The sequence below is a fragment of the Amyelois transitella genome, chromosome 25 (assembly GCF_032362555.1).
Source record: "Amyelois transitella isolate CPQ chromosome 25, ilAmyTran1.1, whole genome shotgun sequence".
NCBI classification, from domain to species: domain Eukaryota; kingdom Metazoa; phylum Arthropoda; class Insecta; order Lepidoptera; family Pyralidae; genus Amyelois; species Amyelois transitella.
Window position 1 is genome coordinate 5,176,145 of NC_083528.1, and position 71,311 is coordinate 5,247,455.

The following is a 71,311-nucleotide window of genomic DNA, read 5'->3' on the forward strand; positions in this document are numbered from 1 at the left end:
TCTAAATGTAAAGTCAGCGAAACAGCGATAGTTTTCCGCACGATAAAAACGGCGTCGCGCGGGCCTGGCTACGGCAACAGCTCTATATTTATAAGAAAGCGGCCCTAAGGCAGCTTTCGTTCACGGCCTGTTTACGCCAGCACGCGACGCCATCATGACGACCTACAGCTAGTTACGACGCTAGATCCTGTCCCAGTATCAGGATGGACAGATGTCTAAGATAATCGCGTCTATATCCCTTGAGGGGAAGATAGAGCCAACAGTCTTGAGACTAAAAGGCCACGTTCATATTATTGTAATGATGGAATTGAAAGTGACAAGATAGATAGATGTATATAAAATCTGCGTAGGTACGAATATCTGTAGGTACATAAACACGTAAAACGTACTCACATAAATGCTCAAATATCTTTAATACTATTATTTTATGGTCATATTGCAAAAAGACAGTGTTCTGTTATTTTACTTAGTTCGAGACTAACTCAATCTGTATAATCTATCCCGTAGATTTAATATTATAAAAAAGGAAGTTTGTAACTTTAATTGTTTGTTTGCAAGGTCCAATCTTCGAAAATACTGAACTTATCATAAAAAGTCTTTCACCGGTATAACAAATTACATTATCTGCGGATGTTATAGACTGTAAATGTAATACCTACTTACCATAGGCGAAGCAGAGGCGGGCCTATGATTTTTCTCATGATCCTGAAAACCTTATAAAACTTTTATTTCTTTTAAAATAATTTGAATGAAACGTTTATTTTTTTGATGATAGTTGTTTATTTTATTTTGCATCCACCTTGGGTGTCAAGCCCCCCAAAGTAATTATTTCGCGACAGTGCCATCTACCCACGTCTGCCAACATTATTTTGCAAGCCGCAGTTGCGTTGCGAAGCTTTCGCAACTTTAGTTATTTTTTGTCACCGCGTAGGAAATCATTATTTAAAACAAAAATTCGTACATAAATGTTCATAATACTTCTAAAAACAATGTTTATGTTATTTACAAATGTATACAGTACATACAACATACAAAAAGCTTTTTACAATTATTTCGTATGGTAACTCTGGCTGTCTGACCTTTTTTAATTAGGACCACCCTGAACAGGGGGCTTACCATAAACTTTAAGAAAACCATGATAGTTTTCGCCCGTTTTGTTTCAAGCTTAAAATAATGTTGTTCCAAATCATACCATGAACTTTTAAAACAAGATTGTTTTATTCCTGCTTAGTGTTGTGAAAGAACGAAGGATTTATCTATTCCCTGGCGATTGTGAAAGCGAGACACAAGATGTGTTTCGTATAGCTGCGTCACTTTTACGCAGTGTTCCAATTGACTCTCATGGAGCTCTCATGACGACAATACGAAATTTTAATTTCATAATCTCATTTATAAAATATGTGTTTTAAAAGTTAATAAGTGTATGAAAGGTGAATAAAGTATTAAAGTATTAAATCTTAATCATTAAAACAAAATATGGCTTTTGAATTACGTTTCCAAGTGAAATTGTGTACCATACTACAGGCATCATTCGGAACATTTTTTGACGTCACAACAAAACAGTCGGCGCGGCCACTCAAAAAGTCTCTGTGCTTATTCGAAGTAAAGAAAATAATTTGTATTTTTATTAAAACTATGTCTAATTCCAAGTAAGTTTACTCAATTATTGGTGTGTATAATACGGACATAACGTGTGTTGTGAAACTATTTTATTTCTTGCAAATTCATATCATATAAGTATTTTGTTTCGTTAAAAATTTCTCGTAGTAATAACAAGTCAGCTATGTTAAGTGGTATAAGTTTGAAGTGGGTTTTTTTTGCAGCGTTAGGAATCGTCGCGTTTCTATGAGGCAGCTTGAACTTTTGTGGGAATTCTTAAATTCTAATAAAGACATTGCGACTGGTTTTAACCGCTCCTTACAGGCGAAAGAATATTCGGCTAGGAAATGGCAAGAAATCGCCGAAATTCTAAACGCACAAGGAGATGGTGCACTCAAAGATGGAAAAATGTGGTCAAAGGTAACTAAATAAAAATATATAAGGAGGTATATCTAAACATATGTGTCAGTCAATGCATTACTTGGAGACTACTTATCATAACTTATTACATATTTCTTCTAGTACTGGGTGGATTACAAGGCAAAATTAAAAAAAAGGAATGCCGCTCTACATTCATCCAGACGGCGAACCGGAGGAGGATCAGCTAATGAGCCACCTTTGTCCCAAATAGAGGATAAATTTTTATCCATACTAGGAGTAGATTTTGGTCAAGGTATGGCTGGAATCAGAGTGGATCCATTAACAGAGGTAAATAATTGAAGTCATGTCAAAAATGAATGTGTATATATAATTTTTATAATTGTTACTATTTTGTGTACTTTTAGGCACATACTGCAGTAACATCTGAACCTACATCACAGTCCATTTTGACAAGGGAAGGTATGGAAGAACCTTCACTTGTACAACTCGAGGTGTTTGATGATGGTGCAGGACCTTCGCATGAAGTGGATAGGCATATGGACACTGAGCAAGCCATATTGGAGGATCCCTTTCCTGCGGTAGTTGAGGGGGAGAGAGCAGAGAGAGAAGAGCCAGAATTATTGGCACCATCTCCCCAGCCTAGTGGACGCCGCAGCCGCAGCCGCAGCCGCAGCCGCCATGTTTTATCTCGGGAGGACGCTAGGCGTCTTCTCGTGCAGTCGGCCCAAGAAAAAACAGAGGCCAGTGTGCGTAGCAGTAATGCCATGGAGGGTGTGCAGCGAAACCTGGCACTTATTGCCAATAGTCTAAAAACGATACAAGATGATATACGGGATATAAAAAGGTAATGACAACATACTTTTCATCAAAAAATACTTTATTTTAAAGGACTAATATACATATTATAAAATTAATATTAGCTATTAGTGTTATTCTGAAATGAAATCTAAATTAAAAAAAAATTATAACTTAATTTCCGTAAACTTGATTTTAGTAAGTAAAAATCCAAATACCTATGTATTACTGAGAAAATAAATAAAATAATAAGCACTAAAATTTTGTATGTGATTAAAAGTACTACATTATTATTTTCAGCATAATGTCTAGCGCCTTTCCCAGAGCCGCTGAATGAGAGCGTTCCTCACGGCCACACCCTGCTGGAGTGCTACGTTACCACGCCCTCCTTCCGTCACTGGAATACTACTATGTGCAGAATAAATTGCCACTAATCGAGATTCTTCTTGTCTTTCTTCTGTAGTTAACTCTTGCGGAGGTAGCTTGGCTCCATTGCACATATTATGTAATATAACACATGAATTTACAATAGAACCAGCTACCTCTGGTTGATAGTGCAATCTTCTATGTAGTAGTAAACAACGGAATCGTGCTTTTAAAAGACCAATTGTGCGTTCAATTATATTTCTAGTATGCACATGCAAATTTGTATAATGTGCCTCTGGTGTATTTGGTGCTGCATTTAAAACAGGCGTCATCATGTACCGTCTTAATGGATATCCAGAGTCACCTGTAAAACAATTAAATTTTAACTTTTTTTATAATGAAGCTTTTTTTACAAGTTGATGATACTAGCACATCCACCATTATGCCTGCATTATGGTGACAGTTTCATTTATATACTACTTATAAAAATGCAAAATACTTACCAAGAAACCATACATTTTCATTATTACTTAGTTCTTCCATGTAGTCCTTTAAAGGATGACTAGACCAAATGAAAGAGTCATGAGTTGCACCTCCATGACTGGCATCAACACTTATAATTTGCATGTCAGCATCACAAACCTAGAAACAATGTAAATATTTAGTTTTTATATTTATTTACAACCAAATTACTTAGTTATTTAAGATATTCATTTTTGGGCAAAATTATGCCAATTATTAAAAGTTTACTTACCAATTGTACGTTTAGAGAATGGTAATCCTTTCTGCAAAAATATCTGTCTTCATGCTGGTTAGGACGCTCAATAGCAACATGAGTGCCATCAATGCATCCTAATACTCCCGGAATATTAAACTTGTTATGAAATCTAAAACAAGGAATATATTATTTTTATTACCATAAGAAAATGCACGGGATACAATAAAACATTAGTATTTATATTATATTTGTCTTGTATTAAGTTATTTTATATACCTTGTTTTTATTTTGTTTTGTTCATCACTATTATTAGGAAAGTGAATATATTTTTCTCTAAAATATGTATTATTTAGGCACTTTGAAATTTCATTTATGACAGTAGACACAGTTTGCTGAGCTACAAAATGCCCTTGAATCTTTCCTGTAGGTCTTTGATAAGACCCTGTGGCAAAAAATGACAAAGCAGTCAAAACCTGAAAAAAGCAAATACGTAAGTGAAGATAACACAAAGAATCCCCCATATAGATGCACTTTATTCTCATTATGATACATATTCTAAATAAAAGTTTTCTAGGTTTACCTTTGTCTCCACCGACAAGTCAGTAGCTTTTTGTGGTGTTTTAAGGAAAGGTCGAATCTCTTCACATAAATCGCGAGCTAGTGTTTTGGTCAATCGGTACTCCTTAACAAATTGAGCATCCGTGTATATTTCAAACGGATCACATTGATCCCGTAATCGTCTATGCCGCTCCTTTGCTGCCTGCTTCCTCCTTACACTATCTTCATGGTCGTCTTCTTCTTCCAAGTATTCAAAGATCTCGTATTCATTAGCCATTACAAACGTTGTTTTATATATATCACGTAAACAAACACCTTCAAACACTAACGTAACGTAACTAACACAGTGAACACTTTATGCTTACTTATTTCAACACTCAAATGTCTCATAAGGTTTTCAAGTGGTTTGTAAGCATTGAAGGAATCACACTCAATATGAAAAAAGTTTTGTTTCCATGGCATCCGACCAACTTTTTCAAGATCGCAAAAATTGACGTAAAAACAATATTACTAGTTGTCAAATAACGGCTTATAGTACGAAATTGAATGAACGTTTCGTTGTGACGTCATCAAAACTGCTAAGAAATGTAAGCTTAAAGTAATATTGTTTTCTAAGTGTCATGGTACAAATTTCAAAAGTAATATTGAAACAATACTGCTACAAGACATTATGGTAAGCCCCCAGGTCAAGGAAGTGCAGGAAAATTGTTCGCTAAAAATATTTTTTGTTATTTTTAACAATGCATTTTCCTAAATTACAAGTACCTATTGGTTTTTTGTAATAAGAAAATAAAATATTTTTGCGTTATGTTCAAGTGAAGTGCCAAGAGAAAATCAAGATAAAAGAAAAGTAGGTGGATTGTGACAGCAGTGGAAATACCGCATAGGGTTTTTCACCCAAGAAATTAAAATTATTGTCCTAAATGTTGTATTTACTGGCTCGCTATGCAGTCTAAAAGGTTAATACAGCTTTTTGAAAGCATTACGAATGATATTTGTTTTAAAAATAATCGTCATAACATTTGACCCAGTTACGGTGCCGTGTGCGTTGACCTATGGATATGAATGCGGACTAAAGCACGATGTTATTTTTAGAATACAGCTTTGCAGATAATTAAATATTAACAGATGCTGTTCGAGATACTGTATCTGCAACTGATAAAAAAATTGTCTTCTATTTTTAATTCAGAAAGGTAAGTTCTTGTAGTTATTTCTTTTCTTTTGTCTCAATTTTTTTTTTTATTTGTAGTCACATGGATCACACCATATATTATTAAATATTTCATCATAATTACTAATTATATATTTTTTTTAGTTCCCTGTCCAAATAATATTTTTTTTTTCATTAAAAATGAATTTGTCCTGTCTGCAATTTGATGTACAATAAATTATTAATATTTTCAGGTGCAAATGCAACTGTTTTGATAGAACATGATGATGTAGTCAAAGAATTTGAATCGAAAAATAATATTAATATAGAAAATGACTTCCTTTGAAGGGATCAATTTTATTCTTAGAGTTTTGTTTATGAACATATTATAACTCCCTGTTGTGTCAAATCCAATAAATAATTTGGGACATAGTACACTGCCAGTTGTGATTTCCATGAAAATCATAAAATCCCAGATGGACTTATAAAATTCTAAATTTGAAATAGTTGAATGCATATCATCTACTGTAGCAGAATACCTACCTACCAAAGTTGCTACAATTATTGCTGTATGAAAAAAAATATTATGAATTCCAAATTTGAATGTTAGTTTTAGTTCAAAAACACTTGAAATGGTTACTTAGTGGAAGAAGAAAGTTTAGATATTTACTGAAGACAATATGGTATTTTTTGACTGAATCACACAATAAGGAAGGGTTTTTACCTGGGCCTTATGCCCTAAGGCCAGGGTGACACTTGGCAGTGATGAAGAAGCAAAATGTTCGCACTCTATCTCTGATTGTGTGCACATTTACATATTTATTAGTGGGAGCTGCAGTGTTTGATGCATTAGAGTCTACAACGGAGAGACACCGATTTGAAGTTCTACAAGGTTAGTCTATAAATAAGATGAACTTTTTCGTCACCTCTTTCAAAAAATCTCCCAAAATTAAAATATAAGCATCTCCTTGTTTTTATTTTTTGTGCATAAACTTTGATTTATCAAAGGAACATTCATTTCTATAATTTTGTGGATAAATTTAACTTTTCTCTTTCTATATTTTTTATCTATCTGAAAAACATTAGAGTCTCAATGAGGTGTATTCTCTACTGACAATATAAAAAAGTTTTAATTTTTCATGTTATTTTATAAATATAACCTGTAATTAAATCAATCTAAGCACTAAAATCATGGTTTGTTACAGCAATTGAAGGCATAATAATCAGGAAATACAACATAACGGAGGAGGACTTTCGTGTGATGGAGACAGTGGTCCTCAAGTCGGAGCCACACAAAGCCGGCCAGCAATGGAAGTTCACTGGAGCTTTCTACTACGCTACCACGGTTCTCACTACTATTGGTAAGAGATTTACTGTACCGTGTGGTTCCCAGCACCAATATAAAAAAGAATGGGACTACTCCGTCTCACTTCCCGTGGATGTCGTAAGAGGCTAAGGGATAGGCTTATAAACTTGGGATTTTTATTTTAGGTGATGGGGTCACTATAATACCTGTCACTATTAAAATATTAGTTCTATCATCAAGCCAAACAGCTTAATGCGGCCTATCAGTCTCTTTAAGACTGTTGGCTCTGTCTACCACACAAGGGATATAGATGTGACTATATGAATGAATGAATGAATTTACTGCCCTACATCATTGCTGATGTATCCAGCTACATTGTGATCCATAATTTTGAGTCTTTTCTGGATCAAAACCTGTATAGTAAAAAAACTATGGAGAAATAAATAATATTTTTTTTATATGCAGGCTACGGCCACTCCACTCCAGCTACAATTGGCGGGAAGCTTTTCACGATGTTTTATGCCATAGTGGGCATCCCACTCGGCCTCATCATGTTCCAGAGCATCGGTGAGAGGGTCAACAGACTTAGCAGGTAAGTTAATATTTTGTAATTAAACATTTATAATTGGGGCGATCAAAGTATGCAATTGCTCTATTGATACAGTAGTTAAAAGTAAGAAGATCCTTATGAAGGGGTTGTAGTAAGTGGAAAGAGGTAGTCTGCCTGCCCCTCTGGCAAAGAGGCATGATTTTATGTATGTATCCTTGGCTGTTTATTTTACTTCTATTCACACAATAGTAATAGAGTACTAGTAGAATAAAACTTTAATTTTGTATGACTATTTGCATACGCTAATCTCTGGAACTACAAGACAATTTTCAAAAAATTAAGCTATGTTACCCGATTAATTCTGTTATCCCTAACACAGATGAATTCAATTTTATTTATAAACATTATTATTTGTATTGTAACTGACAAAAACATGGCGAACTTGTGAAACACTCACGCATCAACTAGTCTTTACTTATACTTACATATAATAAATCTGTAGAAGGGTCAATTCTGTACATTGAAAAAATAAATAGCAGGGTCTTACTGGATCGATACCAAACCCAAATATGTGATAAAAAAAATTTTTGTCTATCTGTCTGTATGTTCAGGCATCACGTGAAAACTAACGGTTTGATTTCGATGAAACTTGGTATAATTATACTTTATTATCCTGGGCATAAAATGGGATAATATTTATCCTGGAAAAATACGTAAAAAAAAATCTTAATTTTTCAGTTTAATCCATAGACGTTGTTCTGTAAAACCGCAAACACACGTTACGTTACCTGTATTTGGGTCTAATAGATATTTATAAGATGTCTTTGTCAGAGTAAGTCAAAATGGAGAAATAAACCATCCACGCGTAGACCGTTATCCGCGCGGACGGAGTCGCGGGCGGAAGCTAGTTTTCAATAAACATAAACTACCTCTCCTACGTCGCTATAATATGAGAATGATAAAAATCGGGTATTTTTATTAGGTACTAGAGGCCGCCCGCGACTTCGTCCGCATGGAAACCCTATCAATCCCGCGGGAACTCTGGGATAAAAAGTAGCCTATGTGTTATTCTGGGTCTTCAGCTACCTACATACCAAATTTCATGGTAATCGGTTCAGTAGTTTTTGCGTGAAAGAGTAACAAACATCCATACATCCATACAAACTTTCGCCTTTATAATAGTAGTAGGATCTTTCTCCGACATAGTTTACGACGGTGTAAATCTATCGCTTAAGGTCTCTTCCCGCGGGAGTGTGCGATTCCTGGTCTATAAATAAACTAGTATGTGTTTGTTCTGTGTAAAATTTATACGATGTTCTTTCGTATACACTGAAGATAATGAAAAAAAAAAGGGATGAAGAGGGTCGTAGGTCGAACGGTTAAGGTTCTAGGCTAGAATGTGCGAGTAATGCACTGGTTCAAATCCTACCTCCGCCATGTACCAATGACACTTTTTCCGAGTTATGTAGCTACATTGGTGTAAGTACTAACCGATGCTCTTACGGTGAGGGAAACATCGTGGGGAAACCTGCAAATTATGGCAATTAGATGTGTAATCATCATACAATGTGGGTTAAATTATTTTGCTTTGATAAAATTCTATTCTAATATCTATTCTTCTGTCGTGTGGTTTCCCGGCACCAATACAAGAAAGAATAGGACCACTCCATCTTTTTCCCATGGATGTCGTAAAAGGTGACTGAAGGACAAGGACAAACTTGGGATTCTTTTTTAGGCGATGGGCTAGCAACCTGTCACTATTTGGATCTCAATTCTATCATTAAGCCAAATACCTGAACGTGGCCGCTAAGTCTTTTCAAGACTGTTGGCTCTGTATACCCAACAAGGGATATAGACGTGACCATATGTATGTATAAAATTCTAATCTACAATAGTAGTACATGGGCAGTTCCGTGGTGTTTAACATACAATTCCATTACAGCGTTATAATAAAATCAATCAAACGTGCACTGAACTGCAAGCAGATCAACGCTACGGAAGTGGACCTTATATGTGTCGTCACCACGCTGTCTTCGCTCACCATTGCTGGAGGTAAGAAAGTAATTTATTTTACTTGCTCTTGTCTGTGGATTGACTCTCGAGGGAATGTCTACGAATACAATTAACCTATTTTATTCATACTATTTATAAATACTACTAGGTATTAAACGCGCACGTGACGTACGTTTATTTTATCTCGAATCGTCTTACAATGATCTGTGGTCATCGAGCGACTGAAAACCAGCCGGCTATTGCTCCGTTTGGACATTTTACTAATGAAGGTCTAAATAATAAATACATACATATAGTCACGTCTATATACCTGGCAGGATAGACAGCCAACAGTCCGTCATCCATGGGAAATGTGGTCTAAATATTTATGGAGATTTTACCAAAAAATGTTTATTGTGCCCTTCCCTCGACTTGGTACGTTACCTGTATAATAATACCTGTTATCCAAGTAACAGTTATCCAATAAGTAACCTTTAATTTAAATAAAAAGTAAAAGTTAGAAAAAGAAGAAGAAATAAATATGCCATATGTCACATTCCGTCCAGTTGATCGACGTTGCTTTTTCTGACCATAAAAAGAAAAAAGTGTTCTCATAAAATTTCATACTACCACTTTCTTACAACCAGTTTTACATATTTTTTAATACATACATAAAATCTCTATATCCCTTGCGGGGTATACAGTGCCAATGGTCTTGACAAGACTAAATGGCCACGTTCAGGTATTTGGCTTAATGATAGAATTGAGATTCTGTTTTAACCGGTTGCTAACCCATTGCCTGCCTACAAAAGAATCCCAAGTTTTTAAGCCTATCCCTTAGTCGCCTATTACGACTTCCATGGGAAAGAGATGGAGTGGTCCTATTCTTTTTCGATTGGTGCCGGGAACCACAAGAACTCAGCTGTATGAATTCTATAATCTTGGAATTCTTCGGCGATGGGCAACCTTTCACTATATGAATCTCAATTCCATCATTAAGCCGTACAGTTGAATGTGACCTTTCAGTCTTTGTCAAGACCAATAGCTCTGTCTAGCAAGTGATATAGACGTGATTTTATGTATGTGTATGCATTTTTTTACAGGCGCCGCCGCATTTTCTTCTTGTGAAGGATGGAGCTACTTCGACAGTGTATATTATTGTTTCATTACACTCACCACTATAGGTAAGTCTTTATTAGGGTAATAATCAGTTCATGTGTGACTTTTTCCGGGTAATGTTTATTGCTAATTAGGGTTAAGACCTTAATTTACCTGATAGCAAGCAAGATGGGTTGATCCCATTATTATATGGAAAATATTTTTTTTTGTGCCGTGTAGTTCACAACTGGGACTGGATACTGGGACCAATATCTCTCCCATGGATTTCGTAAAAGGCGATTAAGGGGTAGGCTTATAAACTTGGGATTCTTTAAGGCGATGGGCTAAAAAGCTGTCACTATTTGAATCTCAATTCTATCATTAAGCCAAATAGCTGAACGTGGCATATCAGTCTCTTCAAGACTGTTGGCTCTGTCTACCCCGCAAGGGATATAGACGTGATTATATGCATGTATGTATATATTTCATTTGTCCATGTTGTAAAAAACGACTTAGAACAGATTCCGTCAATTCGCCAAGTCATATTTTCGAACCATTTGAACGTAGACTTCATGATTAGATATAAAGTCCACCTGTTGTACATTTTACGTGCATGAAGTCTAAATAAATAAATAAATAATTGTTATTTTTTTTTTTTTTTGGGAACAGAAAATTAAGTCATTTTTTATTAAAACCCAACAGGCTTCGGCGACATGGTAGCCCTGCAGCGTGACAACGCGCTGAACAGAAAGCCTTCGTACGTCATGTTCGCCCTGATCTTCATACTGTTCGGGCTGGCGATAGTGGCCGCCTGTCTCAACCTGTTGGTGCTGCGGTTCGTCACCATGAACACAGAGGACGAGAAGAGGGATCAGCAGCAAGCTGAACAGGTGAGGCTGGCTAGTCTCTGTCTACCCCGCCAGGGTAGAGGTGTGAGAAACTCCAGGAAAATTGATTGATTAAGAATGTGGTGATTGCAAGTGAAAAGGTTACTCTGTCCGTCCTACCGAGAAAGAGTGGGTGAATATGGCTTACTTGTCTCTCTCCAAAAATAACGTTATATCTACCAGATGCTCCTCTTCCCGTGCAGATTGTAATTGTAAAAGTCAATAAAGGGAAAGGCATTGCTCATCTTAAACAACAGCAACCTGCCACTATTTTACACTCAATTCCATCATTAAGCCATACAGCTGATCGTGGTCATAGCATTTTCAAAAGACTGTCGGAATTGTCAACCTTAACTTCTCAGCTGCCTCAGCACTAATCAGTGCACTGGCCTCAACTGCTTAAGCTCTGATCAGCGCTCGCTCTACCGGCCACGTTTTTATTTTATTTTGAGTATTAATGCCTTCCTATTGTTTGGAAATACTTCTTTCTCGCTGGAAAAATTGATTTCCCGCGGGTGCAAATCGCGGCTTCGGCAGCTCAGAGGTTAAGGGATAATTACGTGATTGTATGTTGGTATGTGTGCATAAAAAGTGATGTGTCATGCGCAGGCGCAGCAAGTGGCGGTGCGGCTGGAGGGCGACGTGATCACGGCGGACGGCGCCGTGCTGCGCGGCGTGTCGCGCGGCACGCGCCTGCCCGCCGGCCCGCGACAGCTCGCAGGTCACTACTCCCTATCAATCTATCAATCCCGCGGGAACTCCGGGATTAGAAGTATTCGGGGTCTTCAGCTACCTACATACCAAATTTCATCGTAATCGGTTCAGTAGATTTTGCGTGAAAGAGTAACAAACATCCATACTGAAATACTCACAAACTTTCGCATTTGTAATTTTGGAAGGATTTTACACACATTTCTAAGTTTTGACTTTAGTTTAACGGACATTTCTGACGTTTTAGACACTTTAACTTAAGTTTTAGGGACATTTCTAACTTTAATCTGACATTAAAGACCCATTTATAATTTTTGAAGTACATTTTAGACACGTTCTTACTTTTAACTTTCATTTAATACATATTTCTAACTTTTAACTCCAGTTTTGCTCGTGGAGTTTGAAGTCTCGGGGTGCACTAAAATATAATTCCTTTCGTTCGTTCCCACAGGATTTCTCGTTGACGTCAGTCGTACTCTAATAGTTTATATACAAAAGTGGAGCTTTAGGAACCATCTAAAATGTATAATGCCCAACACTTTCTGAACCCAAATCAAATCATATTACAATCGCACATCCTTCTACGGTCGCCAAACATTAAGTAACCATTTTAACCATTTTTCAGGCGACACGTCTCTCGTTCCCCTGTACGTCGATGAGGAGTACGCGCCGAGCGTCTGCAGTTGTTCGTGCAATTGTTTCGGACCTAACAAGTGAGTGGAATATACTTTAAATAAATTTTAATTAAATTTAAATACATGTTAATTCAATTTAAATACTTGTTAATTCAATTTAAATACTTGTTAATTCAATTTAAATACTTGTTAATTCAATTTAAGTACATGTTAATTCAATTTTAATACATTTTAACTAACTTATTTATAACAACAGAACACAAAGTAGGAATACAAAACTATCCAAAATGGTTTCCAGTTTGGAGAGGGCATACCGATATTCTATCAATATTGTCCTGATTTCTTACTTACATACATAAAAATTATGCCCCTTTCCCGGAGCCTTAGGCAGTGACTACACCTATTCACTCGTCACGATCTCTGCATACCACTTTCGCTTCATCCACATTCATAACTGTCTTCATGCATACTCGACGGTTTCTAGTACCCTTGACCTGGCCTTAATTACATATTTGTGTAATATTAACTCAAAAAATTTCAGGTCGGTACCGTACAGGGACCCACTATCGCCGGTCCCGCCCACAAACATCAAGCAGATCAAGTCCAAAAACTACCGCGAGCTGGGCAGCATACCGCGGTTCATCGAAAAGTCTTCCTCAAAAACTAGATCGCAATCCTTAAGACTCAATTCTGCGTCCGGATACTTATACATGAACGCGAGAAACGACTTCCAACTAGACCCCGAAGACTTCAGGGAAATCGTGTCGAAAAGAAGAGAACAATTGCGCAGAGGAATGATGATGTACGACATGAGATGCAACAACAACGAACAGTACCTCAACCCGTACAGGCACAGCATCAGCACCAAAATAGAACTCAGTCCGCACAGCTCCTCCTTGTATTCCATGAATATGAGATCAGAGAACAGGAGCAACGATCCCTTAGTCGATGATTACGATTCAGAGAAATCCAGTTACGCCAAAAAGAAACTAATGAAGAACATAGCTAGGAACACGAGCAACAAGAAAGAGAATTATTTCTATGATGATGCCGTACTGCATTTTGATGATGAGTATGCATTTGACGGTTCAATATTGTTTGCGAAGAGAAGAAAATCAATAGATAGGAATTGGGAGGAGTACGCTTGTGAGATGCCAAGGAATTCAACGTACGGTGCTGACCAAGTGTCGAACGATGGCAGTTATGGGTACTATTTGCCCGATGAAGAGGAACAGGAGCAGTATTTTGTCAATGATACGTTAACATTCAATTTGCCTCCGCATAGAGCGAGTATTTAGTGAAATTTTGTGCCAAAGACGATGCCAAAATGTAGGTTAGTGTTAGTAAACTCAATAAATGGGCCAATTAATTAATTAGACATTTACAATTTCGCGGGTGTACCGTCGGAGTTTCACTTCTGATTGCGGTGAGTTTAACATTTATACATATTATCACGTTTATATCTCATGTGGGGTTGACAGAGCCAACAGTCTTGAAAAGACCGAAAGGCCTCTTACAGCTGTATGGCTGTATAATGGAATTTAGATTCAATTAGTGACAGGTTGTTAGCCCATCCCCTACAAGAAGAATCCCAAGTTTATGAGCCTATACCTTAAACACGTTTTTAAGTTTTAATACATTGTGTTGTGTTTTGAATGCAGAGTCTCTAACGCTGTGGTAACGTCAGTGACAAGATTTTGAAATTGTGTGATTAGTCTCTCTAATTTATACATTACCTGTATATAAAATATATTATTTTTAGTTGGTAACCCATAACACAAGTCTTCAAGTTTGGGGTCACCTAAAATAGTTTAAATCTAGTTGATTTATCTAATATACTTCAACAGTTGCTTGTGATATAAACTCTTTGCTAGTTACATAAATCTATTTATATTGAAACATTAAAAAAAAAACAGTTTCAACTCACCCCGCACCAATTAGAAGTGAAAACTCGACAGGAGTGTAGTTTCGGGTTTAAAGTTATAGCTTTTACACTAAGGTGGATTAATCGCGTTTTTATTACTCAGAGCTTGGCTTGCTGTAGATATTGTAATATAGTTTTAAAGATGGCTTGTGCAGCGAATGGTATATAAGCTGTCGCATACTATACTTTGTACAAGATTTATGTTCCATATAAGCACTATTATATACTCCATTCAGTTACATTTAAACTCACAAGCTTGTATTATTTATTTTAAGAACAACATGATTTTCTATAGTGAATAAATGAGGTATAGTATGCTTAAGCTTTTCAGAAGTAGGTGATAAACTGTTTTGTTGGGTCAAAACTTCAAAGTTATTATTTTTTTACCAAATTCATTCCATTTCAACCTATTATATTGACAGAAACCTTCGTTCTTTGCACCAAGCAATAACTAAAATATTTTTAAAGTTGATAAAGCACTTAACGATGTGGCCTGGTACTGATATTAATTATTTAAAATAATAAATACAGTAGATACGTAAAAAAATTACAGTCAGTAAATTGATGTCAACAATATTACTATGTTAGTACTAATAACAATTATTAATAATAGTAACGGTAAAATTCAAGCTTTCTAAGCTATATAAGAATCCGGAAAAGCAGTACTTTTACGGCAGATCAGCTTTCTATACACTTCATTTGGCAGTAAACTAGATTTCACATTGATTAGAATAATGAATAATATGTATTTAGAACATTTTTGGTTGTTAGCAAAAACTTTATCATACATATAAAAAAACAGTCAACATAGATTAACGAAAACAAATAATTAACAATCGCGGACTTATCCCTGTGAAGGATTTTTTCCATTTAACCATGTATATCTATTATAAAAAAATACTAACAAAATTAAAACAACTAAATGCTGCCACTAAAAAGACTTAGTCTGAAGCAAAGTCAACTCTTTCTAATTTTAATGTTTTATTTAAGCAAATTATTTGTAAACGTTTCAATTTACTGACATGTGGAAATCGTTATTGGACTGCTTCAAGCGTCACGGTATTTTAGAATTGCATATAAGAAGCTGAGTGTTTACCTAATTGATATATAAAATATATATATCTCATCTAGATTCAATAGTCTGAAATAATGGTTTCGCTGATTATTTTACATTAGTATATGTCGTCCAATATTATGACAAAAAAGTGATTGAAAATTCTTAATGTGCCAAATTTATATTCCACATAGGTACGTAATACTTACTAACCATAATGTCAGTACTATATGTCACAATTTAGTCAATTTAATGTAAACCACATTTAAAGCTGTAATCTATGCTTACGTCCGAGTTTTCTCGTGACTATTGACTCTGTCTACCCCTTGAGACAAATCACATCAGATATGTTATTAAATACTGTTATATGCGAACTCTGCTTATTTAATATTTCTAACTATTGACTCTAGATTATGTGAAATTAAAAAATAATAGATATGTTTAGTGCATTTATTTCCAAATTTGTTATATACTACATATATTATATTTAAAAAACGATGCCATAAATAACAAAATTCTATAGATAATCTCAAAGATTGTTTTATTAATAAGTTTATAAGCAAAACATGGTTTTTAAAAAACATTATGTTAATGTCTTGCCAAATTTATTTATAAAGAAAATGGTCTCATATGACTATAAATTTTTAACATTACAGTTCAAAATATTTGAATGAAATATTGAAAAATTAAATGTTAATTCAAAAAATTGCGTCAAAACGCAATGTTAAATATGTCCTATCCATAAAATTTTATTACTCTTAAAACCATATTGGTTTTGTTCTAACCTTTTTGCTTTGAGCATTCAGTAAAACTGAATATGTTATGAAAAGCAGTTATTTGCATATAATTGATTTTAAAATGTGTTGGTTATAAATTTTAGGTTAACAGTAGGTATGTACTTAAAATTTTGTATATCGCATCGGCAATATTCGAGAGCACAGAATAACAAAACCTACCGCCGTATCATCAACCCGAAAGAAAACTCAATAAAATAATGACTTTATTACAAGTCCATATAACTTAAAATGCAAGTTTTCTGCTATCTCTCTCATAATATCGGACAGTTAGCGGGTTCAAATGGTGCGCTCTGATAGGATGACAGGCTCAAATATTTTCGCGCCAAACAAAAATTAGACATCAGTGTAACTTATAAAAATGGATAACACTGTAATTACAAGTTTTACACAACTTGCTTATGTAACTTTGAAAATTTTACGTAGGTTTTTACATACTGAGATATAAAAGGAAATACTAGATTTTTCTCCTTACAAACGATTTCCCTAGTCAACCATTACAAGTTACAAGTCACATAAAAATGGCAAACCATTGATTGAAAATAAGCATGTGTTTGTTAAGAGAAATGATATGTCTTCGCTATATTAAATGTAAGAAAACTTCCAGTATTGTTTTGCTGTGATATTTTTGTTGTATTTATCCTACTTATTTGTAATTAATGTAAATATAGTTAGTGTTAATGGATATGAGCGAAAGAAGTTGAATAATTATGCTTATTTGAAATTATGCGAATCAGGCAGCTATATACTATTTTATAAGTTTTAAATTAGAATTCTTTTTATGAGGTTTGGTTAATGTTGCTGTTTTATTATAAAATCTGTTCAAGGGATTCTGAAATCAGTACTACCTATTACAAAAAATGCTACTGTGTTTCTATTAAGTTTCTTTCCATACGATGAACATGCGCTCGCTTTCTTGCGAGCTTATATTATAAATTTCTGGGTTAGGTTGAATAAAATAAAAAAACGTTAGACGATCAACCCAGGAATTTTTGTTGAAATTGTGGATATTTTTATTTGCAAACATCTAGTCATTCTTCTGTAATTTTTTTGTGTCAGATAAAATAGTCACAAACAAATTATTCCCGCTCTCGTTCGATGAACGCAATAGCTATAAGTTTAGAGTATCATTATTCATTTGCAAGCATCTAGTCATTTTTCGTAATTTATATTGTTTTAAAGGTGATAATTATGGATTCCACGTCTTGTAAATTATAATTTACATGAGCGAATTAATAATATAGTGAGTCAATATAACAAGTGATTTTTAAAATAGACACGAACTGTCTATTATTGTGAACTTGTGTCTTCTTTATTGAATGTGAGTTAGAGTTTCCAGTGCGGTCGAGCCACGAAGAAAAATCCCAACTGTATCTAGGAGGGCTTTCTTTGAATTTTGGCGCGAACATTCCTATTGTATAGTATTTAATGAACGTTAAAATGGTACGTGAGCTAAATGTAATTTTAAATGCAAATACATATAATATAAATCGAATTTCATTTAAAATAAGTTTCTTTTTATTTATGTCTCCCTCTATCGTATCATAACTCTATAGTATGGGTTGGCGCACCCCGGGTTCCTCTCTAGAAATATGAGGATGTAACTGGGACTAACGGCTGGAGGAAGAAGAAGCAAGTCACTGGAAGTGCTCCATGCTGAAACGGCCCTATATACTTGTATGCCACCCAAATACTGAGAATACTATCAAAAGCTTCTCATGCAATTGAGAGAGGTGTACAAATAGACTTTTCGGTCGACCGTTAGTCTGAGCCGGAAACAATGCTTAAATCCGTTGGAGAAACAAAGAAAACCTACGTGGTTAAAATATATCAAATAAACAGACCCCGTTTGCTCTATTCCAAATTTAATAAAGATCCGTCCAGCGCTCAGCCGTGTAAGCGTATAATATAAAATGTAATATAATATGGATACAATTCACAACTTTCATACATATATATGGTATCTTATATATAAAATTCTCGTGTCACAATGTTAGTTTCCGTACTCCTTGACCGATTCTCATGAAATTTTGTGAGCATATTGAGTAGGTCTGAGAATCGGCCAACATCTATTTTTCATACCCCTTAGTGATGTCCCTTAACATTTTTTTTTAACTAGAAATTACTTAAAAAAATATTTTCAAAACAACGTTTGCCGGGACAGCTAGTAATTAATAATCAACTATATTTTGTAAATAAGACAGATTTTAATGTTAATTAAATATTTATTCTTAATAATATGAATGTAGTACATTATATTGGTATGTACATCAACTCTATCGTGTTACGGTGAGTTCCTTTTCCTTGTTAATTTAATTGCCATAAAACCGCTGTCGAGAAATTGCTTGCTCCAGCGCGGGGCTGTAACACATGCGATCGTGGTGTGAAGCCAGCTCTGGCATTTTGATTGACACGTACCCATTTAAAATGTTACATACATTCATACATAAAATCACGCCTCTTTCCCGGTAGGCAGAGACTACCTCTTACCACTTGCCACAATTTTTGCATACTTCCTTCACTTCATCCACATTCATAACTCTCTTCATGCAAGCTCGGCGGTTTCGGGTACTTTTGACCTGACCCTTTACCAGGAGCCCTTAAAATTAAATGTTTATGTGCCTATATTAAATGTCTACTTTTCTTTTACAACAATTGCACTTTTGAACACGATTCTTCAACTTGTAATGAAACTTGTTATGACAAGTATTGCATTTATAAACTTTTTGCCCACTATTTATCTTTAAGTGATATCTGAGAGCATCTTTATTTATATATTGTCGTTGACAAACGTCACATTTATATGGTTTCTCACCAGTATGAGTTCTCAAATGTATTTCCCAATTGTGCCGAGAAATGAACCGCCGCTTGCAAATGTTGCATTCAAATGGTTTCTCGTCGGTGTGAATTTTTAAATGCCTTTGCAAGTGATGCTTTCTTCTAAATCGGTTTCGACAAACATGACACTCGTGAAGTTTCTCAGACGTGTGTGTCTTTAAATGTTCTTGCAAATGATGCTTTCTAAAAAAATTCCGTTGACATATATTACATTCAAAAGGTTTTACACCGGTGTGAGTTTTTAAATGGCGATTCAATTCGTAGGTACCACAATATCTTTGTTCACAAACATTACATTTATATTTTCCATTGCCCGATTTCGCCTTATTTGATTTGTGCCGCTTTTGAATTCGTTTTGTCATATTCTCTTCAGGTGCTACCACTATTTCATATACGAGTTCCATATCCTCGCTTTTGATAGCCACAGCGCCATCTGAAATTTAAAAAATAGGTGAATTACTCGAACTTACATCGTGACTTGACATTGAAATTATTTTGACGTAATATTATTTCGGATGGATGGATGATCACTCAATACCTACGAGGTTGATATTTAAATATTTACAGGCAAAGCCAGCTGGCATATTTTATACCATTGTCTTAGTATATAAAAACATTGAAACTAATTTTATCGTAAAACTATTATTGTTTTTCGGTTTTCTTAAATATAGTGCATTTGATTATTTCTCTCAGTTCTCATATATAAAGTTATTAGGAAACAAGATGAATTTGAATACATGACTTTAAGGTTGTGATCGATATAAAAGCTGGTAAATGACACTTGTGAAATAGGAAGACAGCTGCATATATCATTCTGACTGCAGTTAGAGTTAATGTATATCTTTAAATTTGGAGGTGCGAAGGAAGTATGCAGGGATCGTGGCAAGTGGAAAGATGTAGTCTCAGCCTACCCCTCCAGTAAAAAGACGTGATTTTAACTATGTATTTTATGAATAAATTATCAAATGAATGGTGTATATAAAATACCATCAGAATTAACTGTGCCCATAATAAAATCTGGGCCATGTGGCTGCAATTCACCCGCACTCTTTAAGGCTATGCTATCGCCTTCACTGTGGTCATCCTCAGCTGCCGTAGACTCCTCTTCTCCTGGGTGCTCGGAGTCAGGATCTAAAAATTAATATCATCATATTTTTTTTTTATAATTTTTATTTTCCTAGTTGTTCCTGGCACCGATACGACAACAACACACTAATTGTAATAAAAGTGTATGTTTACTCTTTTTGAAACAAAGATGTGATAGGCTTGTAAACTTGGGATTCTTCTTTCGAGTGATGGGCTAGCAACCTGACTGTTTGAATTTCAATCTTATCATTAAGCCAAACAACTGAACCCCTGAACGCGCGAAAAGCTATTGCTGTTTCGCTTTTTATTATGACGTGAAACGGAATAGCAATAGTTTTTCGCGGGAAATAAAAGGCTTCGTGCGTGTCTTGCTACAGTGGCAGACCAAGAAGCTTAATAGCAGAGAGTGCAACACGAAACATTCCACGATGAGAAAGAGATAACTTACAATCTGACACCTCAACTTTGAAGCCACACGCTGCATAATGCAACTCATTTTTGACCTCTACATCTGCCAGGGTATCTTCGCTGTCAAGCTTGGGTGGCTTACTGAGAATTGGAAGAGAGTCAATACATTCTGCAGTCGTTGTGACTAGGTTTCCACACAGTCCGTTATCCTTGCGGTTTACTAGGGATACTGATCTCTTTGTGAGCTGAAAATAAATCAATAAGTAGGAATATAGAATATTAGCTTTAGTAGTAGTGGTGGATTAGGTTTCATTTCATTTATCCTCTTTTTCAAAATTTTCCCATTTTCTCACAATAAAAATTGGCACTTGTGCTTCCTTGCTTTGGTCAACAACTATTTATGCAAAAAAAATATTACATTAAATGGATGCGAGATACAAGACAAAAGCCTCCAATATTGTATAAACAAAAGAATGCATCTGTCTGCCTAATTACATAAAAATAAAGAATATAAGATGATTGAGATGTAAAGAATTCTGATTACTTGAGAATTTCGCTTCAACAGTACTGTCAAAATTTCTTCAGCTTTCGCTGATGTGACCATAAACTTGTAGCACTTCTTCAGCTGGGCATAGCAGATGTAACAAGCTGTTACTGGTCGCAGGTCAGGAGTCAGAAGCTGAAATCACAATTTTAAATTACTGTTATCATGTTTTTAAAAAAACTGAAAATTTTTATTAATCCACACTTAGGTATAATAAAAAGAAAAGATTTGCTTGTTTGTAATGAATAAACTCAAAACTATTCAAAATATGTTACTGAAATAAACACAGATAGAATAGACCTTTAGGAATAAGATAGGCTTTAATACTCTTTTTCCTCATAATTCCCACAGGAGCATAAGCTAGTAAATTATATATTGTGTGCCAACTTAAAAGCATGGATTTTTTTTTTCACAAGTATTTTGTATTTGGTAACTCTCTTCGCCGTCTTAATGTCTCTTTTTATCATTCAAGTTACAGATTTCATCTAGTTTGGGATGAATTCCAGGAGCGTACCTCAATTTTATGTAATTTGTTGGCAAAACTGTTACAGTTATTTTACTATAAAAAAAATATCATTAAACCATTCATTTTACCAGTTAAGGCCAGAACTGTTACTGACAAAGTTAAACAATGTATGGCTGAAACTACTGGGTGTAAGAAGATGAAATTTGGTATTGTTACTATTTATTATCTAGGAAAGTGTAGCACTTAAGAGATTATCTTTGGAATTTTAGTGGGAATGTGTTAGTAACAAAGAATTTTTAGGCACAGGTGCAAATAGTTAAAAACAGTCAAAACTTACAGGAGTTCTTGTGATCCTCTCAAATACAAGCTGTAAGGTATCGGCAATCGGTAACAGCCGCAAGTTGAACGACAAACAAATACGGCATATCGGTGCATACTCGTTCATTATAATTTATCACATTCACACGCTCCACAAATAATTATAATTTACCTAGATCCGGAAAAATTTATTTAGTGTTGCATTGCATTGGATCACAGATATTAATATTTGACTATGACGAGACGATGGAGCGGACTTAAAAAGCGATTTGCATAAATAAGCGCTAACCCTCTAAAGATTAGCACAAACTAAAGCTATCTTCAAAATATAATCTTCATTTACTTTTTTTGCGCATCTATTCTACATCCCCGGAATCATTCTGAAACCTTGGCAGGCAGCAAAAGGGGCGCTAACATAGATATTAGACCGCAACCAAAGGAAGATCTTTCCCCAGGCAATGCGTATATTTTTTTCCAGATTTCGCCACAATGATAGCTTCAGACTTGCGCCTAATGTGGTAGGTAAGTTGCCCACACTTTATTGTTTGTTGTTGTGTTGTGATCTCTGTGACTGACACTAACGATATTGACGCTTGATCTTGTGTTGACGTTGACATGTGGTTAACATTTATTTTTTAATATATGATTGATTATGATTAAGTTCATGGGAGGTAGATAAATAAATAAATAAATATATACGGGACAAATTACACTGATTGAGTTAGCCTCGAAGTAAGTTCGAGACTTGTGTTACGAGATACTAACTCAACGATACTATATTTTATAATAAATACTTATATAGATAAACATCCAAGACCCAGGCCAATCAGAAAAAGTTCTTTTCTCATCATGCCCTGGCCGGGATTCGAACCCGGGACCTCCGGTGTCACAGACAAGCGTACTACCGCTGAGCCACAGAGGCCGTAAAAGGTAGGTACCTAAATAATGAAAATGTCTGGAGAATCTGGAAAATAAAAGGTAGGTAACGTTATATCCTCACGTCTCTGGGTCTTCGTGGTGCGCTATTGATTGAATATCTTGAATAATTCCGGTCTATCCCACTATTCCCATTGAGTTGTTACATGGTGGTCAGATTTTAAACGAAACGACTCTAGTCTACTAATTGCACATCTTTAATAAAAGGCAAGACGTTTAATCTAGTGGAGCTTAATATAGCTAAACAGGATTTTTGACATGGTTATTAAAAAACATGATTTGTTGCGGCAGACTTTTGCAAACTTCAGTGTGGATTTGTACGGTACCTACTTATTTTTCCTCGTCGCCTACCCAATATTGGATCATGGTAACATTATGTACATATACTACTCTGTCAAGAAAGTAGCAGGAAAAGATCAATAATACACAAACTGTTTGTTATTCATCCCAATTTATTTTATCACCTTCAAAATATGCTCCTTTAGAAACGATACACTTACGCCAACGAATAATTCAATCATCAAAACATTTTTTAAACGCTGTTTCCGGAATTGAGGTCAGTTCTCGCCGCGAATTCTCTTTTATGTCTTCTACCGATTGAAAACGGGTGCCACGAAGTGGTAATTTGAGTTTAGGAAAAAGAAAAAAGTCGGCTGGAACCATATCTGGTGAATATGGTGGTTGCTCGATGGTATTTGTTGAGTGTTTGGTTAAAAATTCGTTCACAATGATGGCCTTGTGCGAAGGTGCATTATCATGGTGCAAAATCCAAGAATTTTCTTTCCACAAATCTGGCCTTTTTCGTCGGATTTGCTCTCTTAAACGCCGCATAACACTCAAATAATATTCCTTATTTACCGTTTGACCTTCCGGCAAGAATTCCGAGTGCACAACACCGCGATAGTCAAAGAAAACAGTCAACATGACTTTGACTTTTGAACGACTTTGGCGTGGTTTTTTCGGTTTCGGTTCAGTTGGAAGGCGCCACTCCGAAGCTTGTTGACTAGTTTGCATGTCAAACTCGTAAACCCACGTCTCGTCACCAGTAACAATGCGTTTCATGAATGTTGGGTCGGAATTGACTCGTTCTAGCATGTCCTCAGCGACTCTCATGCGATTGAGTTTTTGAAAAAAATTCAGGTCTTTTGGGACTAGCCGAGCGGCAACATGTTTCATACCCAAATTATTAGTTAAAATGGTACGGATCGACTCGTGAGATACAGAAAGTTCGGTGGCTATCTCTCTCAAAGTTGAATGAGGATTTTCAGTCACTATTTCCTTCACTTTTGCGATGTTAACTTCAGTTGCAGACGTTGATGGCCTACCATCACATCTCGACCGCTTTTGAACGCTTTGTACCACTCATAAGCACGAGTTTTTGATAAAGTCGATTCACCGTAAGCCTTCTGTAACATTTTCAGTGACTCCGAACACGATATTCCATTGGCAATGCAAAATTTAAGACAAACTCTTTGTTCGATGTTTTTATCCATTATGAAATTAGCAATACACACTAGATATGATATAACTAAAAATAGCACTGTATTTAATGTAAACAACAGATGCAACTCAAACTCCGCGCCAAAATGGAAAACAGTTGTGCCAATCTAACAACAACAAAAAAAAAACAAAAATTTGAATTTGGAACCATAAATAAATAATCCATTCCCGATACTTTTCTGACTGAATGTACATTATGTCCTTAATGTTTGCTCCCAATGAAAATGCATTAAGAAACACCTAGAGTATGATGAATAAGTTTTTCTTTCAGCTAGTTATTGTTGATCGATCCCATTCTTTTTTTAGTATAGAAAATCAAGGAGTATTAATCAAGGAAAGGAAATTGATTCCCTGCAATGAAAAAATTTAAAAAAGTAAACTAAATTCATGATCAAAATCTTTAATCTCAAGATTTGTACTAAATAAAATTATTAAAATGTTATCACAGCCATCTATTGTACTCTTTATATTTTAGTTTCGTTTCTTTTTTCTTCTTCCCACCGGTTTCTTTCCAGTAGTTTTCAATTGCTTTCTTCTAGAAACTCCTCTCAGAGATGTGGTCAAGGTGATTCTGTCACCTAAATCAATATGTCCTTGGTCCTTCGGAGTAACCCAACTTGTGTCGAATTCGTCACTTTCAAGAAGCGACTCATCCAGCCACGTTTCTTCTTCAAAATCGATATTTTCACTTATATTGGAATCTTCTAGATCTTCATTTGATTTACTTTGCGTTCTATGCATACTCTGGTTTTCCAAAACCCTAGTGTTCACTCCAAAATTAGTTTGTAAAGAACCAGTCTCAGTTATAAATTGTTTCGGCATAGAATTAGTTGGTACCTGTAAACAAATAATGGCAATGTTTCAAAGTACCATTCAAACAAAAAAAATTAAGATTAAGCTTTTCTAGAACTCTCGCAAATAAAGAAGTGTCCGTCACACACACCATTTGAGGGTTCTACACAAAAATGTATCACATCCTTATCCTCTATGGGGGTAGACAATGCCAATATTCTCAAGACGTAGGTAATGATGTACATTATCTTTTTCAAGTCTTGTGAATATTGGCATTGTCTTAATGTCATAATGGACTTGAGGAATGAGCTCTACACACGCGCGAATTTAGCGCCACCTTAAAAATAATACAGGTGTTTCGCAAATCCCAGGGGAACTAAAATTATTAACGGAATGAAAAGTACCTATGTTCTTCTTCAGACATATACGCAAAATTTCAAGAAGGTTGGTTCAGTAGATAACAAACAAAACAAGAGACAAACAAATAAAAAATAACGAATAAATTATGCCTTCGCATTTATAATGTTAGCAGCGGAACTCACTTCACGATCAGATATTCTACTTGTCTCTGGCTGTTCCGCCCCCGCAGTTACATCTTCATTTGTCTCTGGTTGTAGTTCTAATGGCTCGTTCGTCTCTCTTTCGAAGGGATCCTCTTCTTTCTTTATTACTACGTCGTCGAAATTATCTCTGTGAAAATATATTAAAAAAAATAAAGCTTTAGTTAATATACCTTGAAGAAAAATCAGAGACGTTCTGGCAGAATACGGGTCTAGAGTACCCGATACCGACAAGTATGAAGCGAAAGAATTCAGGAATCACAATTAATGTTTATTCTATCTATTTTAAATTCTTGCGGTGGTGAGGGGCAAACAGGTAAACCTGGGAATTCAGGCAACTGTATGTGTAACAAATTTAACGTTCTTGATAACTTTAATTTTTCCTAAGTCACCTCAACATACAAAAGTTACCAAGTAACCCTCGGTAAGTCTGTCTGATGGTTACACTTTCACTGAACCGATTTTGATGGAATTTTGGCACAGAGAGTAAATCCTGAGTTAGTACTACTTTTTACTGCTAAATAGGAAACCACGTGGACAAAAGCTAGTAAAGAAATACATCACATACCCATGGTGGTTCGCAGCTTCCTCTAATGCGATTATTTTCAGTCTTACTGCGTCTATGATGCGTTTAATTTCATGCTGAAAAATAAAATTTGTTTTTAATGAAAAATACAACAGAAATGTCATTACGGCGATTGAAAGTGTATATATGTAGTGTGAGTATAATAGCTAATGGATGGTCTTAGCTAATAGTATTAGAGGGTCATAAATTCATATGTAATTGAGAATAAGACTATATTTAACTTTTATAAATACTTGAATGAGTAGATATTAGAATATTATTTTTACTTGATACGCTTGTAGAAATTCGTTTAGTTTATATCTAGTATATAATAGAATACAAGTTTCCTCTATAAGTGAATACTCGTATTCTTTTGAGAAATAAATTCTTAAACCTATAGAGGTGTAAAAAAGGCATTTTTTTATTTATGGCGCGAACATATTTGAGCAAACCAGAGCGCGCCATTTTAACTCGCGGACTGTCTAGACTACTTAGTAGACTCTACTACGATAATACTATTATGAGCGAGGATAGCAGGAGACATTTTTTTTTTTCAGTTTTAATATTCTTTAAAAAAGGTCGTATTTGCGCTATTCTGAGCCCTCGAATATTTCCGATAATACATTTATTATGCAAGGTCTTCCCAGTAAGTAATCAAATGATACTTGTGTTGGGAATTTTCTGTATTTTTGCATTGCAATCCATGACAGGTTAAATGCGCGAAATGTATATGCTTTTTAACACCTATAATTGTACCGCATTTATAGCAAATAAAGTATTTGTATTTGGAAATAATTTAAAATATGATAGTACTGTAGCGAAACTCACATAAGGCTTCGGCGTGCTCACGCGCAGTATGTAATGCAGCGGATGCACCAATTTGCTCTCGCACTCGCCGCACAAGTCGTAGTTGTCACATTGTATGCAAGTGTATCTGAAACTGATAATAAAATACACATAAAACCTCATATTATTAGCAAAAGTTGACCAATTTGATCAGTTTATAAGCTTATCCCTGATTCGCCTTTCACAACATCCATAATGGAGTGGTTCTATTCTAAAGTGCAGGAAATATGCGAAATAATATAATAATACTCAATAATATGAAAAAAATGTAATGCTTACCCTATTATTTCTCCTAAGCAGTGGTCACATGTAAAACCTTCATGTTTTTCCCTTACATACTCGTTTTCTTTATTTTCATCTGAAATAAACATTATTTAGTGTATTTTTTTAAAATAAGGATCCCTTGATTTGTGAAGATTCTTAATTAATAAAAGAAATAATAAAGACATAAGAATGTTCAGAGTGCGTAAAATTGTAAAGTCGGAAGAACACTAGGTACATACATACATACATATAGTCACGTCTTTATCTCTTACGGGGTACACAGAGCCCACATTCTCAAAAAGACTAAAGGGCGACGTGCAGCTGTATCGCTTAAAGGTAGAATTGAAATTCAGACAGAGACAGGTTGCCAATCGCCTAAGAGGAGAATTCATTGTTATAAACAAGGGATCGGAAGCCTTTCCCTTAGTCGAATCGTGTTATAATGATCCATGGTCACCGAACAGACGGAGCAGTAGCCGGCTGGTTTTCAGTCGCTCGGTGACCACTGATCATTGTAACACGATTCGAAACGTCCGAGATAAAAAAAGGGTACGTTACGGTATTTATAGCTACATACAAACATACATATGGTTACAGACAGACTCAACAGTCTTGAAAAGACTGATAGGCCACGCTCAGCTATTTGGCTTAATGATACATACATACATACATATGGTCATGTCTATATCTCTTGCGGGGTAGACAATGCCAACAGTCTTGAAAAGATTTAATGATAGAATTGAGATTTACTTATTAACAGTATAATGCAACACGAAATTTTAAAATCAGAGATCTTTCCACTTGCCACGATATCTGCACACTTATTTCGCTTCATCCACACAGCATTCATAACTCTCCTCGTGCAAACTTTGTTGTACTCTTGACCTGACCTTTCGTGAAAGTATCTTACTTGCAGGTGGAATGATGATGAGAACGTACCTGGATGGTCGCCGTCAGTGAGTCGTGTCGATTGCTCACATGAAAACTGCGGGTCTGATGATTCGGATTCACCATCTAAAATAAAATAATACATTTAAGTAAAAAAAAAATATCGCTTGTCTGTAAAGTCAGTTTACTGACGAAAGTTGAACGTGACAACGTCTTAAGAAAATACTGATGGAATGGTAGCATTTTTCAAAAGAGAATTTTAATTTCATTTGTTTAATAGATTTGTATGATATGGAGAAGGAGGTATTATAGGAATTAACCAGTGAGATGGCAATTGACTTTAATTGGAAGAAACTACAATACTGTTCCGACCCCACGTAGAAAGTGAGAAAAGGTAACGAAGAAGAAGAAGAAGAGAAGGAGGACGTTGCCGAACGCGAAGGCCGATTGTGCCTTTGATTTGTCGCTCGTTCTTCAAGCTTTACATGGAACGCCTCAGAGCGAGGTAACGCCGCATGAGTCATGTTTTTTCGTGCATGCAGCCGGCTCAATCGAATTATAAGACATCGTCACGTCAAAAAACCCAGTAAAGCGCGAGTTAAACTCGCTCACCGACCGTAAAATCCTTACAATCCTCCCCCTGGCTTCAGTCCCGGTTGCATCCTCTGGCAAGGAGCCCGGGGTATGACTTTGACCATGGATCTTGGTTTAGGTGAGTCAGGTTTTTACACGAAGCCACTCCCATCTGACCTCCGCAACCTTTGCAGGTTACCCTAACCCGTATTGGATCGATCATGGTAACACATCCCGTTGCCTGAATGTGTAGGTTTCCTCGCGACGTTTTCCTTAACCGTAAGAACATCGTTAAGTATTCAAATGTACAAACTTCGAAAATAGTTATTGGTACATGGCCGAGGTGGGATTCGAACCGGTGCCTTTATGCGCATCACGCATTTTAACCGGGCACATTACCGATTCGTCCACCGACGCTCTCCAGTAAAATCTAAAATATTCTTATTTATATTACAAATGCGAAAGTAACCCTTGTGTACCTGTGCGTTAGGGCTAATTTCCTGTCATGCGTTTTGTCGCCCGCAATACGCGGATTCGAAATCTTTGTCCTGCGAGTGACCAGGAGCGTAAGCACCCGTACGCAAGCGATAAAACGCATGACAACAAAAGCGCACTCACATTTAAAATACTGAACCGATTTTGATGGAATTTGCTACAGAAATAGGGTAAACGAGTATGTAATAGAAATACCAAGGTTTTTCATGTGACCGTTGCTTAGGAGAGATAATAGGGTATAAACATTTACAATTATGTTTTCTTATTTATAACTTCTTTCTTGCAGAAACCGATGTACAATATGATGATAAACAAAGAGTGCAGTTTATTAAAAAATATGCTTATAGTGCGTCGCTAGATTCAGTGAAGTAGTTAGAATATATACGTTAGTCCGTACCTTGAGTACGCACATAAAAGTACGCCTCTTTTCTGGCAGTGACTAACTTAATCGTAATTTCATTCATTTTTTTTAATGTGCAATGTGCATTCTTCCACGATTTATACTATTCTATTCATCCACATTCATAACTCTCTTCGTGCAAGCCCGTCAGTATCGGGTACTCTTGACCTGACCTTTTGCCAGGAAGTCCCCAGGAGGAATAATGAAGAGAACGTAGGTACCTGAATTGTCGCCTTCAATGAGGTTGGTCGATTGCTGCCATGAAAATTGCGGGCCTGGTGATTCAGCATCTAAAATGGAACATTTAAACAGGTACATAGTATAGTCACATCTATATCCCTTCCGGGGTAGACAAAGCCAACATTCTTGAAAAGACTGAAAGGCCATGTTCAGAGCTGTATGGCTTTTTGATGGAATTGAGATTTAAATTGTGACAGGTTGGTAGCCCATCGCTTACAAGAGGAATCCTCTTTTTACATCCATGCTAACAATAAGGAGTGGTTTTATTCTTAATTGGATCTGTCGTGGTAACACATCCAGTTGTCAAATTCAGGTTTTCTCACGATGTTTTTCCTCTTCGTCAGAGCACCGGTTTTTATTTTAAAGTGGTAAAAAATAAAGCGTAGTGTGAAGTGATATACTATTTACCTGAGAGTCCACTCAGACTTTCAACGTTCGACAAAGTAGACTCATCATCATCATCAGTTCTTCTTCGCTTCCAGGTACGGGATGAAGACGGTTCCGTACCATCTGAAACCAAAAGACGCGTGTTAGTTACAGTATTAACGTGTGATTCAACATTATCCTTTATTAGAATACTAGCTGTGCCCGCGACTTCGTCTGCGTGGAATAGTTATTATTGGCATGATTGAAGCCCTTTAGGATGAATAATTTTCCCCGTTCTTTTTTTCACATTTTCCATTATTTCTTTGCTCCATATAGTTGCAGCGTGATGTTATATAGCCTAAAGCCTTCCTCGATAAATGGTCTATTCGACGCTAAAATAATTTTTAAATTCGAATCAGCAGTTCCTGAGATTAGCGCGTTCAAACAAACAAACTCTTCAGCTTTATAATATTAGTATAGATAAGCATAAAAAGGTACAGACAGCGAGTAGTGACTTAGTATTATACTATGTAATGTAATGATCCTAGTGCTGATGTGCTACAAGCACGCAAGCAAGCTGTGGAGTCTCCTAACACAGGTATGTATTACATACTTAACAGGAGACTTCAAACACTTTTGTTATTTACCATATTGTAAGTTAAAGAATAAATATTTTTTCATTTTTCATTTTATTCATTTTTCACTTGCCTTGTGTAAATTTTGATGATGAGAAATTTTCAACCCTGGACGCTTGATCGGTATTCTAAAACAAAAATATATATTAAATAACATAGGTACATATTTAGGTAGGCTTAATAGGGAATATCATGATGTTACAGCAAAAATATAGGAAATATAGAATTGACAAGCCTTTTTGTTTTGATTTGCTTTTATTTTTTAAATATAAATTATTATTATTAGGTACCATATTTAAAGCATTTTAAATTAAAATCCAGTACAAGTGTATGTGAAAAAATCCGACAGTGTTACACAAGATGCATCTGGTCACGTCTATATCCCTTGGGGGGTAGACAGAGCCAACAGTCTTGAAAAGACTGATCGGCCACATTCAGCTATTTGGATTAATGATAGAATTGAGATCCAAATAGTGACAGGTTGCTAGCCCATCGCCTAAAAAAACAATCCCAAGTTTGTAAGCCTAATATAAATTATAAATTAATCGCCTTTTACGACAACCATGGGAAAGAGATGGAGTGGTCCTATTCTTTTTTTTATTAGTGCCAGGAACCACACGGCACTTCTATCATCTACAAAAATGGCTGCCAGTACAAAGGGATGCAAATTTATACAAAGTTCCTCTTGGTTATCGGTAAAATATTTAGAAGAAGGTAACATTCACCTACCCAGTTTATAAACTACTAGATACTATACCCCCATTTTGTACTACATTTAAAACGAATAATATATATATATATATTTAATATTTATTTATTTATAGGTAGTTCTAGAAATTGTAGCGATACATACATTAATCGTGGAGGTACTAGCAACATCAATGTTTATATTGCACTTTTCATTCAGCCCGTCATATCTAGCCCGTAGCTAAAAAGGGATTACGAAACTTATCAACATAAAATCATTAATTTGTATTGTAGAAATTCAAAAGCTCTGTTACTCCCTTACATATTTCCTTTAGATATATATAATCCCTTTAATAATAGTCGGGAGTTAATATAAATAAACTATTATCAATTCACAGATAATATTTTTATAGTACTAATCATGGACGTAATAATAAATAACAGGACTGAGCACTGTTGACCATAAGTCGGTCCGAGTAGGATGGGTAGTACAGAGGCTATTTGTTTCTTTCTATTAAAGTGTCCATGATATAGATTTTTCGTGGAACAAAGTATATTTGTATAATATTATATTTTAATAGGTAGACTACTCATTTAGGTATCATAAATGTACGTATCATATGTGTATGTAAAGATTTGAGTAAAATAGGATAGGGATAGTGAACAAATAAAGTTAAATAAAAGAAAACTATGATTGTACATAGATTTTTATTAAAATCACAAATGACTAAATAAAATTGTTTTGTGGAGTTTTTGACGCAGGCCTAGCTATTGTTTTTACCAGCTGTAACTCATGTGGTTCTTCATAATTTTCAATAGGGTGTAAAAACAAAGATTAGCTTACGTTTAAAAATCCCAGTTTTCCTCTATTACTTTTAAACACTTAAAAGGATTTTGATAAAACATGTTTGAGATCCATCGCATAAAATTTTGTTAGCAAATAAAAAAAACAAATCTAAATCAGTTTACCCGTTTAAGAGCTATGGTGTCACGTCCACAGATGTTTAAAAATCCCAGCTTTTCCTCTTTAACTTTTGAACGCATATGACTTTTTTGTATAATTTTAAGCGCCTCACGATAAACTACAATTTAGCTAATAATACTTAATAAATCCATCAATTATCGTGGATAATTTAGGTTATAAAATAATTTCCACGCATTTTTTAAATTTAAACTGATTTTGATAAAACATAGCTAATAACCATTGCATAACAATTAGCTAGCAAATAAAAAAAACGCATCTAAATCAGTTTCCTCATTCAAGAGCTATGATGCCACGTCCACAGACACACTTAGCGGTCAAACTTATAACAACCCTCTTTTTGTGTCGGGGGTTAAAGCAGTAGACTTTATTTGCTTAAATATGTATTAGCTTAGCATACATACCGATGGAAACACAAATGGTATTACATCTACTTTTAATAGCTGTCGCGAGTTAGCTTCATAAAAGTCTTCTTTTTTGAAGTGACGGCTACAGACAACGGAGTTTTTCGTTATTTTTTGCGACGTTGTAATAACATCTATCCACTTTTGTTTCATTTCTCCATCTTTAGGAAAACTGAAAGGAATATAATCACACTATCAAAATATTTTTCTGGCTTGTGACCACAAATTATATGTAATAATGTGTTTTTGAAATAGTACTCAACATGGTAATATGGTATTACATTGCAATAATTATAACATTTACTTTATAGTTTGCTTGTTTGTTTTGGTTAGTTAAACGTGAACCTACTGAAATGTTATTAAAAAATATTTAAATAGCTAATATAGTAACAATTACTCAATTATCATTTACAGTCTATTGTTCGTAAGCTTGTTTTCATTTTACATACAATACAAACAAGATATGAATCGCCGGGACACCCTACTTGTCAATATTCAAAATTGTTTTCGATTGGCTTACCTGTGAAACGATATCCCACAACCTGCATAAGATTCACTTTTACAAAATTTTACACAACATTTTTTCACCATTTTGAAGTAAATAGGCATAAACTGATGGTAATTTGAAAATAATGTGAACACGGAAATCAACATTAGGTACTTGCCGAATCGCCATGACACATTCGTAGTGTTAACAGCCTAATCAAAAATTATACTTCCAAGTAATTTTAAATGATCTAATTTTAAATAATAGTTACGATTTATTGTTACGGAATATTTAGTCATTTACGAACTTTAATGTATTAAGTAATTTACACTTTGCGTCTGATTAATAATTCATTAATTTACGAAATTATAATTATAATTTTCTACCCATGTTTTCTACTAACTACCATGTTTTTTTAGTCTGGCAAGTGTTAGAAAGGGACACACGGCCTCCGTTATCTACATCCCGCTCGGACCGTTTTGCCTCTGTAAACGGCGCTAGATTAAAGTATGTCTATACTTCAATTAAAGTTTATTTTACAAAAGCAAATTATTTTGATTTTTGCTAAGTGCTCAGTCCTGTTATTATTATTAGGGCCATGGTACTAATACTTACGGGAAATGGAAATATTGTGGGTATTGCGTTGTCATGTAGTCTAAGAATATTAAGAGTTCTATTAAAACAGCTTTCTTCAAAATGCAATGAGCAGACAATCGGCTTTTTATGTCGGGGATTTATATTTTCCTCACCAATCGCCTCTATCCATTTTCTTCTCAAGGTTTCATTTGTCGGAATTCTGTAAATAAGATATATAACAGGTGGGAAAAATTTTATGTTTTCTTTTTGAGCACATCCCTATAATCAGAATGTAAACAAGTGACGACGGGAAATTTATAAAATTAATATCTTTCCCAAAAAATATACCAAACATTGACAGTTTATGCAAACATTTGTGTTTTTGTTTAGTTTTACTTTTGAATCGAAATGATTCCAATCACTTTTGAAAGAAAACAATTTACTAACCTATGAACCGTCAGCCTTGGTCGATTTTTGTGCATGTTTATACCACACATCTTTATAGAACACTTAGGCATATTGCTCTAGAGTTTCCACACACTTATACGTAATTTCCAGCAGAGTTTTATTTATATATGTCGCAAATCTCAATATTCTCGAATGAAACACAATCTGTTGACAGCATAACTACCACCATCACAAAACTCGTAGCACAACATGGCGGACGGACTACAGTGTTACCAACCCTACTGTTTTAACAGTAGATTTATTCGATATCACAAACTTAAGTATACTAAGTACCTAACAGGATTTTACAATTTGGGCGTATTTGTGAATATCAAAAAGCCTTCCTCTCAGCATAATGTTGCGGTGGTAATCACAATGCTGGTCTTAAGAGGACACCTTTTTTTTCTCTTTATTTGTTTACAAACAGTTTTACATTATATTTATCATGTACAGTTTACATCTATAACAAGTACTATGTGTAAATGTATAAACAATAACGTAAACACAGATTACTGTATTATCTAACATTGAGTGTGCTGCAAATACATAACAAAACTGTTGTCACAATGTAATAATACTTTGTATAATAAAAATTTTAATAGAGTGATGAGGAAGGGTACTAAAAAAATATGACAAAAAATATGAAAAATATGACAGTATCTAAACACGTACTAGTATCATTGGTGTTGACGGCTACTTAAGGATACCCCGTAAGGTAGTCCGTGGTTTAAATGATGTAAGAAATAGGTAAAAGTCAGAAAGATTTTCAGAAATAGGTAAAAGGAGAAAATCGATTCGGGGCGGTTCTCTTTTTCTTACAAAGGTCACCCAGGTACTGTCTATATAAATACTGTAATAAGTTTCTCGAATGGCACGTGCCGAATGATGATATTTCAACTTAAATATATGTGGCGACATCAATAATATCACACAAAAACTGTCAATCATAGCGAAGAAAATGACGTGCTCAGCCAATAGCAGCGAAAAGTCTAAATCGCGATTAAAAAGATTTCACAGATTGGAGCATCTGTTTGGGGAATCGCGGTTGTATATATTCTTTCATAGTGTCGCGTGTCGGTTGTTGTGACTTGTGGCGTAGAGATGTCGCCACGAAACCAAACACTGCAAAAAGAGAAGTAAACAGTGGCGTAACTACAGGGTGGCAAGTCGGCAAACTGCCACGGGCCCCCAGCCGGAAGGGGCCCCCGGTCAGAGGAGAATCCCAACTCCAAACATTTCTTATTTATTATACATGTTTAGTAAAAAAAAGTTTTAGTCTTTGATTTATTTTTGTTACCTACTGTTTCCTACACAAGTAAAAAAAATATTAAAAATTCAAAGCTTTTGTAAAAAAAATGGTTGTAACCCAGTTTTAGAACGTACCTATCCGATGCCACGCGAGTTGGTATTACTGCGATGTTCGGGGTATTCCCGCTGTAAGTTTCGGTCAATCGCGCTTATAAAAAGGAGATGGCCCAATTGAAGTATGGACAACTGCCCTGCAGGCTTACTCTCGACTCGCAATGCCAATCTCAATGCAAGAAACGTCATTTGGCACTCTTGAATTTCACACTAGCGCCACATTGGGGCGAAATCGGGCGGATATTGAGTGAACTAATTAATATTGAGATTGTGTTCTGGAACTTGGAATTCGTTACTCTTGAAGCCATTTTGACAGCTCGACATTGCGTTGAACTTGTGTTAGTCTTGGATATTTATTGTGATAATCACAATAAGGAAATAGTAACTTTGTGAAAATTGCGTATACATTTTACTTTGCGAGAAACGCGTAATTTGCGTAGGATTGCTCGGTACGCCGATAAAAGACTTGCTATGAGTGATGACGAATTTAAGCGAAATTATCGTGTCACCAAGGCATTGTTCCATTATTAATATCAAGAGCAAAAACCCTTGATGCAAGCGCCTAAAAGAAGAAGTGATATCAATACAAAATACAAGGTAATTTTGTTTTAAATTATGTAAGTAGGTTCTTTGTGTTAGTTTGTGACACAAACCTAATTGCTTAATTAATTGGTTTTGGTCTACAGATACTAGTAGCACTTTCATTCTATGCAACTGGCAGCTACCAAGGCCTAGCAAGATGTTCACTAGGTACTCCCGTGTCGCAGCAATCAGTATCTCGGGCATTGAGGGATGACACCATTCCTGTGACTACGGGTAGTGCCGATCGATCGTTTTCAAAATTGAAATTGATAAAAACTTGTTTAAGAAATTCTATGGGACAAGACAGGTTAAGCAACTTGGGCTTTTCTGTCTATCGAAAATTCTATGGCCCGAAATTTGAACTTTGATGATGTCATTACCACCTTTGCTGAACAGAAAGTTCGAAGAAAGGAATTTTAATAATTAACATACCTATATTTTGGTTTTTTGTGCTTTGCTTTAGTGTACTTTTTTGTTTTTCAAATCATTTTGACTACTCTATGTGCCCATATCAATTAGATGCTGACTGTACTTTAAAATAGGTAAGTACCTACTTTTAATTTAAAGTGAATTATTAGAAAATCAAATACCTAAGTGTAATTATAAAGTTTGTATGAACCTACTTAACGTGGTGATTTATTATTGTACTCTTACAAGTAAAAGTGTATAAATAAGTATTATAAAATAAAAAATATTATTATTATTGTTGGTTCAGCTTCTTTATACTGGGAGAAGGGGCCCATCCGATGAATTTGCCACGGGCCACGAATGGTATAGTTACGCCACTGAAAGTAAAAGAAATAAAAATCACAAACTAAAGGCGTAATCTAATCTTTCGAAATATTGAACCGAGAGTCAAAATCTATTCACCGTCAGGAACAGGTAGGAACATTATTTGCGGGTGTTTGTATGCTATGTACTTATTATACCTAGGTACTTACCAGGTGTCGTGGTGGGCCGCTACCGCTACTCATCTATATAATGGATAGGAATAATGTGTGGGACGTTTTGCATATTGCACAAATCCGCTAGTCTGTTGAGTAGGTACCTATACAGGTACCAATTATTACATTGATGTTTTTACTTCAACAGGTAAGCGACAGCGCGAATGAAGACCTGTGTCAAATCATTGAAGAATCAAACTATTTTATAATAATTTTATATGAAAACATAAAATTTGGCCAATGTAATACAAACATAAAATAAAAAATAATAATAATTAAAAGCATGTTTTACTTTCATAATTGTAACAATGTTGTAAGAAAACAATATTTACAATTCACAACATACATTTTTCTATTACCAGTAATATCTATACTTATACATCATACTAATACATCACGTCGATCATTATTATAATAAAATCATCATAAAAGGTCTAAGAATAATATTCGTTCACAAAAAAAATCACGAATCGTCATTTTTTAACGAAACGATCAAGTCACACTTGGGAGACATTTACATATAATTCAATTTTTGGAATACAATATTTTATAACAAAATATAAAGCGTCGGTGGTCGAATGGGTAAGGTGCCCGGTTAAAATGCGTGTTGCGCAGAAAGGCACCGGTTCGAATCCTATCTCAGTCATGTATTAATGACTATTTTACAAGTTATGTACAGTTAGTTGAAATAGTAAAAGTTGCTCTTACTGTGAGGGGAAAACTTCGTGAGAAAACCTGTTCATTCAAGTAACTGGACGTCTATCCATAATATGGGTTAGGTTCCCCTTCAATGGAGATCAGATGGCAGTTGCTTCCAGTCCACGGTTGTGGTAACAGACCACAGATTACCCCCAATAGATTCCGCATGTAAGGGCGCCCACGGTCACCAAGCATTATCCTACTTCACTACATAGTATAAAACAAAGTCGCTATTTTAGCCTGTTTGTCTGTATGCTTAAATCTTTAAAATTACGCAACGGATTTTGATGCGGTTTTTTGTAACAGGTAGAGTGATTCAAGAGGAAGGTTTTTATGTATAATAACATTTATAATTTTGCACCCGTGCGAAGCCGGGGCGGGTCGCTAGTAATATTATAAATGCGAAAGTTTGTATGTCAGTATGGATGTTTGTTACTCTTTTACGCAAAAACTACTTGGTATGTAGGTAGCTGAAGACCCAGAATAACATATAGGCTACTTTTTATCCTGGAGTTCCCGAGGGATTGATTGTTATGTTATGATAAGGGTTCTACGCGGACATAGTCGCGGGCGGCCTGTAGTCATTTACATTAGTGATGGTACTACCTGTACCCTGTACCTACCCTTTTAATTTGAAGGAAGAAAATTATATCGATTGTGTACTTTTTAACTAAATGACGATAAATTCACTAGTTTCTGTTCCCGACCGCCCCCCGCACTTCGTCTCCGTTTGGTGACTGTGTGAGAGATGCTCAAACAATTGAGGGTAATCTGTGTAACGGACGCAAGGCGGTTATGCCGGTTACAAGAGGAAGAACGTTATTAGTTGCTCATTTATTGTTGAATTTTCGATTCCGTACACTTTTTTATGTTATAATTGGAACTAATTAACTGATGCCCACATTCTAAACAACCTATATTTCAAGGACTTTAAATCTACAGAAATTTAACTAAACTGGATATCATCTTCTTAGTAGCTTCAAACGGGAAACATTTCCTTGAAAGTCCCAATTGATGTAAATAAAAAAACTCGAAACAAATCTGTTTCCATCTTATAAAAAATTACGAATTTAGAATATCCTTTTTTGAAGTTATTTAAGTTTCAATATTTTTAATTTCGAGTTGATTTTTCTCCTTGGTAATATTTCCGTGTCACAATCAATAGGATTGTTCAGGGCGTCCTTCGTTGACACACACATCTTTACTTTTCACCGGTTTTCTCATCTTTCCTCTCTGAAATTTGTTCACAACAATAATTCTCCGCTTTCTATTATTGTCTTTGTCAGATTCACCGAACCACGTTCCATCTAGTAATTCTTCTTCTTCATATTCTTTTTTAATAAAAGGTTCTTCTCTTCGGTGCTGAGAACCATCCACATAATGATCTTCGGAACTCCTCCCACAGTCTTCATTTTGTAATGTGGTATGTTTTGATGATAACCAAAATGTATTTGGTTCTTCCGAGATCCCATATAGACTATCATCGACGTTTGGTACCTGTTGATGAGAAAACATTGAATAAATAAATATAAGTAAGTATACATAACATACATACATACATAAAATCACGCCTCTTTCCCGGAGGGGTAGGCAGAGACTACATCTTTCCACTTGCCATGATCTCTAAGTAAATACATATAGCATAAAGCCATAATAAACTTGGGATTCTTCTTGTAAATACATAAAATAACGCTTCTTTCCCGGAGCAGTAGACAGAGACTACATCTTTCCAATTGCCACTCACTCCTACCTTACTATTCACTCTCCAAGTATCTTCTCCTCTTCTTTAGCCCATATTCATCCACTGCTGGATGTAGGCCTCCAAGTATATTTGCTTCTAATAACTATCTTAACCACCAAACTATGTTCTTTCACGTCCCAACATTCTCACAACACGCTGCTGTTCCTCCTGTTCAATTTACTCACAGTTTCTGGCTGTACAGCTTCCCCCAGCACACTCGGCAGAGGCTCCACACTCTCCTCTACCAGGGGGTCTTCCTCTTTCTTTATGAGCACGTCGTCAAACAGGACACTGTAACGATACAATACCTTTATCAGTTCAAATCCATACAGCATTACCACTTCACACCGATGTATATACATATGATGGAAGTTAGTTAAGTCCATATCCCTTGCTATCTATATATATATCTAATTTTTCTAAATATGACGCAAAATGAACAGAGATTTTGATGCAGTTTTTGACATACAGTTACTGTTTACGACCACAGGTTATACAAGACATTCTTTAAGCGACACCGTGCGAAGCTGGGCCGGGTCGCTAGTTATAGAAAGTGTCAATACCTGCATTGCCTGAAATCTTCCTCGAGTTTCGCCAGTTTGTCTCTGATCGCCGTGATCACGCGCCGCACTTCATTCTGTCAACATTAAAATTAAATAATGTTAATAAAAAATCCCCGACACCTGTTTTGCTTATTTATCATCTCTTTTATTGCACCGAGGGTTAACCCTTCTTTGCATGATGATGGAAATTTCAATCATAACATTTAGTGAAGAAAAAAAGGTACTCAAAAACTGTAAACTTTAAATTTGTTGTTGCTGGCAACTTTATAAATGACTATTGCGTACAACAAAACCATAGTACCAGTCTACTAGAAGAAGAATTACAATAACAAAAAGAAAGGTCACTTCGGTGTAAATTTCCCAAATGTAAAGGCTATTCCACAATTTCGTGTAATCAATGTGGAGTTTATTTGTGCTTCAATAAAAATAATAATTGTTTTTTAAATTATCATTTAGAATAAAGGAGAATAAGTAAACAATATCTTTTGACTTATTTAGTACTGAGCTATATATGTAACAATGCATAATGATGTAAATTTTCATCACTGTTTTTTAAATAATTCAAATTCTTATTTATACTAGGATTTTTTAAAATATTTTTCCTTTAATCCAGAGCATTAATAACATCAAATTACGTTAAGCTTAGAACACTCGATTAAATCATCAATCATATTTTCTATCAGTGCGCTTTCACTCGAGGATCGAGCAGCAGCATCAGCAGCAACAGTAGAGCATGTAGTGACTCACGTAAGGTTTGGGCATGCTCACGCGCAGCATGTAATGCAGGGGATGCACCAGTCTGCTCTCACACGCGGCGCACAAGTCGAAGTTCTCGCATTGGATGCATGTGTATCTGAAACTGGGGACAAAACATACTATTACTATTTGTATACATATACATACATATATTAGGTCCTTACGTGTGAGATTGGCGTTTACTTGTGGCCACTTTTGTTTGGTTGCAAATTCAAATTCAAATCTATACTGTTATTTACACATGCGTTTCGTTAACTGTCAATCATTTGTTTTTTTTTTCTTCTGATTTTTCTGTTTGCGTCACTCAGTTTACAAAATGGAAAACTTGAAATAACGCGTTATTTACGAGTACGAGTTCCACCGTGGCACCAGTGCTGAGGAAACGGCTCGTAGTGTTGTTGATGTGTATGGCGGACGTGTCGCAAAAGAAAAAACAGTAGCGATTTACAAATGACATACCCAACAATATCTCCCAGGCAGTAGTCACACGAGAATCCTGTGTGCTTCTCTTTTCTATATTCTTCTTCGCGGGTGGCTGCTGTAACATGAAATTAAAAGTACATACATTTATTTGGAAACCGAGAACAAGTACAAGTAAATTTAAGTACTAAAATTATAATATCATAATTACTCTAGAATTTTTATAAAGGATGAAATTGCTTTTTAAATCAAATATAAAATGACCGTCATTTTTAACTGGAGCCCTCCCAACTTTAGTCCCGATTGCATTCTCACATCTCTGGAGAGGAGCCCGGGGTTCGCCTACGACCACCATCCTGATGAAAGAGTACATATAAGACCTATGTATTTGAGTACAATTAATCTTATATCACACAAACCTTCAGTCAAAGTTTTATGACATTTTTCATCTTGCATGGAATCTGGAGCGTTTTCATTCGGCTGTATATTATCTGAAAAATAAAAACTTTAATTACTACTATTGTCACTGTCTGTATGTTTGCGTTAGTTCTTGGCAAGTTGTGGACTGATCTTGTTCCTGTTTTTAATGTCGGAAAGAGGGTTATCTGAGTAAGGTTTATAGTTATCTCTAAATGCAAAAAAATGACCTGCTTCCTTCCTGGTTAGATTTCTCGAATTCAAACTAATATATTCGTAAACTATGTAATTCCTTAGGTATTCAGTTCTTTAAAAATCTACTTACCCGTGTCTAGATTGTCTTTTTCAACGATGATGTGTTCAGTATTCTGCCAAGAAAATGCCATGGGCTCAGGTTCAGGAACATCTGCAAAATTTTATTTCATTAATACAAAAGTTTGTGGTATTTAATACCATCACCATTAACTGCTGGTCTTTAGCTTCCACGCTGATTTGGTAGCCAAGATAAAACATAGCATGTGCTGGCGGCATCTCAGGTGATGTAAATTGTAAAAATCGAAGAGGAAGGCTAATAAACTTAGACTTCTTTTAGCGCTATCTACCTGATATTTGAATAATCTATACTAATATTATAAAGCTGAAGAATTTGTTTGAACGCGCTAATCTCAGGAACTACCGGTTCGAATTGAAAAATTATTTTTGCGTTGAATAGACCATTTATCGAGGAAGGCTTTAGGCTATATAACATCACGCTGCAACTATAAAGAGACTTGTCAAAGAAATAATGGAATATGTGAAAAAGACGGGGAAATTTATTCATCCTTGAGGGCTTCAATGATGCCCAAAATAACTATTCCACGCGGACGAAGTCGCGGGCACAGATAGTATATCTATAAAAATATAAAATATTTCAATTCCTTCAGTAAACCATACGGCTAAACGGTGAACTTTCAGTCCTTTTAAGACTGTTGGCTCTAATTGGCTTCTAATCCGTAAGGAATAAAGGCGTGATTCCCCCTTTTTGAGTAAGTCAGGTTTCTGTACCTACCTCTGCAAGACCCATATTGGTCTCATAGTAAAGGTTGCACTAGATTTCCCTTAGTCGCCTTCTGCAACATCCATTAAAAAGAAATGCTCTTATTTAGAGTGTCGGGACCACACGATACAACATAACGTCGCCTCCTTGTTTACTTTTATCGCAACGTTCTTCTTTTGAATTTTATCGGCCGGTCCCAAGTACCGAAAATAAACTATTCGAACTCGTTACATCAAATTGAATCCCGCGCACGAACTGCTCTGCTGCTGCGCCGCAATGTGAGAACTTAAAATAATTTTTCGCACGACAACTTTGTGCGGGGCCCGCTTTCAAAATGCTTCTGAACTGCATTCGGTGTGCTCGGGCCTTAAAAATGTGTAATACAGTATGTATGTAATAATAGTACTTACCAGAATGACTAGGACTAGGACTCCCAAGTGCGTCTAGATCTGGTTCATTTGTTTGCTTATTTAAGTCCATAGGCTGTGTACAAACTTCTTCACTCGTTTCGCCCATTGGCCTTTCGACTGGGGGTTCTGAAGTCCCCTCGTTTGAACTACTGTCTTTTATACCTGAGGACAAAAATGCTATACTGTAATCAAAAAGAATCATCAAAACCTGTTCATGATTGGCCGAGTAATCTCGTAAAACACGCACACCAATATATCATATCTTTATGCCTAATGGGGAAGACAGGGCCTCAAGAGACCTACAATCCTCGAAGGCCATGTTTAGTTGAATGGCTAGATAATGAAAAAATAAAAAAATATTAAGAATCATACACATTGTAGATTTATTTCTTAAGCTAGATTTTTTTCAAATCGATCAATATTTGGGAGTGTAAAATGAAACAAATGCTTAGCTTTAACGTTTATTTCTTCATATTTAAATATTCATAATATTTAAACCTCTTACAGTAGTAACCTTTGTGCCAGTTTACATATATATCATTCATAATATTAGTTGGGATGTCTACATCGATTTAGTTAGAGGGTACGAACATCATATGCAAGGAAGAAGTCAATAGGCATGACGACAGGGTTAAAAAATCGGTGGATGAATGGTTTGCGTAAAGAAAATAACTAAAGGATTCTAATATAGTATCCAGTTTTAATGAAATTATTCAAATTATGTATATTTTTAACAAAATAAAAGGGTAAAATACTGCAATCGGCCATGTTAACCGAAACACCAATCACAGCGCATGACGTCACGGTAATGTAAATAAACTTTACTTCACTCTCACTACCTGTTGTGTTTTGTTGTTGTATTGTAAGTTCAACTGACTTTTTCTTTAGTACGCATCGCATTTGGATTGTCTTTTTATTAGTATAAGTGTGAATTGTCGTCTTAACTCGACTCTAAAACAATGGAACCGGGCTTTCTTAAGGCAAACGACTCAAATTTGCCAAGGATTGACATAATGATGTTGGGAGATTTCCTCGCAAATAATAAAGAATTTTGCTCGTCTGAGTTTAGAAACGGGAAAACCTCCTTGTAAGTAAATTTAAATTTAACACTGAATAACACTTAAAACCTGTAATCAACTCGTTTTGAAATCAGGAGCTTATTTTATTTTACTTTCATTTTCATAGGTTATTTTTACTTTGAACTTGTCAAATCACATTGAAAATAGGTAAGTCATACTAATAAAAGTCATTGTCAAATATCATTGTTTATTTTTGAAGCGCGAAGCACCTACTAGTATTTTTTCTCATAGTAAACAACTAATATCAGATATTCACCAAGTCATTGTACATGTAGGTATTTGTTCTAATTAATTTCAATTATTTTAGGTCTTAAAGACCATCATATGGGGATGATGCAATCAGCTATGTGCAACTAAAACTGGAAGGAAATATTTGTACGGTAAAGTGCAAGATTTGCCCAGAGCATAAAGTCCATGCAAATCTATATGCTGTTACATTGATGGTTGATGAAAATGAAGAAAAAGTAGTATCAATCCAATGCCATGATTGTGTTGTTGCCCAAGGCGGATGTAAGCATGCCATGGCATGTGGGTCCATAGGCGAAGCGAAGAACCTTCTTGCACAGGAGTTTTATGTTACTGGCGGAAATCAAAGCTATCAAGAGTTGGCACTTCCTTGAAATTTGTATCTTCAAAAGATTTATCTAAAGGTAGCCCTCTATTGCCTTCTAACTCCATAGTTCTGGCAAAATTTTTAGAAGAAGGAAAAAAGAGAGAAGGATTTTTTTCTTTTGTCATCCTTCATCATCTCGCTACAGTCAGATGTAAATTCTATTTGAAAAATTTTTACTAATGATGATTCTGTGCGAGTTACAGAGGGAGTATAAGAGTCACTATCTGTTTGGTCTTTTTATTTACTATTATACTCAAAGCATCTACTCTTGCTCTTGATGGGTTATTATTACAACTATGCATAATTTTGAATGGTGATGTAGAGACAGAATGTAGAAACGGCTTCAATGGCGATTTCATCTGATTTACCGAACTAACTTCTGTTTGGTTAGCTTTGCTTCTGAATGTTCTACAAAAGTTTACTTGAACTGATTTATTCAACACTTTTGGTGTTGATAAGGAAACCTCTTCAACCATTTCCTGAACTGAAAAGCAAATGGTTTCCTTAAGTGCAATATATTTAAACACAAATACTATCACAGAAAAAATCTATGTAGTTTTGTGTGTACCAATAATATATCTAATTAATAATTCTGAAAATAAAATTAACATTTCTCAATGCTATATTACTCTAATAAATAAGTTAATAAAATATATACCTGAAGTACTGGCAATTTCTTCAGAACTTGATTGTTTTGTAACTGTATCTTTTTCTTCTAATTTCCTTTCACACTCTTCAAGAATCATCATCTTTCGTTTTTTAGCAATGTAGGGTCGCTCTGTTGTCTCAGATGTTCGAGTTTTCCTGTCTGATTGGCATATAAATTTTTTGGGCATACATCCTGATATCATACGTACTTGTGATACGGACCCCATCACATGATATTGCATGTAATTTTCCATATCATTAGGTAACTGAAAAATGAAAAGTAAATAATTAAAATTGATAGTAAGAATGATGATGTTGATAATCTAGACCAAAACAAACATAACCTCAATTACTTCCATAGCCTGGATATGTGAACTTTTTCACGTCAAACAAACATTTTGAGTTTAAAACCTATCAATATAATGATAATATACTCACATCAAAGTGGTCCTCACAGAAATAAAGTGGCGAATTCGTGACTACGTCGTTCGGGTCTCGCCGTGCGAGCTTTAACCATTTAACTCTCATTATTTTTTTGTTTGGAACATGTACAAACACCTTGTTGGGTGTTTTTATGGATGTGTTTTTGCACTGAGGTACTGCACACCACTTATAAACTTTAGAATTCATTTTTAACACACGAAATATGTTTGTTTTCTTCAATGCACATATGAATTGAATTGAACAATGCAATGACATTGACGTGTTTACCTAAACGTGACGTCATAGCTGACGCCATGACAGTTGCGTACTGTTTTTGTGCGCTATTCAAATAATATTTGAAAAATACATAGCTTTAAAATTTGCTAAACTTTATTTTATTACTGAAATAAAGGTTTTTTAGTAAATAGTAAATATGTACATTACGGAAGAGGATTTCAAAATCATTCGTCATGCCTATTAGGTATATACAGCACAGGAAGACAATTACTCAATAGAGAAATGCGAAGTTCCTACCTAGAGATGATGGTCGACAGGAACTTCAGATTGATGGAAATATGTTAATGTAATGTGTTGATACATATATACATAATACAAAACACATATCTTGAACGAATCACACAAATCGATCACTCCACAAGATGTGTGTTCTATTTAATCATATTTTCATTAAACACAGTATAATTTGTTTCTCTGACAATTTGGTGTGTTGAGTGCAACTATATAAAAAAGTTTTGCTTGTATTCCAATTCCAATGTACAGTTTCTGATTTTGTTTTATCTTAGTTAGGGTACTTTGTAAATTTTTAATCTTTTCCTGTAAACTGTCTACAGTAGTTTGATTAGATGGTGTAGATGGATATAAGTCTATATAATGTATATGATGTATCACTGTCATAATTTTCTTCAGTAAAAATCAATTATCTTCTTGAAACTGATTGACCATACATGGATGGTTTGTAAATCTTCCCTTCTGATGGTTTATTAGATGTTACAATTGACTGCTGAGCAATTAGTTGAATTGGTGAAGATTCAGCATCTTTCACAGCCGCACTGAACTGCACCTGTTTACTTCTATAATGTTTTGAAACACCGGCTTGAATCACTTTGTGAGCATAGTGTTGTGTTACTTGACAATATGCATGTCTATTAGTGTCCGACCGAAGCTTCGGCTTCGGCTTCGGCCACCTTCGGCCAAAAAATCCACCTTCGGCGAAACATTCGGCTTCGGCCCAAAACCCGACCGAAGCCGAAGGTTTCGCCGAAGGTCCGAGCGACCGTCGAGATTGAACGAACTGTTACGAAAGTCATGAGGCGGCGGGAAGTCACGAGTGTTTTTGTAAGAAATCAAATCATTATTTTTTACCAGTAGGTAAATCACAAACTTTTATCTATACATATAATAAAACAGCAAAAAAAAAAAACATTAAAACATATAAAAAAAATATCTATACATATATTTTTTTGAAATGGAGAAAGAAATGACAGCATGTAATATTTTGATTGGAGGAGAAAAAGTTGAGCAAGTGAAAGAGTTTGTATATCTAGGATCAAAGTTTACATCAGATGGCAAGTGTGATAGTGATATTGAAAGGAGAGTGAACGCGGGGAACATGGTGAATGGAGCTTTGCATGCTTTATGAGCAGTCAGAAACTATCCAAAAGGCTCGACTGGCTGTGCACAGGGGCGTGTTGGTCCCGACATTAATGTATGGGAGTGAAAGTTGGGTATGGCAAAAGAAGCACGAAAGCAGAATAAATGCAGTGGAAATGAGAGCGTTAAGGAGTATGTTGGGTGTGAAATTGAGTGACCGGATAAGGAACAGCGTGATAAGGGAATGTTGTGATGTGAAAGAAGATGTAGTTACAGGAATAGAAAAGGGTATGTTGAGATGGTTCGGTCATGTGGAGAGGATGAATGAAAACAGGTTGACTAAGCAGATATACATGGAGAGTGTGGAGGGAAAGGTCGGGGTGGGAAGACCTAGACGAACATATCTTGATCAAATTGAAGACGTCCTGGTAAAGGGTCAGGTCAAAAGTATCCGAAATCGCCGAGCTTGCATGAAGAGAGTTATGAATGTGGATGAAGCAAAGGAAGTATGCAGGGATCGTGGCAAGTGGAAAGAGGTAGTCTCTGCCTACCCCTCCGGGAAAGAGGCGTGATTTTATGTATGTATGTTATCTATCTATTATCTATTATCTATTATATGTAATAAAACAGTAAAAATATTTTGTCTGTACATTTAGTATTTTTGACTGAAATGGATAGAGGGACACTTAGATGAATAATAGAAAGCAAAAATATTTTTTTTTAATTTCTTGTCTGTCTGTATGTATGATCACGATTATCTCCGAAAGTACTGAACCGATTTACTTCAAACTTTCACCAATTGCTTTGTTTTAACTCAGAATAACATTTAAAGTTTGTTTCATCAAAATCGGTTCACTAAAAAAAAGTTATTGACATTTGAATGAACTCAAGGCATCAGTTTGCCTGCAAATAAGTTACGAAATTAAAAATTCAAAGTCCATTATACGACGGCATTATACCTATAACGTAAAATATAAGTGAAAGGCGACTAAGGGATGGATTACAAACTTGGGATTCTTTTTTAGGCGATGGGCGAGCAACCTATCACTTTTTGAATCTCAATTCTATCATTAAGCCAAATAGCTGAACGTGGCCATTCAGTCTTTTCAAGCCTGTTGGCTCTGTCTACCCCGCAAGGGATATAGACGTGACCATAATGTATGTAGTTTACTTTAATTTCGACACCAACGCAAAGGCCTCGATGGTCCAAAGCTGAAAATCAAAATATGTACTACATATAATAAAACGGTAAAAATATTTTGTCTGTACATTTAATATTTTGACTGAAACGGATAGAGAATATTTTTTTTTACATTTTTTGTCTGTCTGTCTGTATCTGACTGTATGATTAAGATTCAACTCGAAATTTACGCGGACGAAGTCGCGGGCAACAGCTAGTTTATCGCTAAACCAACCATCTCTATGATATATCATCAACTTCTATATGAGACAGTCAATATATTTTTGTTTGAATTTTCTTTTAAAAATTCTTGAAAAGAAAATTCAAACAAAAATAACTTTTACGATAAATATAAACACCATTTAAGAAATACAAATAAAATAAAATTACCCACACCTAGAACTAAATATGGAAAGAGTGATATATTATATGAAGGAGCAAAAATGTTTAATGACCTACCTAAGGACTTAAAAAACAAAATCTTTGACTTTGTTTAAAGGAAGACTTAAAAATTATATCTACACTAAAATTTTGTAAATTACTTAACTTTTTCGAAAACTACATTGTTTATTTGCGTCAATATTTTTACGAATTATTTATAAATTAGTTTTAGACTCATTATAAGTGAATTATTGTATTCTTTATGAGTCAATAAATATCTATAAACCGATATATAAACCTTCAATATTGAGGTTTTGAAATTATTTTAATATTAATTGTAGCTTGTAGACAATATTGAACAAAATTAATTACTGAGTGCTGAGAGAATATAAACCTTCGGCTTCGGCCGAAGGTTGTGGCGATAGCCGATTAATCGGCTTCGGCTTCGGCCAAAAATAGACCTTCGGTCGGACACTAATGTCTATGTATCGGCTGACCTTGTACTGCTTTATCACAGAACTGAGTATTATCCTGTACTACTTTCTCGTGGAACTTAAGAGGGGAAACATGAAGGTGTAACATCCTCTTTATTGCGTAACTCTAAAATAAATTAATACTGTTATAACGATTTTTACAAAGTACCTACTAGCAAGGACAGTAAAAGACTAACATCTATTTACTGTTTTATTATACCATACTTATTTTTACATTACCTTGATGAAATGATGATGTTGATACCTATTTCCAAAGGACAGACTGGTTTACTATCTTTCATTTTCATGCAAGCATGATCACCATGGCTGTCAAACCTGGATGGTATGTATACCACCAGGCTACCAGGCTGTAGCCTGGTTTCATTCGAATCCTTTTAACGGAGTCCATTATTTTGTATTGCATATAATTTTCAATGTCATTCTTTGTTCACTGACTTAATACATCTTCTAAAAAATTAATTCCAAAAAAAATTCAATGACTGTTCTGATTTTGTTATATTTATTTTTATGTGCAATAAAGAGTTTACAAACAAACAAACAAAAATACAACTTTCTGTACTGTATGTTAACTAGGTACTTACATAACGGCACTCGAATCTACAATTTTTCTGTGGTCTTTATCGATGTGTTTTTGCATTATTTGACGATACAATAACGATAATTACTATATTTTTCATGTAAACTAGTAAAAGTCATGTTTTAAATTTAAACTTTGGGAGGTTTGCGCGAAAAATTTTTGTTTACAATTAGTATGACGTCAGAGCATAGATAAACCGTTTTCGCTCGTCTATGAAAAGAAAATTTTAAATTAGTTTTTTGAGGTTTTCATAGGTGTAAAAAAACATATTACATACATACATATGGTCACGTCCATATCCCATGCGGGGTAGACAGAGCCAAAAAGGTCAACTACCCTATTAGGATTTTTTATGGTTTTTCGGTGTATTTGCACATAAAAAGAACTACAAAATATACCACTTAAGTATTGCAGATGTATTGAAGCTGTCCTTAAAATTATGAAAATTACTCTCCTTTTACGACACCAATGGGATAAAGATAGAGTGCCTCTATTCTAAAATGCAGGGTACCACACGGCACTGTACTAAGTATACAATTATATATAATTCTTAAAACTGTTTTCCAATTTTCTGTATGAATTTTCTGGGCAAAGGTATTTTATATAGGTATTTAAGTGTACAAATTGCTTAGTCGGACTATGATATTTTTTCTTTTAGACTCACAATTCACACTCAATTAAAAACTCTGTTGTAGTTTCTGCAACACACATGTAAATGTATTTGATGAGTGACAATCAATGAATAAGAGGAATTTTGACAGCCTCTTTGGCACAGCATAGTGTGCTTGTCTGTGCCACCAGAGGTCCCGGGTTCGAACCGCGGCCAGGGCATGATAAGAAACGAACTTTCTCAAATCGGCCTGGGTTTTGGATCTTTATACTTAAAAGTTTATATATCATTGAGTAACACAAGTTTCGATCTTTCTTCAATGCTAACTCAATCTGTATAATTTCTAAAAAAGAAATTTACTAAACAAATGTTTTACCAACCCTGATCAGTGCGTCTGTAGTAATTATGATCACGTAAAACATTGTTTTTTGAGTTTCGAGGCACATGTTTGATGTGTAATGGAAAGTTGTGGAACAAGTCATCTGGCAATGGATTTTCAGAAACATCAATAATTGGAACAGCATGCTTTTTTAGTTGCGTCTTTTTCCTTTTAAAATCTTTTGGACGAAAATGTTTGCCACAAACATATTTAAGTTGGTTCAATTTTTCAATTGGCACATTGATTAAATGTTTGTTACCGGTAGCGGCTACCCATTGTCTACAACTGAAAAGAAAACTAGATTATTGTATGTTTTGTATTGCTCATATTAATTTTTTATGATCTGGATGTAAACTTAAGCCTATGCCTTAGTGAGATGGAGTGGTCCTATTCTTTTTTTTTATTGGTGATATCTTTGTACCTATTTGTATTTTGTAGGTTAGTAATGAATAAATTTAAAAAAACTTCTGAAGTATCATAGGCTCTTTCTTTTAGGAATCGCTCGGGAAGAAGATGTAAAAGAGGACTAAGAAGAACACTATTCTGATGAATCTTAAATGAATTAAAATTATCATTTAAATTTGCAAACACTACTCAACAGCACTATTGCATATTAGCAAATTCCTAAGGTTTGTTCTTATTTAACTAATTTTAAAATAAAATTAACTAAAATATGGTAATACTGCCGGTATGTACCTACTAACCGATTTGCTTCCAATGGAAATTTCGCCATGAAAACTGCTTTTTGACTGTCTATTGTACAAGTTTTTATTTTGCATATTTCGCACTTTCTCTTCTTCAGTCCACTCATTTTAGAGTACGCCGTCTGGATCAAAGCGAATATCACTGGCTGGATAAATAAATACCAGGGCCGAAAAAGATAACTAGAACATATGTATTAAAAATAGAAACTTGGAAATTTTTACATTAGATTAAATTGCAAAATTAAGAAACAGACATGACACTATTGCTCAGATCAAAAAGTATAAAACCTCTGCGCCGTAAGGTATACACAATATTAAAAAATAAACAAGAAATACTACATTTATTTTCAGAGCTACTATAAGTTGATTTTCTTGTCAAAGTCATATTGACACTTAGTGATGTACTACACGCTTTGTATCGACCACATCGATAATAGTGTTGTGCTCTTGCTCGTGTTTGTAAAATATCAATGCTTCTTTATTTAAGGTAATATGTAAAGTTAAATGTAAAGTTTGAACCTTTTAATAAGTACTAATATTTGGCGTTTCCCCTACAGACATTTTTACACAATGTTTTCTAATAAATATATAGGCATTTTTTTAAATAATTCGCGTTTAACATCGTATTTCGTACAAGTAAAATGACAATGCCACTGTAATTAATATACAGTAAACATACCCTTGCTTCGGCACTTACCTTTTTATAGCCTGGTAATTATTGTCAATTGATAATACAACTCAACAATAAAAAAATATGTACAGTGAACTACACATCAAATTGACCTTTGCGGGACAATATATGGCAGTATAGGCAATTTTGGGTAGGTTGATGTGCTACTGCCCGTATTTAAAACTACTGAAGGTACCATGAATACCATGATAGATCCTTCCACGCTTACAAGTCGAAGGTAACAGCTAGTAAAGAGATAAATATGATGGTTGTACACCAGACTCTCTATGTTTTAGTAATTATTCAGACTCTGACAGAGCCAAAGGACAGAATGTTTCTCAGCTCAGACACATGGGTCAAAAGCGAGAGCGGTATAGATATTTTTCCTATCGCTCTAAATAAATAAATAAATAGGCTAAATAGGGTACCGGACAGTAATCGAAAAAAATGTAAATTGTGTTTTAAAATAAAGTTTGTTATACAAGAACATCACTTAATAAATTTTTTTAAGAAATACAAAGATTTTTTATTTTAAATCAATAAATAAAATTGCATAAATCCAATATTTTTTATCTGTGCAGCTTAGAACCAAAACACCAATCACAGTGGGTGATGTCGTACGTAAGGAGTGATAAGTAAACAACACTGCTTTGTATGTTATTTCGAGTTATTCTAAATTTATTTGCATTTTTCTAAAAATATTTAATTGTAATTTGTAACTAACTAATTGAAGGACTACAGTCACAACAGAAGTTGTCGCAAGTGTTTAAAACGCCTATCAATCATTTATCATGGAACAAGGTTATACAAAAGCCGACAATAGAAATCTCCCAAAAGTTGATATTTTCATGGTCAACACTGATTTTGACCCTTATTTTGACAACTGGCCAACCATTGCACGAGCACTACTAATATATTGTGAAAATTTGAGTGACCAGTGGTTTAATACCAATAACACTGACACTGACGAAAGTGATTAACTTAATTATTGTATTAAATATAAGATCTGACGGACAAAACTTTTATTGACAAAATTTTTAAAATATTATTTTTGTTGTTTTTAATTTATGTGTATTCAAATTTAATTTCATTATTCAAATTTTTTTTATATGATTTAATATGGTTAACTTAATATGATATACCTGTGTTTCAAATTGTAAAGTGTGATAATTGTAATAGGTGTAAACCGTTTTTGTCACAATAAATAAATAAATAAATAAATAAATAAATAAATGGTCATCAGTTTCTTTGCCACTAATTTCGACTTTTGTTCTGCTGAATTTAAAAATGTGAAAACATTTGTGTAGGTATTTCAACCTGTTTTTGGTTATCTCAACAACAGAAATGATTGAAGAAATAACAAAAGAAAACATAACTTAAAACAAGTTTCATTGTTTACCAACATATGTATTTTCTATTATTTTCAAGGTTAGATAATTATTGGTTTTACATGTTTTCAGATCTGCGAGACAATATTAGATAAGATTTTTCTGTCTGTGTATATTTGCTTCAGAAATATTTACTTTTTATGTAAACTTGTACCTATTTATCTTCATGTGTAGGCTCCTGCAGTTGTTCATCTCCTATGGCTACAGTTTGTGTTTTTAAAACAAACATGTCAATTTTATAAATGAATCATTTTTTTTCAAATATACTATAATTTTAAATGCAAAAATTTTGCTCCATAAATAAGTAATTATGTACTTACTGAAGGGCAAAGTCATGTTAACAGTCTCAGTAAAGTGGATTGTATCCACTTTACTCTCATCTAGGGCTTCTTGTACTATGGCTAATCTCTGCCTCTTAATAGCAGCAGGGCGCGATTTAGTTGTTGATGGCAAACTTCTTTTTCTGTCCGTTTGACATTGAAATCTTGACGGAAGACTGCCAGGTTTCATCATAACTTTGCCTACAAAGCCCATTATATGGTATCGCATGTAGTTTTCCATGTCGTTTGGCAGCTAAAACACAAATACAAGATTGTTTATTCACACATAAAACACTTTAAGTAAAACATAACCTATAACACCTACATTACATACACACTAATTATGATTATTTCTGTTGTGGGCTGTGTAATAATACTCTAGGTAGAGTACTTACATCAAAGTGATCTTCGCAAAAGTAAATTGATGAAGTAACAGACATTCCATCGCACTTTCGTCTCGCTAGGTATAACCATTTCTTTCGTATGTCTGGTTTTCGAGGGACATCAATGAAAATTTTATTTGGAGTAGTTATTGATGTATTTACACATCGAGGTACAACACACCAACGATATGTTTTTCGGTCCATGATGATTGAGAACTATAAAATACTTAAATTAATTATCTAAGCACTGATCACTTGTAATAGGGCTTGTAGCTTGTTTTCCAAACATATGACGTCACGCGATCTGAATTGACGTAAAGTGCTGTTTTCGCGGCAATTTTAAATAAATTATGTTTTTGATGTTTTTAAATACTCTGAAAGATATATTTCATTAAAATATTATTTTTTATGGAATAAATAAATAAATTTTATTTTTAAACACAATCTGAAAAGTTGCCGGTTCCCTATTCAGGCTTTTTACGTCACATAAAATTATTATATAGGTACCTATTTTACTAGCTGTTACTCGTGCGCGTCACCCGCGTCATCGTTATGTGAATGAAAGTCGTGGGCTCTACATATATATATGTCTCCGTAGCAAATTTCACCCAAATAGGCTATTTTACACCTTGTAAAAAAAAATATAAAAATGCACGTATCTTATAGATTTTGTAAAAAATAAAAGAAAAACATCGATCATTATTCATAAAAGTGCAATATGGATTTTATAATTCAATTTAAAAAATCCTCTTTTTTAATCTTTTCTTCAAAAGTCGAAAACGCTATCCGCCATGTTGGGTACTGACGTGACGTCATACTTTTAGTAAACAAATATCGAATCGAAAACATATTGATGACTAGAGGCCGCCCGCGACTTCGTCCGCATGGAAACCCTATCAATCCCGCGGGAACTCTGGGATAAAAAGTAGCCTATGTGTTATTCTGGGTCTTCAGCTACCTACATACCAAATTTCATGGTAATAGGTTCAGTAGTATTTGCGTGAAAGAGTAACAAACATCCATACATCCATACAAACTTTCGCCTTTATAATAGTAGTAGGACTAGAGGCCGCCCGCGACTTCGTCCGCATGGAAACCCTATCAATCCCGCGGGAACTCTGGGATAAAAAGTAGCCTATGTGTTATTCTGGGTCTTCAGCTACCTACATACCAAATTTCATGGTAATCGGTTCAGTAGTTTTTGCGTGAAAGAGTAACAAACATCCATACATCCATACAAACTTTCGCCTTTATAATATATTGATGATGATGATTGATGATGTCAGGCTCTGTTTATTTTGAAATTTTAAAATTTCTATCACGTTTTTGGGTTTTTACTCTTTAATAATTTAATAGAATCATGGAAGACGGTTTTGTGAAAGCAGACAATATAAATCTACCGAGGATTAATACGTTGATGGTGGCGAAATTTTTTGCGTCCAATCCCGATTTCTGTTCTGCTGAGTTAAGAAATGTTAAAACAGCGATGTAAGTATTTATTGTATTAAACATTCTCTTACAATACACAATTATAATAGGTAAATTATTACACAACCAATCCAACATAACCTATTTTTTGTTATCAGGTCCGGAAGGGAATCATACGGGGACGACGAAATAGGTTATGTGCAGCTCAAGAGGGATCAAAACATATGCTTAGTTAAGTGTACGGTATGCCCGGAACACAAAGTGCGTTCCAAGCCCTACGCAGTGACTCTTGTTTTAAATGAAGAGGAAGAGATTGTGACTAGTGTCCAGTGCCACGATTGCGCCTCATCACATGGTGGTTGCAAGCACGCTGTTGCATTTTTAAAACATGAAATAAGTATATAATATGAAATCAACTCGCATCATAGGTTCATAACATAACCTAAAAGTACTCAAAGGTTGTTGGTGTTATATTAACATGACTTGTGGTTACTTTACTATTTACAATGAATGCTAACTTACATCAAAGTGGTCTTCACAGAAATACAATCTTGATTTTGTAGACAATGCCTTTGGATCTCTTCTTGCTAATTTCAACCAAGTGTTTCTCATTTTAATATCACTTGGCAGTGGAATCCACAATTTTTCTGGTGTTTTTATACTTGTATTCTTGCATTCAGGAACAAGACACCAACAATATGTATTGTAATTCATTATTACAAAAATCTTTTTACTTTAGTCTTACGTAGAGCCGTATTGTTTACTAAAAGTATGACGTCACGAGTCAAAACAGCATGGCGGATGGCGTTTTCGCGCGAAAATACAAAATCATAAATAATAAATCGTTTTTAGAGCACTTTTAGGCTTCAAAAAATTTTAATAAAAATTCTATAGGTATAACACAGTCTCAGGATTGATTTAAAACAGTTTTCAAAAAAGAGTGTAATAGCCTATTGGTTCAGTAGTTTAGCCGTGATGACGTCATAGATAGACAGATTTTCTTTCGCATATATATAATACCCGCTTTTACCCGCAGCTTCGCCCGTGTGAATTTAGCGATTTCTACAAAAACCGACGAATTTAACGCCACTTACAAAAAGCGACAAATTTAGCGCTGCCTACAAAATAATCAGGATTTTAGAGGTGGTGATATCCACTCTGTTACGAAGCTCCATAAACTTTATGTAAATATATGCAGTGCACCAATGAATATCCGATCTCGCTCTAGTCGTAAGTTCCGCTAAGGAAGTAAGTGTTAAAAGTATATTATGTGAATATCTATAAAATACTAGATTTAACGCGCAGCGTCGCTCCATTCACCATGTTCCCTGTGTTCACTCTGCATTCTATATAACTATCACACTTTCCATCTGATGTAAACTTGGATCATAGACTTTCACTTGTTCCACTTTTTCTCCTTCATTTAATATTTTATGCTGTTTTTCCTTCTCCTTTTCAAAAACTATTATTTTGTTTAACTTATATTCACCTTCATTCCTTTCTTATCCAACATACATACATACATATAGTCACGTCTATTTCCCTTGCGGGAAAGTCTTGAAAAGACTGACAGAGATTCAAATAGTGACAGGTTACTAGATCATCGCCTAAAAGAAGAATCCCAAGTTTGTAAGCCTATCCCTTAGTCGCTTTTTACGACATCCATGGGAACGAGATGGAGTGGCCCTATTCTTTTTTTTATATTGGTGTCAGGAACCACACGTCTCTTAATCAAAGCTTCTTTATTTAGTTTTACCATCTTTAACTCCTTGGCTGACGACGCCAGTATAACCTGATCATCGGCATATAAAAGACTTGACTAGTAACTCTTAATTGTCTTCTCTTATTTTGATAGACAATGTCACAATAAGCTACATGCGGATGCCACAATACTAAAATTGTTTGTGTGAGTCAGTATTGCAATTAGTGCAAAAAAAGGTTGTTATCATATAATTTTATTTTACAGTGTAAAGGGCATATAGGATATTCTGTATTAAGGTTATTCTAATGTTAGTATTATCAATGACAAAAAATATTGCATGCCGGAGGATTAAACTGTTGATACTATTAAATGTATTTCTATCCTCGTGTCTACACTGTAATGCAATAAATATTTTTGAGTTTGACTAGCCAAAACATTTCTTACGTACCTGTCCTTAAAGGCCCAGTATGCAACTGTGGATCCTTACAATATGGATGGTCATGTTGCCGTTTCCTGCCATAATCATCTGCTAAATCATTTTCTAAAACAAAAGTAAGTATGTTACATTGTTCAATAAAGGAGTGCATTACAAATATAAAACAGTAGTTCAGTACAAAGGCAGGTTTATCTCTAAGTGGGATCTCTTCCAGCCGACCTGACCTTAAGGCATAAGATCTCATACAAAATTGACGCAATGGTGAACAACAAGACATTTGCCAGATCTGATGCATAAATATATATATAAAGTTAAATATATTAACATACATGTATATATTATTAACCAATTCAAGACTCGAGAAATAATTAAGGAAGGTTGTTTTTAAAGGAATTAGCAGTAGGTAACAATTTTATATGAAGATGTGGTTTATTCCAAAGGCATTGCAGGTTGATACTTGATAAAAAATTTAGGCAATGTTTAATATCACTAAAAAGTAAGAAAAAAGTGGAGGTACCTTTATCCTCTTGTGGGTGTTGAGGGTTGCCGGTCTTTATCTCGGTTTCTGAGAACAGTGTTGGGTATGCATTTTTCAACAATCTAAATTTCTTTGATATGAAACGACTTTCATAATGTTTGTGGCAGACTTGCATATGAGCAAAATCAACAGGTCGTTTACGCTTTAATGTTTCATCGGGAATATGTTTGATCCACTTTTTTAATCTATCAGCATTTACTGGAAACGAATGTAACCTAGCGTCCTGTCGCAAACTATCACATCCTGGTATACAGCATTTGTAATAAGGCATTTTTCAAAGAAATTATAAATAAGGGGAATATAATTGACGCAACTACTTTGCTCAACAAAACAATTTAAACAATAATCAAACCACACATAATTTTTTTAAAGAGAGACAGATAGGTATAGGATAGTGTCCGACCGAAGCTTCGGCTTCGGCTTCGGCTTCGGCCACCTTCGGCCAAAAAATCCACCTTCGGCGAAACATTCGGCTTCGGCCCAAAATCCGACCGAAGCCGAAGGTTTCGCCGAAGGTCCGAGCGACCGTCGAGATTGAACGAACTGTTACGAAAGTCATGAGGCGGCGGGGAGTCACTGTCAAAATATCACATTGCTGATTGCATGCATCAAAACAAGTCCGTACGTGTATTTAAACGAGTGTTTTTGTAAGAAATCAAATCATTATTTTTTACCAGTAGGTAAATCACAAACTTTTATTTATCTATACATATAATAAAACATTAAAAATATTTTGTCTGTACATTTAGTATTTTCGACTGAAATGGATAGAGGGACACTTAGAATGAATAATAGAAAGCAAAAATATTTTTTTTTAATTTCTTGTCTGTCTGTCTGTATGTATGATCACGATTATCTCCGAAAGTACTAAACCGATTTACTTCAAACTTTCACCAATTGCTTTGTTTTAACTCAGAATAACATTTAAAGTTTGTTTCATCAAAATCGGTTCACTAAAAAAAAAGTTATCGACATTTGAATGAACTCAAGGCATCAGTATGCCTGCAAATAAGTTACGAAATTAAAAATTCAAAGTCATTTATCATTATACGACGGCATTATAGCTATAACATATAAATATAAGTGAAAGGCGACTAAGGGATGGGCTTACAAACTTGGGATTCTTTTTTAGGCGATGGGCGAGCAACCTATCACTTTTTGAATCTCAATTCTATCATTAAGTCAAATAGCTGAACGTGGCCATTCAGTCTTTTCAAGTCTGTTGGCTCAGTCTACCCCGCAAGGGATAAAGACGTGACCATATGTATATAGTATAGTATATAGTCTACTTTAATTTCGACACCAACGCAACGGCTTCGATGGTCCAGTGGTTAGCCCGTGAGACTGTGAAGTTGGCGGTCCAAGTTCGAATCCCAACTATTTCAAGATATTTTTTTTATTAAAAATATTTTTTTTTTGTATTGTTTGAGTATTTTATGTAAAAAAACTGAAAATCAAAATACTACATATAATAAAACGGTAAAAATATTTTTTCTGTACATTTAATATTTTGACTGAAACGGATAGAGAATTTTTTTTTTACATTTTTTGTCTGTCTATATCTGACTGTATGATTAAAATTCAACTCGAAATTTACGCGGACGAAGTCGCGGGCAACAGCTAGTTTATCTCTAAACCAACCACCTCATCAACTTCTATATGAGACAGTCAATATATAAACCTTCAATATTGAGGTTTTGAAATGATTTTAATATTAATTGTAGCTTGTAGACAATATTGAACAAAATTAATTACTGAGTGCTGAGAGAATATAAACCTTCGGCTTCGGCTTCGGCTTCGGCCGAAGGTTGTGGCGATAGCCGATTAATCGGCTTCGGCTTCGGCTTCGGCCAAAAATAGACCTTCGGTCGGACACTAGTATAGGACTTTCATTGGTTCACCGTTTAGTTCCTTTGAATGTGCATAGCGCTAGTGTCCTCGGGACTTTGCGCTGGGGAATAAAAAGATGATGCACTTTTTCAAAACTGTCTTTTATTAATGTTTTCTTTTTTTTAATTACAATATGCTTGTTCTTTAGAAAAGATTTCGTAACACTAGTGATGGTAAGCTTAGCTAATGTCGACAAGCTAGCGGTGTAACTACTCGATATCGAAAAATGCTGCCGGGGGTTTCTATACATTGAAATTGCAAAAAAAAAGCGTTATTTATGTACGTAAAACTTTATTTAGAAATAGATTTATTTTCAAAATAGGATGCAAGGTTAGGCCTTAAATTTTTAACATAACTTATGTATCTACTACAGCTTCGTTTCTCCTTCACGCCCACGCGTCTTAGCGTGAGCTAGGGTCTCTCACGCTGTCTCCATCCGACTTGGGTCCGCTTACCGTCATTTTTCCCTCCATTTTTTTGATTCGCAGCGACATTGTCACATATACAGGGTGACTTTTAATTCAACTGCATAAATTTAACTGTTCAGTGTACTCATCTAAAGGATATTTAAAAACGTTTAAAGAAAATTATCGGTTCATATTTCAGAAAGTACGAAAAAATAAAAGTATCAAAAGCCATGATCCTTAATACGTCATATCACCCTGGCCGGCGGAAAAGCGACGCGTAAGATTCAGAGGTCAACGACACAATTCCTTCAGCTGAGCGATCTCGATAACTCTGACTTTACTAACTTTACTTGATCTTGATACTAGAAAAATAATTTATTTTTCAGACATTTATTTACATGTTTAGTTTTAATTTCTTTTTGTAGTATTGGTATGTATTAAAGCGTGTGCCGTAGATTTTGAGGGTTTTTTAAATGTGAAAATGATGACGTTTAATTTAAATAAAAATAGGCTCAAACGGCTCAGAAGCATGGGTATAGCATGGTATATATATTAAAACAACTCCATCCTTTTAAACATAGATGTTTAAAAGGATGGAGTTGTTTTAAATGTCACCTGTATAATCTTTTGGAACGTCACACTAGGATCTCTTTACCTAGACCCTTCGGAGATGACATAGCGAGACATTTATTTCCCAGATAGTTAGGAAGGTTCCGCAATACGTGGGCGCACTGGCATGGGCGTTGCATTTACTACTTCTGCTTCCAATATGGTCCTGTGGCGACATCTCTACGCCACTCGTCACAACATCCAATCTCACAACAACTGTCAATCATCTCGAAGAAATTGACGCGCTCAACCAATAGCAGAGAAGAAACTAAATCGCGATTTCAAAGATTTCACGGATTGGAGCCATATATACAACCTCCGACACAACATCGTCGGAGCCGCGGTTCCCCAGGCATAACACCCAGCCTGGCGGAAGATCTTCCCTTTGGTGGCGGTCGAGCCGAATCATTGCTCCCGCTACATTCCATTCTCACCTTCTGAAACGGAGTATTATTCTACTACAACAAATCCTGGAGAATCTCTCTCTCTCCAAATTGGTGACCTCCGACTGAACAACATCAAGAAGAAGAATCCCTGCTCGTCGGCCCAGCGGAAAAAATCATACATACATACATACATGTGATCACGTCTATATCCCTTGCGGGGTAGACAGAGCCAACAGTCTTGAAAAGACTGAATGGCCACGTTCAGCTATTTGGCTTAATGATAGAACCGAGATTCAAATAGTGACAGGTTGCTAGCCCATCGCCTAAAAGAGGAATCCTAAGCAGGGGCGTAGCTACCGCCGTATCTGCCGTATCAATTATACGGGGCCCCCGAGCCACGGGGGCCCCAAAGTGTGTAAGGAAAAAGAAATAAAAACTTCCTAATTTATTTTATTTTACAAATGACAAAATTCTATAAAGCAATTACTTTTTATCCCGCCTTAAGCGTGCGTTCAAAAGTTGGCAACACTCTACATCGTTATGGCGGGCTGCGGGACTTCCCCGTTTTACTTACTTCATCTGCAACTCAGCGGGGAATCCCTCAATAATAAAATCGATATCACGATGTACGTGTACGTCCATACTCTACATTTGATGTTAAACCACGGAGTGCAGTGCAGTGTTTATTTACGCGTTTTATGTAATTGTGCATTACCTACATTGTAATTCAGTACAAACAATATTGTTCTTCTGGTTTAACAAAATTAGTAGCGATTTGTAAAAGTAAGAGAACTGCGAGACACGTTCGTGAAGTATCGACTTTTTTCGATAATTTAGAAAAAATATATACTTTTTTTGGCAATAGTATAAAACGCTGGGCTATGCTTAGTGACGATCCATCTGAAAAATATTTGATTACCCTTAAAAAGGTATGTCCAACCAGATGGTCTTCTAGGAACGATGCTTTATTATCGGTAAAGAAAAATTTTTTACTTATCATGAAAACTTTGTACCAACTAAATTTAATTTCAAATAAAAAAGATGAACGTGAAGAATGTAAAAATATAATTAATATTTTAGAGAGTTATAATTTCTTAGTGCTCGTTACATTTTTTTCTTCACTATTTGAAATTATTAATCCTATTTCTAAAGCTCTACAGCATGAAAATAATGACTTACAGAAATCTAGTATTTTATTAAGTAATCTTTTAAATAGACTGTGCCAATTAAGTTTTCAGATTTCATTTAATAGTTTGCTAAATGAGTCCAAAGATTTAGCAAAAGAGTGGGGGGTAACAACTGTTTTTAAAAACAGTAGGCGAAAGATAACGAAGCGTTTTTTTGATGAGTTATCACAAGATGAGAGAATTTCCGACCCGGAATCCTATTTCAAAGTCAATGTATACTATTGCTGTTTAGATATATTAATTTCTCAAACTAAAGAAAGATTTCAGAGCCTTTGCGACCTGAGTAGTATGTTCGAAATATTACAACCGGAGAAACTCCTATCTTCTTCAAACGAAGAGATATTAATCGCTTCCGAAAAACTGTCGGTTAAATACAGTAAAGACATCTCAGTTAATCTTTGTGACCAATTAAAGGCTCTAAAAACATGCTTAAAATCTGAAATTCAAAAAATTTATTCCATTAAAGAACTCATTGAATTATTGCTACTAAAATTCAATAGTCTTGCATCTAGTTTTCCCGAGGTAATCACAGCATGCTTTTTATTCTTGACCCTTCCAGTTACAACCGCAACTGCAGAAAGAAGTTTTTCAAAATTAAAAATGATAAAAAATTACTTAAGAACTTCGATGGGACAAGAACGGCTGTCAGACCTCTTACTATTGTCCATAGAGGTAGAAACTTTAGAAAAACTAAAATCATCATCAGCCATAAATGATTTAATAAATCAGTTTGCCGAAAAAAAGGCAAGGCAAATGAATATTTAAAATTTGATTTTTATTTGTAAAATTAAATTTTTAAATTAAGGTTAAATTATGTTATGATAAATAAATATTTCTTTTCACAATATTTTTTTTCTTTTGTGAAAAATCTTTACCCCCAAACAATACAAGGGCCCCCAAACAATTTTTTATACGGGGTCCCGCCAATGCACGCTACGCCACTGATCCTAAGTTTATAAGCCTATCCCTTAGTCGCCTTTTACGACATCCATGGGAAAGAGATGGAGTGGTCCTATTCTTTTTTGTAATAGTGCCGGGAACCACACGGCACATGTGGCAAAAATTCCTGAAGAAAAATTTCAACGCGGAATCTCTGCCCGACTGCAACAAAAGAAGGAATCAACATGGACGCCGAAAAATCTGCCGCAAATGCCGCCGCTGCCGCCGCATCGCAGTCCACACAGCCCGATCCAGCCCACGTCCACAACCAGGCCGAAATCGCCAACATATCCCTCGCTCTGCGGATACCACCATTCTGGCGCGACCGACCACGTCTATGGTTCTACAGTTTCGAGGCTGCCACCCACGACCAAAAGAAGGGTGAACAGAAGATGGCGCAGATGGTCATCGCTCGTCTTGAAAAGCAAGATATAGAGCAAATCAGCGACCTCCTCTACAATCCGCCAGAGACGAACCCATACCAGGCGATCAAGGAGCGTCTCATCACCGCCTACGAAGAATCGGACAGTCGGCAATTCCAAAAGCTTCTGTCCGAAATGGAGCTAGGCGACCAGAAGCCGACCCACCTGCTACGACGGATGCGCGATCTCGCTCGAGACAGAATTCCCGACTCCACACTACGACTCATGTGGACCAACCACCTACCGGCACATATTCGCTCTGTCCTCGCCGTAAGCGAATCATTTAGCTCAAAAACCGCACTAGAAGAGCTTGCCCTACTTGCCGACAAAATGATGGAGCAACATCGGGAAATTTCCGCCGTCAAAATTACCACGTCATCGCAGTCCCAATCATCATCACAAGCCCAGTCATCTTCGCAACCGTCAGATACGCATTTTCTCATCAACGAGTTAAGAAAACTTTCAAAGTACCCCAAGCCCAACACTATCGAAGAGCTACGTCGTTTTCTCGGAATGTTGAATTTCTACCGCGATCACATACCTAACGCCGCATCTATCCAAGCACCACTCAATGCACATTTCCACAACGTCAAGAAACGTGACAAAACCGTCATACAATGGACACAAGAGTCATCGGACGCATTCGAAGCATGTAAAAACAGCATATGCAACGCTGCTTTACTCGCCCACCCGTCTCACGATGCTACTTACGCCCTATTTTGCGACGCTTCGGATAAATCAGGTGGCGCCGTGCTACAACAATACATCGACGAAAAATGGCAACCACTTGGCTATTTTTCTAAGAAGTTTTCCAGCGCACAAAGTTCAATTTGCAAGACATAATTGTGATCATTTAAATGGAGATGCATACATATCTAGCTTTACGAAATTTTTGTGAACTTTGGATCCGGTGTCGTCTTGAAGTCGCCATATTTATTTTGAGCCAAAAACATATAACATAACAAAAATATATATAACGGCATAAGTGGCCAATAGCGGTGTGCGATACTAGCGCTATGCGCATACATCAGAACTACAATGTCCCGGGACTGTCAAATGACCATGGATTATGTTTTTGACAGTGACAATGACTTACATATTTTCACCTTTTTTAATTAGGTCCGTAATATAACGGGCGTGATCTTTATTCTTCCAAATCCTTGTATGGCATGAAAATATATTTGATTTAAAGGATCTTCAATTTAACAATGACGTGATTATTACATGATGTACATAAAATAACAAGCAATATAAAAAATGATTCATAAAAAATGTATCTTAAAAATGTACATAGTAGGTATGCAATAGGAACCCATTCTAGGAACTAGTAGGAACTAACACATTACGAAAAAACTAAAAGTAAGACAGAATCATGGTCAAAACGTGCATCCTGGGCCGGGAAGCTCTAGAAAGGCGAGGAAAGGAGGAAGAAGTCATCACAATAAATTAAAGATCAATATTATGCATTTCTCCGTTGTTGGTAGAATTAAGACAAGTAGGTACATTAAACTCCTCCTTAATAATCTTTTGGATTTCACATGATCGGCGATCAAATCGGCGTACCACACCGTAACCAAATAATATTTTGGGTAAAACAATTTGTTCAAGTCAAGAACCTTAGGTATTACTTATTAATTTGTTTAGCGTTTATTATTTACGGACTAGATGTAGCCCGCGACTTCGTCTGCGTGGAATTGACTTTGAATGAACTTAATGTAAAAAAGGTAAACTATTCTTTCCGCCTTCGCCTTATACCAGTTTTAAGATAAAAGAAGCCAATCACATCTGAGAAAACTGCATTCAAATAGGAACAAAAGTTTTCGCGTAATGGAAGTATAGGTAAACATACAGTCAGACAGACCCCACATACCTACTTGACGTGACCTGACGACGTCAAAACGACCTATTTACGTTGGGTGGAAAAATGTGGGTGGTACCTAAAGATAGTTATTATACCTACAGACGTCCGGTAGGTTATTTATTGAATTAACCTACAGGAATTCTACATAAGTTCTATTGTAATAGGGTAATTAATACCTAATCGGTTTAAATTTGGTCTTCGTTTACAGCATCTTCATCGCCATCTCCATGGATGAAGGGAAAGGGAATCCAAATCGAAGTGGTTAGGAACACACTTTGTGCATCATCGTTAATAACGTACACCCACTTAGTAGGTATATTATTGTTGTATGTACAACTAGTGAACCACGGGCCGTGGTACAGTATAGCGTTGAAAATTCCGAAAGAAACAAATTGTTTTTTTCGGTGAATAAACGTTTTTTCGTTTTTTTCCGTTTTATTGGTTTGTTACATTGAAATATATCAGAATAAAACCTTGGGGAAAAAACCGGTTTTATTGAGATTTTCGTCGTTTGTTTCGAAAAATAAAAAAAAACGATTGGAAAACTATATATATATTCTATGTATAATTACCAATTTTTAAAACAATGATGCATATTGTAAGGTAATCAATACTTTTCCTATCGTATTTTTCCGTTTCTTTCATATTTTTCCGTTTTATTAATAAAAAATCTTATCTTTCTTGAAACTTTTGTAAAAAACTTAACGTATAAATACGAGGGAATTTGAAAAAAAACCGGAATATTTCCCGCGTTTTTCAACCCTAGTACAGTCGACCTCATATCAAGTTAACAAGCATGGAACTCTATGGTGCGGTGATAGAGTCGAATTTGTAGTGAATTTGGGAAGGTTGAAATACTGTTTACTGCACATAAAATGTTATAACATCTTACGAATAATTTGATAACATCTTACGAACTTCCACACAAACGAATTTGGCGTTTAAATGAATGAAAAGAGCGTTAGTGATGATAAGGTGGCCGATTAAAAAATGCATGATGCGCATGAATTCATGACAAAGGTTCCAATCCCATCTCGGCCATATATTAATGACTCTTTTTCTCAATTAGTACATCAGTTTGAGTGCTAATCGATGCTATTATGAGGGAAAAGATCCTATGAAGAAACCACTACATTCAGTGCCCTGAATTGTGTAACCACGATCCGATACGGATAAGGGTCCCCTGCATAGGTTACGGAGGTCAGATGGGAGTCGCTTCGTGTAAAAACCTGACTCACCCAATTTAGGACCATATGTTTATATCAGCGTTGCAGCCGTACGAAGCCGGGTCGGGCCGCTAGTACATGCAAAATTTCATAGCAGTTTATTTACAAGTGTAATAAATTGCAATTCCCGCTTAAAAAGGTCCCGTTTAATTAAAACGAAGACAAAAGAAAGCTCGAATATTTCGTTTGAAACTGAAACACTTTTCTAGCAATTCATTTTGAATGCTGGATTTAATACTTAAGAACGAAAGCACACTGTTATTTCCTTTTGAGACTGGCCAAAGAGAATACTGGGAGAAAAATGGTGCCTCCTGAGGGGTCGCCACCCCCGGGGGGTATTGCTCTGAATAAAGAAAAGTTAAAATTTTCTTAAACCCCCCTGCCGGGGTGGTACTATCTATCTTCGTTTAAGTATTGGCAAAAATGACCCCCTTTTCGCCGTCTCCCTCGCACTTTGACGGTGTCATTGGTTGCTTTAAAAAGAAAGAGGGTTGGGTGTCGAATCGATGGTTTTTACCTTTATTTATTATACTCTTTGGAATTTTGAAGGAGACCGAATATAATTGCGGATTTTCTTCTGAAGGACTGCTTGCTTGTTAAATATTGTTTTCCACTTGCAGGAGTTTATATAGAAAATTGTTAGTGTGTCAGAGTAGAATAAGGCTATATCTCTTTATGTGGAAATCGTAAATAGCAACTAAAACAGCAGGATATATAACTAGGCGGTTGGTGTCTTACACAATGATAGGACATCATATAAAATTGACAGCCGCTGTGGTGCAGCAGTAGTGCGCTTATCTGTGACACAGTAGGTCCTAGGTTCTAATCCCGACAAGGGAATGATAAGAAACGAACATTTTCTGATTGTCCTGGCTCTGGGAAGTTTATCTCGAACCACGAGTCTCGTAAGAGGGTGACGCAATATGTGTAATATGTCCCAGAAATATTTTTTTATAAAGGCCTACAATACATATTTTAAAGCAAATACTCTTAGTACATACAACTGTAATGTCAAAGTAATATCATTAATAATAAGTACTTATTTATTATAAATAAAGTATTGAAATTACTTTGGTACGAGCTGGATATCATATAGATAGATAAAACTCTTTATTGCACCAAAAGAGTAAAACATACAAAACAGCACAGAACAGATAAAGAAGCAAGAAAAATAAATGTAATATAATACAGATACAGAATATATATCTATATATAATACATACAAATACACATAAATATATACATAACAATAACATATACTTAGGATAGAGTAGAAAGATAATGAGACCGAACGAGATTTTTGATACGATCTATAGTCTGGGCTTAGTCAATAATTAATATCAGTGTAATTGATTTTAAAACTTTGGCGTTGCATTATACCATTTAGAAATTATACAAGTATTAAACGCGCATGTAATGTGCCTTTATTTTATCTAGGACGTTTCGAATGATGTTCGAAATCATGAGCCGTGGTCACCGAGCGACTGAAAACCAGCGGGCTACTGCTCTGCCTGTACGCTAGAATGTTCTTTTTTCCGCGCATATATTATTTTACTAAAGGTAAATTAAAGTTATCTTCTATGTCTGCAAGCGAAGAATAAACAAAGTGTTAAAGTCAATTCCGGGAGAGGCTTAATACACTTGAGATTTGTCTCTTAGGCGATGGGCTAGCAATCTGTTACTATATGAATGTCAATTCGTTCACTAAGCCAAGCAGCTGAACGTGACCTTTCAGTATTGGTAATTTGTGTGCCTCGTAAAAGACAAAGACGTGTTAATATGTATTTATGTGAAGGTTGTGATCCTGTAAAATGATACCTAAATGAGGCGACACAATCGGAAAACACGCGTCGCCAACAGGTGGTTGTGGGGGGTACTGATAGCAGAAACGCTTTAAAAATCAAAGCATTTATAAGTTTACATATTAACGTAACCATTTTTAAACGTTATTGAAGTCACTTAAAACTTTGGAAATTTACATCTTTTCTTGAGTGAACTATAAATTTAAAAGAAAGAACAAAGTTGAGTTTATTAATAAAAATATTCAACTTGGATACCTACGGCTAAACTTTTTATGGTCCAATGAGGCCCAAAATTTGCTAATTTTCCGTTTATAAGACATCTTCTCCTAATGCTACACTACACTTCTTAATAATCCTCCGGGGTATTTTATACCGGGTGTCTTTATAATGCTATACCGGGTGTCTGTCAATCACACAGCAAGCGAAGAGTTTTAGAACTCTTCTGTTAATAAAGACTTAGGTACCATCAAATTAAAGTTTTGATACAGAAAAAGACAAAAACGACAAAGAGCATTATTTTAAGAGTTTAATATGTACCAGCCTACGATTGCATTGGTTTCATTTTTTACTTAAATTTTTTCTACTGACCGTACATAGAGTTCCTTAACTAAAGTTAGCACATTTTAAGTTTCCAAGTTAAACTTGGGTGATTTCCACTCCTAAACCCATTCAGTTAAGTTCACTTTTAATGTTTTTATGTATGTTAAAAGGGATAATTATTTCTACACTACCATTTGCCCCCGGCTTTGATGTTGTGGGATTTCGTAGAAATAAAAGCCGTCCAAATAAATTTATTCATAGTATCTATTTACTACTTTATAGTCAGTCACTCAATTCTAGACTTATACTAGTTGCCCGCCATGGCTTCGCCCGTAGTACATACATAGCCTAATAACACCCGTATGTACATTTTTAACGATGAAAGAATTTTCATTATTGGTTATGTATTTTCGAAGATTTCCCCTTATAAACAAAGTAAAAAAAATTACCTCTTCATAATATAACTATAGATTAGGCTATGCCTGAATAGTAGTAGTTATAATTAGATTTAAGTTATGTGACGTCAATAAGTGATACCTTGTATCCAATTTTGAAAATAAATCTATTCTATTCTATTCTATTCTAAAATATATATGTCAGTTATGTCTTCTTTTTTAACGGACGTTGCCAAAACTTATATTTGTTTCAACATGTAAAATTTTTGGCAGCAGTTATCTAGTTGTAATTAAGTATGCATTCTTTACGGATATTCTCACGGAAGCGAAGC

At 35.2% G+C, this 71,311-nt stretch overlaps 6 protein-coding genes across 19 annotated transcripts; 2 read left to right on the forward strand and 4 right to left on the reverse strand.

The window, feature by feature from the left end:
* Nucleotides 1-1,433: 1,433 nt before the first annotated feature.
* On the forward strand, nt 1,434-3,212 carry LOC106135098 (uncharacterized). Its single transcript, XM_013335295.2, has 5 exons — nt 1,434-1,649; nt 1,824-2,019; nt 2,122-2,307; nt 2,385-2,824; nt 3,076-3,212. Exons 1-5 carry the CDS (start codon nt 1,477-1,479, stop codon nt 3,110-3,112), a joined length of 1,032 nt encoding a protein of 343 aa, XP_013190749.2. The 5' UTR covers nt 1,434-1,476; the 3' UTR covers nt 3,113-3,212.
* Nucleotides 3,084-5,087, reverse strand: LOC106135097 (putative nuclease HARBI1). Its single transcript, XM_013335294.2, has 5 exons — nt 4,440-5,087; nt 4,136-4,332; nt 3,896-4,028; nt 3,645-3,783; nt 3,084-3,505 (listed from the first exon to the last, which is right to left on the reverse strand). Exons 1-5 carry the CDS (start codon nt 4,692-4,694, stop codon nt 3,084-3,086), a joined length of 1,146 nt encoding a protein of 381 aa, XP_013190748.2. The 5' UTR covers nt 4,695-5,087.
* Nucleotides 5,088-5,097: 10 nt separating this feature from the next.
* On the forward strand, nt 5,098-16,217 carry LOC106143475 (potassium channel subfamily K member 9). The gene is made up of 10 exons (XM_060951593.1): nt 5,098-5,610; nt 5,822-6,459; nt 6,773-6,928; nt 7,339-7,465; nt 9,366-9,475; nt 10,519-10,599; nt 11,216-11,403; nt 12,010-12,121; nt 12,737-12,824; nt 13,288-16,217. The coding sequence occupies exons 2-10, from the start codon at nt 6,333-6,335 to the stop codon at nt 14,042-14,044; spliced, it is 1,746 nt and encodes a 581-aa protein (XP_060807576.1). The 5' UTR covers nt 5,098-5,610; nt 5,822-6,332; the 3' UTR covers nt 14,045-16,217.
* Nucleotides 16,218-18,137: 1,920 nt separating this feature from the next.
* Nucleotides 18,138-22,748, reverse strand: LOC106143480 (zinc finger protein 454). Of its 2 annotated transcripts, XM_013345584.2 has the most exons (6): nt 22,522-22,748; nt 22,198-22,350; nt 21,395-21,529; nt 20,891-21,095; nt 20,344-20,487; nt 18,138-19,789 (listed from the first exon to the last, which is right to left on the reverse strand). In XM_013345584.2, exons 2-6 carry the CDS (start codon nt 22,303-22,305, stop codon nt 19,146-19,148), a joined length of 1,236 nt encoding a protein of 411 aa, XP_013201038.1. In that variant the 5' UTR covers nt 22,306-22,350; nt 22,522-22,748; the 3' UTR covers nt 18,138-19,145. The 2 variants fall into 2 exon arrangements, with proteins under 2 accessions (XP_013201038.1, XP_060807642.1); XM_060951659.1 differs by having other exon boundaries at nt 18,139-19,789; nt 22,198-22,748.
* Nucleotides 22,749-25,044: 2,296 nt separating this feature from the next.
* LOC106143476 (uncharacterized) lies at nt 25,045-35,030 on the reverse strand. 4 transcript variants are annotated; one of them, XM_013345579.2, is made up of 12 exons: nt 34,822-35,030; nt 34,414-34,594; nt 32,092-32,166; nt 31,312-31,366; nt 30,646-30,747; nt 30,219-30,287; nt 28,581-28,655; nt 27,657-27,735; nt 27,360-27,471; nt 26,535-26,608; nt 25,949-26,096; nt 25,045-25,451 (listed from the first exon to the last, which is right to left on the reverse strand). In XM_013345579.2, the coding sequence occupies exons 1-12, from the start codon at nt 34,890-34,892 to the stop codon at nt 25,086-25,088; spliced, it is 1,407 nt and encodes a 468-aa protein (XP_013201033.1). In that variant the 5' UTR covers nt 34,893-35,030; the 3' UTR covers nt 25,045-25,085. The 4 variants fall into 4 exon arrangements, with proteins under 4 accessions (XP_013201033.1, XP_013201035.1, XP_060807653.1 ...); XM_013345581.2 differs by lacking the exon at nt 32,092-32,166; XM_060951670.1 differs by lacking the exons at nt 32,092-32,166; nt 34,822-35,030 and adding an exon at nt 33,312-33,483 and having other exon boundaries at nt 34,414-34,587.
* Nucleotides 35,031-37,981: 2,951 nt separating this feature from the next.
* On the reverse strand, nt 37,982-59,692 carry LOC106143482 (uncharacterized). Of its 10 annotated transcripts, none has more exons than XM_060951475.1 (11): nt 59,295-59,330; nt 58,790-58,882; nt 54,829-55,081; nt 43,752-43,913; nt 42,631-42,711; nt 42,308-42,379; nt 41,928-42,006; nt 41,460-41,571; nt 40,713-40,786; nt 40,335-40,440; nt 37,982-39,905 (listed from the first exon to the last, which is right to left on the reverse strand). In XM_060951475.1, exons 3-11 carry the CDS (start codon nt 55,067-55,069, stop codon nt 39,567-39,569), a joined length of 1,266 nt encoding a protein of 421 aa, XP_060807458.1. In that variant the 5' UTR covers nt 55,070-55,081; nt 58,790-58,882; nt 59,295-59,330; the 3' UTR covers nt 37,982-39,566. The 10 variants fall into 10 exon arrangements, with proteins under 10 accessions (XP_060807458.1, XP_060807454.1, XP_060807456.1 ...); XM_060951471.1 differs by lacking the exons at nt 58,790-58,882; nt 59,295-59,330 and adding exons at nt 51,748-52,031; nt 52,451-52,572 and having other exon boundaries at nt 54,829-54,958; XM_060951473.1 differs by lacking the exons at nt 58,790-58,882; nt 59,295-59,330 and adding exons at nt 51,748-52,031; nt 52,443-52,572 and having other exon boundaries at nt 54,829-54,958.
* Between the last annotated feature and the right edge of the window lie 11,619 nt (nt 59,693-71,311).

Bases quoted from the DNA above. Each gene is read 5' to 3' on its own strand.
- LOC106143482 (XM_013345592.2), bottom strand. From the start codon at position 52,835: ATGACTTTGACAAGAAAATCAACTTATAGTAGCTCTGAAAATAAATGT. The intron at 52,631-52,704 runs GTCTGTTTCTTA...CATATGTTCTAG, and splicing joins GATCTGAGCAATAGTGTCAT to TTATCTTTTTCGGCCCTGGT. The intron at 42,712-43,751 runs GTAAGTACTATT...AAAATTTTGCAG, and splicing joins TCCTAGTCCTAGTCATTCTG to ATGTTCCTGAACCTGAGCCC.
- LOC106135097 (XM_013335294.2), bottom strand. From the start codon at position 4,694: ATGGCTAATGAATACGAGATCTTTGAATACTTGGAAGAAGAAGACGAC. The intron at 4,333-4,439 runs GTAAACCTAGAA...TGCTTTTTTCAG, and splicing joins ACTTGTCGGTGGAGACAAAG to GTTTTGACTGCTTTGTCATT. The intron at 3,784-3,895 runs GTAAGTAAACTT...CATTGTTTCTAG, and splicing joins ATTCTCTAAACGTACAATTG to GTTTGTGATGCTGACATGCA.
- LOC106143476 (XM_013345579.2), bottom strand. From the start codon at position 34,892: ATGCCTAAGTGTTCTATAAAGATGTGTGGTATAAACATGCACAAAAAT. The intron at 31,367-32,091 runs GTATGTATCGCT...TTTTTGTTTTAG, and splicing joins CTAGTACCTCCACGATTAAT to AATACCGATCAAGCGTCCAG. The intron at 27,736-28,580 runs GTACGTTCTCAT...TGTTTATTTCAG, and splicing joins CACTGACGGCGACCATCCAG to ATGAAAATAAAGAAAACGAG.
- LOC106135098 (XM_013335295.2), top strand. From the start codon at position 1,477: ATGGCTTTTGAATTACGTTTCCAAGTGAAATTGTGTACCATACTACAG. The intron at 2,020-2,121 runs GTAACTAAATAA...TATTTCTTCTAG, and splicing joins ATGGAAAAATGTGGTCAAAG to TACTGGGTGGATTACAAGGC. The intron at 2,825-3,075 runs GTAATGACAACA...TATTATTTTCAG, and splicing joins GATATACGGGATATAAAAAG to CATAATGTCTAGCGCCTTTC.
- LOC106143475 (XM_060951593.1), top strand. From the start codon at position 6,333: ATGAAGAAGCAAAATGTTCGCACTCTATCTCTGATTGTGTGCACATTT. The intron at 7,466-9,365 runs GTAAGTTAATAT...ATTCCATTACAG, and splicing joins AGGGTCAACAGACTTAGCAG to CGTTATAATAAAATCAATCA. The intron at 9,476-10,518 runs GTAAGAAAGTAA...ATTTTTTTACAG, and splicing joins TTCGCTCACCATTGCTGGAG to GCGCCGCCGCATTTTCTTCT.
- LOC106143480 (XM_013345584.2), bottom strand. From the start codon at position 22,305: ATGAACGAGTATGCACCGATATGCCGTATTTGTTTGTCGTTCAACTTG. The intron at 21,530-22,197 runs GTAAGTTTTGAC...TTGTGATTTCAG, and splicing joins AGAGGATCACAAGAACTCCT to CTTCTGACTCCTGACCTGCG. The intron at 21,096-21,394 runs GTAATCAGAATT...ATTTATTTTCAG, and splicing joins TGTTGAAGCGAAATTCTCAA to CTCACAAAGAGATCAGTATC.